The sequence below is a fragment of the Phaseolus vulgaris genome, chromosome 11 (assembly GCF_000499845.2).
Source record: "Phaseolus vulgaris cultivar G19833 chromosome 11, P. vulgaris v2.0, whole genome shotgun sequence".
Classification (NCBI taxonomy): domain Eukaryota; kingdom Viridiplantae; phylum Streptophyta; class Magnoliopsida; order Fabales; family Fabaceae; genus Phaseolus; species Phaseolus vulgaris.
In genome coordinates this window covers 14,458,498-14,530,586 of record NC_023749.2, presented here as the reverse complement: position 1 = coordinate 14,530,586, position 72,089 = coordinate 14,458,498, and the positions used below count along the sequence as shown (strand labels likewise).

Here is a 72,089-nt window from a genome sequence, read left to right as displayed (position 1 = left end):
CTACGAGAATAGCCTGAATAGCAGAAGGGGAGTGTGTACGGTCACCGTCCAGGTGCGAGAGCCAGAGGTGATCACCCATGCTGTGGTCACCAATGAGAGGCGACTTGAGCCTGCTAATGAGGTTCAAGAGAAAGTGATCGAGGGAAAGAAGTTCAAACTCGGAACATCGTTAGGCCAAGAGTTGTAAGATAAGATGGTTAACGTAATAGCGAGGCACATGAGTGCTTTTTCCTGGTCTTCTGCAGACATGCCTGAAATAGATCCTGACCTTTTGTGTCATAGACTCTCTATGGACGAGAAGGTCAAACCAGTAATACAGAGAAGAAGGAAGTTCAATGAAGAGAGACGTCTAGTCATCAAAGAGGAAACATAGAAGCTCTTGAAAGCTAGCCATATAAGGGAAATCCAATACCCTAAGTGGCTAGCAAACATGGTATTGGTGAAAAAGGCAAACGGAAAGTGGAAGATGTGCACCGACTTTACAAACCTGAATAAGACATGTCCAAAGGATTCGTATTCGCTGCCCAGCATAGATTCCTTGGTGGACAACGCTTCAGGTTGCCGACTGTTGAGTTTTCTAGATGCGTTCTCGGGGTACAATCAGATCAGCATGCACCCCCGTGATGAGTGCAAGATCGCCTTCATGGCAGAGCTCTCCAATTACTATTATAAGGTCATGCCTTTTGGGCTGAAGAATGTCGGTGGATAGGATTCTCGCCCCCATGATCGGGCGAAACGTACAAGCATACGTAAACGACATGGTCGTCACCTCGGCAGAAAAGGATCAACACGTTGCTGACTTGGAAGAGCTATTCACCACAATAACTAAGTATAATATGAAATTGAACCCAGAGAAGTGTGTGTTTGGGGCGAACCTCAAGTTTACAGGCTTGAAACTCTGGAGGGTGGAGCTATACCTCAGACGTGGAATGGGGCGAACCTCAAGTTTTATTTTAGTTGAAATATTTTGTCAATGTTTTATGAACAATTTGAATAATTAAGGGGACACTATTTTTTCCTCACGAGGGTTTTTTAATGAGGTCGTCCAATGAAAAACCGTTCTTGAAAGATGAGTCATCAAAGTTATTTGTTGGCACACGATAAGGCGACTTGGTCGGTGAATTATCCAAGTAAGCGCCATGCGTATATAATTAGTCACGAAATTATTAAACGAGGCAACCTATCTCCCTGGTAAGATTCCAAGCTCAGGTGTCTCGAAGCTCGTACAATTCAGATGGGGAAACTTCTTCTCGGTAAGATTCTGAGTTCGGGTACCCTGAATTGGTTTAAGGTTGTTTGGCGGCTGAGGGCAGGTAAGCTGACCTACTTCAGTATCGAAGAGTTGACTCGATGTGTAAGCCAACACCTTAGTCATATACTTTAAGGTGAAAGAAATTACTTCCTTGGTAAGATTCCAAGTTTAAACGTCTCGAAGCCTGCATAATTCAGATGGGGCAACCTCTTCTCAGAAAGATTCTGAGTCCAGGCACCCAGAATTGGCTTGAGACTGTTTGGTGGCTAAAGGCAGGTTAGTCGACCTACCTCAGCATCGAAGAGTAGACTTGGTGTGTAAACCAACACCCAAGTCAGATACTCTAACTGAAAAAGTTGACTTGGTAAGATTCCGATTTTAGGGACTCTGTAGTTGTGATTGTTTGAAGCCAGGTAAAGTGACCTATCTTGGTGGAATACTCGAGCAGGCGTTCTGTGCATATTGTTTTCAGATAGGACAATCTTTTCTTGGTAAGATTCCAAGTCTAGGTGTCTTGAAGTTCACGGTGATTCCGAGGGGACGATTCTTTCTCAGTAAGATTTTTTATTTCGGGTGCCCTGAATCACGTTTAGCTGTAACTAAGATTGTTTGGCTAAAGACAGATAAGACGACCTCAGAATACCTGAGTTGACATTACGCAGAAAAATTGTTCATCTATAGGTAGGTAATACGACCCACCTTGGCGTTGGTGAAACCATCCAAGATCAGGCGCTTTGCAGTTGAAAGAAGAGATTAACCCTGTGGGGTATTTGATGTCTCCAAATCCAAGAGGAAAGCTTGAAGACCTTGTTGTTGGGTGTGTGTGTGTGTTGTGTACATGTTTGAAACTTGTTAATTCACTCCTTACGATGATCCAAGTTCATTTGAATCTTTAACCTTTTGAAAAGATGAGTTTTCTAAAATGCTGTTAAAAATTCAACAGGTTGTTTTTTCGAAACAGCAGGTTCTTTTACCTTAGTAGTTTTTGAAAAACTTGACTTTGTTGTCAAGTCAATTGAACCGATTGTTTCGACAAAACAATCGATTGTTTTTCTGAAAACCTTAACAAAATTCTGTTAAGCGGTTTTAATATGTTTTAAATGATGCTAACTAACTTGGCTCTTTTATTAAATGTTTTTGACCACTTGGTTGGTCTATATAAAGGTGGTTTTACGCTCCTAATCTTGGAGTAAGAGAAAGAGTTTATCAAAACAGTTTTTCCAAGATTTGAAAGAGCTTTGGATCATTCTTAAGTGTGTGGAATAGAATTGGGTTGTAATTTTGAACTTTAAGCTTTGTAATACCCAGGTGTATTATATTCCCTTCTTCCTTGATTACTGTATTTTTGTAGTTGTGTTGCCAAGGAGTTTTGTGTGTTCTTGAGGTGTTCAAGATCAACATTCTTGGTGTGGTTTGCCAAAGGTCGTGTGTTTCTTTAGGGGTTCAAGGTCACTACTTTGATGTGTGATGTTTGTAATCTGGTTTTGATTGCATAGTAGATTACCCAGTGGTTTCTGGGGACTTGATGTAGCTCTTGGTGTAAGAGTGAACCAGTATAAATTTGTTGTGTGATTCTCTCTTTCCCTGATCTCACATATATCTATTTTAAGTTGTTTTTATTAACTGCTGATAAAAACAACTGATTGTTTCGACAAAACAACCGATTGTTTTTCTGATAACATCTTAAAACAATTTTATTTGTTTCCTTCATTCTTTTCTCTGTAATTTGGCATTGAATTTCATTATACCTTCAAAGTTTGCGAAAATCTCTTATAAACAATTCACCCCTCCCCCCCCCCCCCTGTTTAAAGCCATATATTCTAACAATTGACATCAAGAGCTTGGTTCTTGAAAGATATTCAAGTTTGATCCTAAAAATATTTTTTAAATGGCTGAAAAGTTTTCTTTTGGGGAAGGTGTCTGTTTAAACAAACCACCTTTGTTTTTTGGTATGAACTATGAACTGTGGTGCATAAGAATGAAATTCTTTGTTGAATCTATAGATAGAAAAATCTGGAATGTTATTACAAATAGCTATCTCATGCCTATATCTGAAAATGTTTTTTCCGAAAGAGAAGATTTTGATTATGTAGCTATGAACATCATTGCATCTGCACTTGATTCTAATGAATTGCTCAAGGTTTCGGAATGTAGTTCTGCCAAAGAAATGTGGAATACCCTTGAAGAGTATCACAAGAATCCAAGGAGTGCCTTGATGGACAAAGAAGAATCTTCTGCTGAATCTTTCTCTTCAGAATCCAGAAAGAAGGTTTCTCTTATGACAAAAGAAGAATATGGATCAAGTCAAGCTGTTAGGAACAAAATCTGTCAATACTCAAGTGATGAGAGTGAAGAGGAAACATTTAGGTTGTTGTTTAAGAAATTCAGCAAGTTCCTAAAGAAGAGAAACAACAAAAGTGACTCATTCAACAGGTATGATAACAAGAAACCTACTGAGTTTAACACTAACAAATATACATGCTTTGGATGTGGTGAACAGGGTCATATTAAAACTAAATGTCCCAACAAAGAGAGGAAAAAATTCAAGAAGCATGAGAAGAAACGAAAATCAAGAAGAGCTTATAATGATGACTCATCAAGCTCCTCTTCAAGTGATGAAGAAGAAGCAAATTTATGTCTAATGACAAGACAAGAAAGTGACACAAGCAGTGTAAGTTCAAGCACTTTTATTAATTTTGAGAATTATAGTCAACTTCTTGATGCCTTTAATGAAACTCATAAAGAAGCTAATAGGTTGGCCCTTTTAAATAAACGGTTGAAAGGTTTAAACAACTCGTTGGAAAATAGAGTCAAGATCTTGGAAGAAGAGTTGAACAATTCAAAAACTGATTTTGAAAATTTGGAAATGATTTACCAAAACTATTCTTGTAAGTGTGTTGATTCAAGTTCTTGTGAAAATTGTGAATCTCTTCAAAAGAAGGTTCACTATCTTTTAAAATCCATGGACAAGTTTTCCAAAGGCCAATCCAATCTTGAAACTGGTCTTGCTTCTCAAAAATGTGTTTTTGAGAAGCAATATTCTTCTTTTGTCATATTCAAAGCATCTTGTTCAACACCATGTAGAGAGGACGAGCTAGTTTGTTGTGATGAGTCCTCGGACCCTGATGGTCCTTTTTGTTATTTTTATGCCATAGTCTTCAAAAGGATCCTTCTTCATTTACTTTTGTTTAACTTCAAAAAAGAGCTTCGTACCGAAATCAATGTCGCCTCAGCCTAGTTTCATTCAAATAGCTGGGCATTTGTTCGAAGTTTCTCCATTCTTTGTACACATTTTGGCCTTTTGCAGTTGAAAGAAGAGATTAACCCTGTGGGGTAGTAATGCACCGCGAAGGTGTTAGTTTAAGAGTTGACTTGGTGTGTAAGCCAACACCAGAGTTATATGCTTTAAACAAAGGTAATTGTTCAAGAGTTGATTTGGTGTGTAAGCCAACACTCAAGTCAAATACTCCAAGGAAAGGAAAATCAATGAAAAGTAGACTTGATGTGGAGGTTAACACCCAAGTTAGATACTCAAGTCATCCTTAATGTTAGGGAAGATCGTGCTCGAAAAGTGGGTGGTCCTTCCAAGCATGCAGGTCCTATTCAACGAGATCGAGAGACCTGATCCTTGCTCAAGTGATTAGTTAACACTCAAGCGAGCTAAAATGTTCTTTACGGCTAGGGGGTATGATTCCTCCATAGGTTAGCTTTACCAGAGCATTGTGATTTCCCATACCAAGTTGGTGCATGGCGCTTATTGTTATTTCAACAGTTGGTTATAATGTTGCTCGATGGTAAGCCTATACGAGTTCAGTTTCATCAAGACAAGTAATGAGATATGCATTGTTAACATACTAGTCAAAGTTTGCCAAAGCCAAAAGAGTCAAATAAGTAAATCAACATGCCAATACATACGAGTCATTAAAAAGTTTAAAATTGTTCAAAGTGCCACGAAGGGTGACATGTTACAAAGGGACGTTACTCATCCACGAGTTGCTCGTCCACCACCGTCTTGCCTAAGTCAAGTTGAGAGAAGTCCACCCAAGGATGGATTCTTGAGGTCCAGGCAACGACGTCTTCAAAGCCCGCCAGGTACGATATAGCAGCGTCGTCGGAGAGGGATTCCCTCTCCTTAACCAACTCTTCATCCTTCTGAGCCAGCTCCTTTTTATGCCTCTCCACCTCAGCCTGGAGCCTCGCATTCTTTTTAGATAATTCTAAGGCTTCCTTAGACTTCTCAGTCAGGAGAGCCTTAGCTTCTTGTTGTGATTGTTGGAATTCCTCATAAAGCTTCGTCATTTCTTGCTTGAGGCTTCCAACTTGATGCAGGAGCTCAATGAATTTGTGGGACCTCTTCTCAACCGACCCCTTCCACTCTATCAGTTTGGAGATGGCTAGGCAACTTGTTGCTAGTGCCTGCCCCAGCTGCCTCATGGCCTGCCCCACTTAGAGATCCCCTTCGATGCCGATCAGCTTCTCCTTGGTCTTGGTGGGCTGAATGACCTTTTGGAGGAAGGAAGGAAGGAGTGTCCAAGTTAGGATCCCACAGTTCCTCTTCTTGGACACTTGTGCCCTCACCTTCCTGCGCCACAACCATGTCACAAGGTAGGGATGGGCTTGGTGGAGGAACCTGCTACGAGGGAGCACGCCCATCTAAGACAGAGAACTCGGATGGTTCAGTGGTGGTCTTTCGCCCCGGTCCAGAGTATGTCTCCTCGTCGTCAGTAGGGGTGGGGGCTGCGTCGACAACGACTTTAAGCTTAAGGTCCTGAGTGGGGAGCACTTGGGCAGTCGCCTTCATCTTCTTGGCCCTTTTTGCCAGATCCTTCTTGTAGATCTGGACCAACATATTGTTTGCAAGAAAGACAAAGGAAGTTCAGCAACAATAAGCAAGTCAGCACCAGTAAGAGTAAAAGAAAGAAATATACCAATGTATGCTTTTAGTCCCCCTAGGAAGAACTCTTGGCTTATGAGGGTGGTTGTATCAAAGACCACCTTTAGGCTGGAGAAGAAATGGCACACTTTTTGGTCCCACTGTGGCACCAGGCACCGAGTACCCTGGAAGGTTGGTTTCTTGGTCCAGTATAAAGGAAACCCATCTAGAAGAGTTGGGTCCCTGTTGTTGTAGCGTACCTTAAGAAACTTACCTTTGAAACCATGATAAGATTGCTGGAAGAGCAACAAAAATGCTCTCCCAGCCACTCCATTGAATGAAACCCACAATTGGCAGCCTAAACGCTTGGTCTCAAATAAATACAAGAAAACCTCCACATATGGCAAAAGGCCAAAATGTGTACAAAGAATGGAGAAACTTCGAACAAATGCCCAGCTATTTGAATGAAACTAGGCTGAGGCGACATTGATTTCGGTACGAAGCTCTTTTTTGAAGTTAAACAAAAGTAAATGAAGAAGGATCCTTTTGAAGACTATGGCATAAAAATAACAAAAAGGACCATCAGGGTCCGAGGACTCATCACAACAAACTAGCTCGTCCTCTCTACATGGTGTTGAACAAGATGCTTTGAATATGACAAAAGAAGAATATTGCTTCTTCTTTATTGTTTATGTATTCTGTGAATACATAAACTCATGCTGGTTTTCAAATCTGCCAAAAGTCTCATTCTGTTTTCTGGTTTTTCTTTTTTCCTTCATGGATCCCACAACATCAAAGAGGATCAAAACAAGGACTTGAAGAATGTCTGCTAAAAGGAAGAACATCAAGAGCATAGTCAATCTTTGTATCTACACTTTTCATTTGCATATGTCTTGCAAAGGTCTTTGAAAGTCAAGAGTCATCCTAGACACATGCACAATGGTTGCTCAAAAAGAGAATCTTCAAGAATAAAAAGAGTGAATCTTTTAAGGTTCTCTTTGCTAAAGTATGAACAGATTGCATACTGCACTTTTCATCGCTTTAAAAGGTGATTACTTGGTTTTGGAAAATATTCTCTTTGTTGTCACAGAAAACAACCAGTTGAAAGTACAAAACAACTAGTTGTTTTCCTTTGACACCTTTGAATGAAGCTGCTATAATTGCTTATGAATGGTTAAATCTGTTTCTGCTTTTCAAAGTCAGTTGTTGATCAAATATGCAATATGTATGCCTCAGAATCTGGTCATAAGGGTATATGTCTGTTGTTTTCTTGGAAGTTAAATGTTTTGAATGAATGGCATCTTCATTGGTTATTCTTCAACTAGCCATGCATATAGAGTCTACAACAAGAGACTCATGACTGTGGAGGAGTCTGATCATGTGGTGTTTAATGAAATCAATCATATAGATCAGGGTTCTACAGAGAATTATACGGAAGAAGATGGCTAGAACATCATTTTGTAAAAGCTGGAATCCTGTCCAGAAAAACAACCAATTGTTTCTGCGAAACAACCGATTGAAATTCTGCAACAGGGTAGAAGATTCCTGGATTGATGATAAGCATTAAATCTGAATTCATAGCTCTATGAGATGGTTTTACTGCTGCTTAGAATGCTCAAGTTTTGGTCCTTACTGCTACTAATCGTCTTTCAAAACTTGGTGAAAGCAATACTTTGATGTCTCCCTCGAGCATTTGGAATTTATGTTTCGGATCAAAGGGAAAGGGCAGAGATATTAAATGCTATCTTGAAGGGTGAGAGGATTGAAGAAAACATTGACTTTAAATGTATAGCCTTCTTATGTGAAGATTACACTAGTTCAAATCTCTTTGTCTTGTGCAAGAAAGTGACATTTTTCTTTCATTTGGAAAAATGCTGGGTGAAGAAAAGAAAGGGGGAGAAATTGTGGTTTCTTGGACTCTATGGTGCTTTAAATTTTGTGTAAATTCAGTTGCTGTCATAAGCTCTGATACCCTTAGATTTCTGCTGCAATTTCTGATATGGTATCAAATATTTGTTGCTGCAATGGTGCTGCTACACACACTGGTTTTCTGGTTTATTATGTTGCTGCTATATGCTGGTTTCCAATGCTGGAAATTTTATTGTTTGCATCCCTTTTGTCATTCTATTTGAGAAGACAAATAGGGGGAGAATGGTGTGGTTTTATGTGTTGTAATGTTGCTGCTACACTTTGGTGTTATCTGGTTTTATCATGGTTTAAATTTTGTTGTTGCCATGCTCTTATTCACCATAGTTTTGTTGCACACAAGTCTATTTTTGGTACTGGTTTTTATGGTTATTTGGCTGGTTTTTCTGCTTCAAGGCTTATGCAGAAAACTAGTTTTGTGTGCCTTGGTATCCTGCTGGTATACTTGCTTTATATATGCACAAATTTTGTTTTGCAGGACATTTCAAGTTCAAAAACAACAACACAAACAAACTAGGGATTTGTCTTCATCAAATATGAGGAAATTGTTGAACAAGATGCTTTGATGTCTCCAAATCCAAGAGGAAAGCTTGAAGACCTTGTTGTTGGGTGTGTGTGTGTGTTGTGTACATGTTTGAAACTTGTTAATTCACTCCTTACGATGATCCAAGTTCATTTGAATCTTTAACCTTTTGAAAAGATGAGTTTTCTAAAATGCTGTTAAAAATTCAACAGGTTGTTTTTTCGAAACAACAGGTTCTTTTACCTTAGTAGTTTTTGAAAAACTTGACTTTGCTGTCAAGTCAATTGAACCGATTGTTTCGACAAAACAATCGATTGTTTTTCTGAAAACCTTAACAAAATTCTGTTAAGCGGTTTTAATATGTTTTAAATGATGCTAACTAACTTGGCTCTTTTATTAAATGTTTTTGACCACTTGGTTGGTCTATATAAAGGTGGTTTTACGCTCCTAATCTTGGAGTAAGAGAAAGAGTTTATCAAAACAGATTTTCCAAGATTTGGAAGAGCTTTGGATCATTCTTAAGTGTGTGGAATAGAATTGGGTTGTAATTTTGAACTTTAAGCTTTGTAATACCCAGGTGTATTCTATTCCCTTCTTCCTTGATTACTGTATTTTTGTAGTTGTGTTGCCAAGGAGTTTTGTGTGTTCTTGAGGTGTTCAAGATCAACATTCTTGGTGTGGTTTGCCAAAGGTAGTGTGTTTCTTGAGGGGTTCAAGGTCACTACTTTGGTGTGTGATGTTTGTAATCTGGTTTTGATTGCATAGTGGATTACCAGTGATTTCTGGGGACTGGATGTAGCTCTTGGTATAAGAGTGAACCAGTATAAATTTGTTTGTGTGATTCTCTCTTTCCCTGATCTCACATATATCTATTTTAAGTTATTTTTATTAACTGCTGATAAAAACAACTGATTATTTCTACAAAACAACCAATTGTTTTTCTGAAAACATCTTAAAACAGTTTTGGGTATTTGTTTCCTTAATTCTTTTCTCTGTAATTCGATATTGAATTTCATTATACCTTCAAAGTTTGCGAAAATCTCTTATAAACAATTCACCCCCCTCTTGTTTAAAGCCATATATTCTAACACATGGAACTAACTTAAGGGCTCTATCGTGCTCCCTACCAAAGATACACTTTTTTGGGGCGTTCACTTTTCATATAAGTCATTATTTGTTCATGAGAAGTATATATGGAGGTTTCCTCTAAACGGTTCTCAGGTGCCCAGGGGTACATAGCTCACTAATCCATCATACAGAGTATCTAGGACAGAAAACAACAAGCAAATGCAAACACACATTCATGCATACATCCAGGCAAAGAAAACCACACTCAAAGTTGCATTCAGATTCAAGCAAAACTATTAGCAAAGATAACGACGAGATAAACAGAGAAAGATAAATCCAAAACAAACCCAGCCCAGGCAGTAAGATCGCAACAGGTATTCCAAGCAAGTTATCATGCGAACAACAAGGTAATGGTTCAAGTAAGAAAAAATACTTGGGTCCGGGGAGCAATTGGAGGCGAGGAGGTTTCCCAGGTTAGGGAAGGAGGTGCAAAGAGTATGAGAGAGGCACGAAAGCTTCGTAAAGGTTAAAGAAATGAAACAGTAAGAAGCATTGAGAATTTTCGAACGTTAAGCAAAACGATAGTGGGAAAGGCAAGCGACAATACCTTCAAACCGTAGATGAATGGCCACGTGTACGCTCGCGATGGAGTATGGTGAGATTTCATCTAAGAGATTCTTCGTGCATTGCGCCTCACCCGCCACTACGAGAAAGACACGTAAGCCACCAATAGCGCGCAAGTAGTCTCTTTGTTGAAGCAAGCTCAACTCGAGACCGGGGGTCTTGTGTACTGAACCAGAGCACTCAGAACTCAGCACTTGGTGGTCGGACCTCGGTACATGGCACAAACAAGTCAGCTCGGCTCTTGGGCCAGAATGGCGAGCCATGTAATTAGGCCCTAGTTGTATGTATAAGTCCATTTTCGTATAATTAAGGTAATCCTTCATACGTAAGGCCTAGGCGGCTAGCGAGGGTAATTGTGGACCTAGGGGTGCGCTTAGTGCGCATAGAGTCTAGTTCAAGTAAGTGTTTTCTTTTTAAACCTAAGCCCATGTGTTTTAGGGCACGTAGAGGTTACGTTGCATGTGTAATGAAAGATAATGTAGCACCATGAGTAGGGTGCCTACGTAAGCAAAATGGACCCCTGATGTTGGTACATGAGTGGGTACCCTGATGGTTATTCTGTTATTATTTTATGCACTCCCTGGAGGAAAGATTTTGTTCTGTTGCAGCACCTTGAGAGTGTGCCCCTGAACATAATAGTTTCTTGTTGAGTATGCTTTCAGTTGAGATTAGATTCTCGTGATAGAAAGTTGTTACAAGAGGCAAGCTATAAAAGGGGCTTGAGACCCTAGGTTAATGTACGCTATTTCTAAGACTGAAACTTACTATTTCTTAAACTCTTATAAGCCCTGTACTTACTTGATCGTCAGAGTGCAATCAACAGGTAAGGCCCCCTCTATTTCAACAGAGCTACGTTTAAGAGCAGCAAGAGATAGGACGAATTTGTGAAGAGACAGACGAAGTTAGAACTTGTCATCAGAGTCAACCGGCAAGCAAGTCAACCGACAAGAACAGAAAAATTATGAGTTTCTTTTGGAACTTAGAGAGTTTTAAGAATTTTTCTTTTGTTTCTTAAAGATGCTACCATCATTTTGGGATAAGAGTCGGGCTTGGAGGTGTGTACATGAGATACATCTTCCTTTTTCTTTCTTTGTGTTACTTTTAAGTCTTGTTATAATTTCTTTGTATTTAGGTTAGTTTATTTCTTTAAGCCGTGACTAATTTCTTTCACAATTGATTCAATTTTCTAGTTCCAATTGCCTTGAATCAATGTCATGTACTAGAAATTTATATTGCATGTGTTTTTCCTAGTTTTTTTCTTTACTGCAGTAGGTTGAGAGCTTCTTATGCTATTTCCTTCAATATTTGATTTGAATCTTTTTCTTGAACATGACATTCACAATTGCTAGTTGATTTGGAGTATAATTTAAGTCTAAGTTGTGAATTGTTTGAAAAATTGGGTATAGAAAAATGAAATGTTTGTCCTTTTGATATGAAAATAGCAAGAAAAAATTGAGAAAAAAAGTGTAGAACATAAGCCGAACCATATATAAGCCAAAAGAAAAATAATAGGACAATTCATACATATTTTCACACTCTTAGATGCATATGCTTTTTTTTTTTTTTAGTTGATTACATGACTTGAATTATGTGTGTAGCATCTTTGAGTGAATTTTCTTTTTTCTTTCCAATTGAAACTATAGCTGTATTTTGTCTAATGTTAATGATTTTTTTTTATTTTTTTTAACACTAATAATCTAGACATATTCATTAGGTTACATTTAAGTCTCTTTTCTTAAATTTGCTTTAATTTTTTTGTCTTTTCTTTGAAATTCCTTTGAATTTTGTCATATATAATCTTTCAATTGATTGTCCATTTCAAATTATTATTTTCTTGTTTTTTTAAGTTGAACTTTTTTCTTATAATGATTTAAATGTAAGTTCTCATTTGAGAGGGTTTGAGAGACTTTCTCCTATAAATAAGAATGTCTTGTATATGATTTTTAACTTTGATTTGAGTAATGAAATGTTGTCCAATTGAAACACTTTTACGTGTTCAAAGTTTTCTCTAGAGTTGTCTTTTTGCTAGACAATTTTCTAGACTCATCCTTGTTAGAATTTATGGCCTTAAACGAGAGGGGGGGTGAATTGTTTAAGAAAGATTTTAGTAAACTTTTAAGCTTAGAATGAAAAATACTTCAAGAAAACCTTGATTAAGAATTCAGTTTTTCAAAACATAAAGCAAAAGCACAATACTGGAAAAACAATCGGTTGTTTTACCGAAACAATCGGTTGTTTATACCAATTATTAATTGACAAAACTGAATTTAAAGAGATAGGGATAGAGAAATTGTACACAGTTGTTTATACTGGTTCACTCCAAATCCAGAGCTACATCCAGTCTTCTCAGAACCCTGAGGAAATCCACTAAGCAATCACCACTTGATCACTTACACCACAACCAAGAGAATGACCTTGAACACCTCAAGAAACACACTCTCCTTGGCCAACACTAAAATTGCTGATCTTGAACACCTCAAGAACACAGCCAATCTCAGCAAACACAGAAACGAATTGTTCAACAGAGTACAAGGATTACACTTGTTACAGAAGATAATCTGAAATCAATACAAGCAGAATCCTATTCCAACACTTTGATCAATCACAAACTCTTAGCAATCTCAACACTTTGAAAAAACTCTTTGGAAAAACTTTGTCAAAGATTCTTAATTGTCAAATCTATTTTTCTGAATTTATTCAAAGATGTAGTTTGTTATCAAATCTTAACAAACTCTTAAATTGCATTAAAAGATTGGTCAAAGCATTTAATGACTGGAGCGTAAGCAGTTAAAACATTTAAAGCTCAGTCAAAGAGAAAACATTTTTTCTGTTATGGTCCCAAAACAAACAATCGGTTGTTTCCTCGAATCAATCGGTTGTTTTGGTACTTTAACAGTTCAACCATTCAAAACAGTTTTCAATCTTTTTCTCAAAACACCTAAGATAAACAATCGGTTGTTTCGACAAAACAATCGGTTGTTTTAACTTAGTTTGAAAACATTTTACTTTCACAAAGATTGAGAATGCTAATGCTTTAGATTTAATCACAGGATGGATTACAACATATAAACTACCCCAGAACAAATCTTAAACCAGCACAACAACATCAAGCATAGCAGAGGCTTCAACATCCTTCAAAGGATTTGGATTCTTCAAAACATGAACACCACTTGGTTCAACAATCCTAATAGTGGTCGCTTAACCTCACTCTAGAAACTAAGTGTTGGTCTAACCTCACTTAGATTCACCGACATAATTGAGTTTGTCTCATTTCTATATTTTGAGTTTTTCTTGATTTTGAATATTTTTGACCTCTTGAGATGAAAATTATTACTTAGTGTGATCTTTGGAAAAGGTTTACTAACATTGCTAGGTAGCATCTTGGAGAAGAAAAAGATCAAGCTAAAGATTATCACTCTCTAGAGAACAAACAAGTGGAAGTTCAAAAGGAACAATGATAAACACTTGAGAGGAAGATTTGCCAAGCTCCAAAGATCAAACAATTTTTGTTTTGTTTTTCATATTATCAAAGAACCTGTGTTAAAAGTTTAATTTCTTGCTTACTTTTGCTTTGTTTGGGAAAATGCTTTCAAAGCAATCCCATTAAGAACATTGTAATAATAAAGCGCTTAGTCTTGTGAAAATGTGTAAGGGACTCAAAGTGTCACTTGCATTTTCACCTAAGATTTTCGTTTATATTTTTTTGCTTTACTTTACTTTCTTCTTGTTAATTTCTTGCTTTCTTTTACTCTTTTTAAGTCTCCCTGATACTTAGGTTTTGTTCTCCATTTGTAGTTGATCTTCTTTTGATCCTTAGAAAGTCTTGCAAAGACACATATAGGGAAAATTGTTTTGAAATTCTTTGAGGGAACTTGTTTTTAGAACTATCTGAGGTAAGCTCTGGCTAGAAAAATCTTGGCACTTAAGCAGTCCATTGTGACTCACCTCACTTTCTTGGGAATGAACTTAGAGAAAGCTCATACTTGAACTCTTGATTTACTTCATACAAAAAATATAAAAATATTCTCTTCCATTTCGAGAATCTTCCATCCTACAACACTTGGAAGATCCCATCAAAAGATCTTAATAAGGAAGATTAGCAAGACTCATTAGACGATCTTATAGTGAAAAGATCTGCTAAAGACTCTAGTATAGATACATTAAACAATTTAATCTGCGTCTTAGCATTGGACAAACCTCTAAGTGCTTATATGATATGAAGAGAACATTTAATATGAATAACGATGCCCAAGAGACATGCCAAATGGTCTCATAAGACTGGATCAAACGTTCTCTCTAGAAGGTCTTGTCAAACAATATTACTTATTGATACATCAAAAGATCTTGTCTAATAATCTCTAAACGCATTACTAGTTGGACAAACCCAAAGGCACAAAGAAAAGAAAGCTCAACTGCACAGTGCATTATAATCTCATCAGAGGATCTCTAAAGCATGCCCAAGACAGATACGATCACTTCCTATGAGGATCTTCTTAACAACTCCAATTTCATATCTAAGCAATCTTTGAAACTAAAGTAAAAGTTTAAAGGTTTGCTTGTTGAAAACAAAAGGCTCAAACAAGATAAGATTGTAGCCAATGTGAAAGAATCTACAATTTTTGTAAAACAATTTTATATTCTAAATTATAGAATTTAGAAGGTTTACGAATTATATAATTTGGAAATGAAAAAAACTTCTACACCTTTTTCTTGGGGATAATTTTGGAATTGAAATTTTTTTGAAGGTGCAGAAAGAAATTGCCCAGAAAAAGTAGGTTAGCTCTAATATTTTTCCCCAAGGACATTTTCATCTTTCTGCACCTCCATGGAGTGAAAGGGAAAATTATGCTCGGGTTTTTCAACTTACTTTACTTTCACGTGTTCTAGGACTTGGGTACATTTATGCGTGTTTTACAAAATGAGTTATTTTCAAATATCATATCTGAAATTTGTCTTCATCAGAGCACTTCCAAAATATATTACATCAAATGCAAACTATTATTTCTTAAACTATTGTCCACTTTAATTATTTGATATTATACTAAAAGAATTAAGGATAAACAAGATATTTATGTTCCTAGTTTTTTCTTCCTAAAAGATAAAAAGGATAAAATATAAGATTACAGTTGTATCTTTTATTTAGTTTTTATTTAATGAATTAAGTTTAAATTTGATTTTTTTTATCAATGTAAGATATCTAATCATTACCAACAAATCAAGAACGATTAAAAACTAAAAATTAGGGTAAGCGAGTCGGTTCAAGAGCAAGTCATAAGTAGATAGAATATTCAATTACCCACTAGTTTTTTTTTACTAATTATATTTATAATCGATTTCTAACCATGATTTAAACATTGATAGTTTGATTAATTTGGATTATATTATAATATGACAAATCACAATCAAATATTTAAAAAGAAAGAGCGAATGATATAAAAAAATAAAGAAAAAAAATTAAAATCAAACATTAAGATCCCAACAAAATCCTTACAAAAAGTATATCCCTGAATCAAGGTTTCACACAAAAGTACAACGAGACGAGAGAATTGAAATGGAGAAAAAAAACGAACATAAACTTTTTATTCAATTCAATGGTGTCCTTCCAAATACATAACTTCCTATTCATAGAAGAACTCACAATTAAAGCCTAAACAAATCTGAATGACTGCAAATTCTAGTAAAAAGATAAACTATTCATCCTAATGATGAGAACAAGATCGTATCATACCCTAATGGTGGGTCAAGGCAAAAAAAAAATCCTGAAAAGATAAAACTGTCATTTATGTCTTCATTTTACTTGAGACTTCAGTTAAACGAATCTTCTGGGTGTTTTCATGGAAGTTGTAAACAATTTTGTTCTTCAAATTTGGACACTGACTTTGTGTCAGCGTATCATCAAAATATTGCACCTAGACGTCATCAACTTCTTGGCCACCTTTGCCCTTCAACCCATGTGAATTAGTTCAACTCACGAGACATGAAAATATAGATCTTATATTTTTGAAGGACACAAATTGTTTCAACATGATTTCTGTAGATCCAAATATTCCCTGTAGAAGACAATAGGTCAAAATGAAGTAAAATTCATAAATCAACAATGATTTTCATTAAAGTTCATTTATTTAAGTCTTTGCATTTTAAACTCAACTAGAATGTTCCTATTCAACCAATTATGCAATAAAGGCTGTATCAACTATAATAAATTTATAAAAATTCTAGCACAAAAAAAAATCATTACTAGTTTACCGGATTATAAAGGAATGGGTCCATATAACAGATCTATGACTAAATTTAATGAATGGATAGATGGTATGACTTTGTCACTACTATACCCACTTCTAGTGCACAATTTACTTAGACCAACAACAAAAAAAGGTCGACACAAAGTATGAGAGACTTGACATAGTTGTTTGTAATGCAAAATGATTTGTTCTTGGGTAAGATGTTACATGTTTTGCCCTTACCATAACATGTTCATATCATCATCGTATCCTCTTCAAATTTTTACATAAAGATAATTCTTATTTCTCTTCTTTTAAGTTTCTTCTATGTGGACAAAATATCCAAACTGCATGAAAGTTATTATGGAAGGTTGGTCAAAAAGCTAGTCAGGATGTCTTATGTTCACTCTTAACCAGAAACATCAGAGTGGAAAGAAATAGATGAAATATATTTCTGAGATATCTTACAAATGTGATTACAGTCTCTATTTATAGACTGTTTTACAACTTAATTAAGGAAAGAAATAATAGGCAATGAAAGCCAAAAATAATGAGTGTTTAAAGCTGTACAAATCAAATAAAATAAAATCACTAACAAATCTGTCCTAATAAATATAAAATGGAATCTGCACTTAATTATAACATAATTCTCCTGATTATGCAACACTCCCCCTCAAGTTGGTGAATGTATATCTATCATTCCCAACTTGCAAGTAAGATCTTCGAATTGTTTTGTGGGAAGTCCCTTAGTAAACATATCTGCCAATTGGAGTCTTGAAGGGATGTACTCAGTGGCTATAAGACCATCATCCAACTTCTCTTTAATAAAGTGTCGATCTATCTCTACGTGCTTTGTTCGATCATGTTGAACTGGATTGTGTGCAATACTGATAGCGGACTTATTATCACATGCCAAACCCATAGGAGCTTCATATTTTATTTTTAGGTCATCAAGTATGATCTTCATCCATAAGAGTTCACACACCCCTTGAGCCATGGCTCTAAATTCTGCCTCTGCACTTGATCTTGCAACTACATTTTGCTTCTTGCTCCTCCATGTCACCAGATTTCCACCCAAGAACATGCAGTAGCCTGTGGTGGATCTCCTATCAACAATCGATCCTGCATAGTCAGCATCAGTATATACTTTCATGGATAAGTTTTCCCCCTTTTTGAATAGCAATCCTTTTCCTGGAGAGGCTTTTAAGTACTGAATAATTTTATCTACTGCCTGCAAGTGTCTTTCTCTTGGATCATGCATAAATTGACTAACCACAATAACTGCATAGGCTATATCTGGCCTAGTGTGTGAAAGATAAATGAGTTTTCCCACAAGTCTTTGATATTGTGTCTTCTCCACTTTTGGGTTTTCCTCATCATTCCCAATCCTATGATTTTGCTCTATTGGCACTCCAGTGGGCTTACAACCCAACTTACCAATCTCTTTGAGAAGATCAAGGATGTATTTCCTTTGAGAAATAAAGATGCCCTGTCTCGAGTAAGCAACCTCTATCCCAAGGAAGTACTTTAGCTTCCCAAGATCCTTCATTTCAAATTGAGCAGCTAGTCTCTCCCTCAAATTTTGTTTTTCAATCTCATCATCACCTGTAATAATCATATCATCTACATTGACCAAAAGTAAAGTGAGTTTACCATTCTGAGAATGTTTTATAAACAGAGTATGGTCACCTTGGCTTTGTCGGTACCCCAAAGATAGTAAACCTTCCAAACCAAGCACGAGGTGATTGTTTAAGACCATATAGGGCCTTCTTAAGTCTGCACGCCTTATTCCCTTCATTAACAATACCATAACCAGGTGGAATCTCCATGTATACTTCTTCCTCCAAGCTTCCATGCAAGAAGGCATTTTTAACATCAAATTGATGCATTGCCCAACCAAAGTGTGCTGCCAGGGAGAGAATAATCCTGACGGTATTCATTTTTGTCACTGGAGCAAAAGTCTCCTCATAATTGATCCCATAGGTTTGAGTGTACCCTTTTGCAACCAACCTTGCTTTATACCGATCCAGTGTGCCATCAGACTTATACTTAACTGTGTATATCCACCTACAACCCACTGCTTTCTTATCTTTTGGTCTCTCTACAATCTCCCAAGTCTCATCCCTTTCTAACGCGCTCATTTCTTCATTCATGGCTCGAATCCAGTTCTCATCTTTTAAGGCTTCTTGTACCGATGTAGGGATTTTGATAGAATCAATAGCTGAAAGAAAACTCTGGTGCTGCATAGAAAGTTTTTCTGTAGACACAAATTGGGATATAGGATATTTGGCACAAGATCTTTTTTCTTTTCTCAAGACAATAGGTAAATCATTTAGGTTAGGTTCAAAAGCAGTATTTAAGGTGTCCTCAAAAGTCTCACTGGTATGAGTTCTTACCTCCGGTTCAGACAATTGAAGTTGTTGTTCGACTAGGACGGGTTCTTGTTGCCTTCGCTGATATTGTTTTCCAAAATATTTGTCTTCATTATTCTTCTCTAGTAATGATGTTGGTGCAGGGTCTTTGTCATCCTCCCTAAGAACGAAATCCTGCAACAAAGGAAAAGGTGGCAACTCAAGGTCCTCAGCTTCTTGAATACTCTCCCCCTGAAGCTGAGAACTAGGAAAGAAAGACTCTGTTTCATGGAAGGTGACATCTTTGGAAATATAAACTTTACGACTTTGAGGATGATAACATTTGTACCCCTTTTTGTTGGGGGCATAACCGATGAAGACACATTTGATGGCACGAGGATCTAACTTACCCCGATAAGGACTATGAACATGGACAAAAGCAGGACAACCAAAGACACGATTTTGAAGACTATTCAACATGGGAATAGAAGGATAGAATGTGGTCATAACCTGAATAGGAGTAACACCCTCTAGAACCCGAGAAGGTAATCTATTAATCAAATAAGTGGCAGTTAGGACTGCTTCCCCCCAGTAAGATCTAGGAACAGATGTTTGGAAAAGTAAAGGTCGAGTAACCTCAAGGAGATGACGATTTTTCCTTTCAGCAACCCCATTTTGTTGAGGAGTGTCCACACAGGTTAATTCATGAACAACTCCATTTTCCTCAAGGAACTTGGAAAGGTTTTGGTTCACATATTCTCTTCCATTATCAGAACGCAATCTCTTAATTGGACTTTCAAATTGTGTTTGAATCATTCTGTAAAACTTTACAAACAAGTGAAAAACTTCAGACTTATCTTTCATGAGGAATATCCAAGTAACCCGAGTACAATCATCAATAAATGAAACAAACCATTTTGCACCCGAGATATTAGGAATAGGTAAAGGGCTCCATACATCTGAATGAATAAGATCAAAAGGTTTAGAACTTTTATTACCATTGGGAGGAAAAGTTGTCCGATGGTGTTTAGCAAACTGACAAACATCACAATGAAATGACTCAGTAGACACTTTTGTAAATAAAACAGGAAATAAGGACTTTAGGGTACTAAATGGAGGATGAACAAGACGTCTGTGTTGAAGCCATATCTGAGAGGATGACCAAGATTCACGACCTTGCTGAAGATTAGAAGTGTGTGCCTGTAGTCTAGCACCCTTTTTACTTTCTTCATGCTGTAAATAATATAACCCGCCCTGCTCTTTAGCAATTCCAATAGTATTCCCCGTGGCAAGATCCTGAAAAACACAATGGGAAGGGAAAAATACCACTGCACAATTTAAATCTTGGGTAATCTTTTGAATAGACAAGAGGTTATTGGATAGTTTGGGAACATGAAGCACATTTTTTAAAGGAAATGAAGGTTGAAGGTGAATGTTACCACGACCATTAATGGGGGTAGTGGAACCATTAGCAACAGTAATATATGGCTTACCGGATAAAGTAGTGTAGGATGAAAAAGAAGAGGAATGAGGTGTCATATGATCAGTAGCACCAGAGTCTATAATCCAGATATTTTCAGTACTAGAAGCATTAAAGGATAAAAAACTAAAACTCTTACCACTCATAGTAAAGGAACAATAGCTAGATGGCTTACTAAGGGAGTCCATGAGAGTTCAAAACCAACTGAGTTTTTCAGATTGGCAAAATTTGATCATGTTCACACACAAAAAAAAAATCCGCCGGAAAAATTTTCCGGTGGCGGTTTCCGGCGAGCAGTGGCAGTTCCGGCGAGCGACGGCAGTGATGGTCGGTGGTGGTGGTCGGCGGTGGCAGTAACGGTCAATGGTGCAAGGTGGTGGTGGTGGTCAATGGAGAAAGGATAAGGAAAATAGAAAGTTGCAGCAATGAAGGCTATCCAAAAAAAAAATAATAATTGCAGCAATGAAGGCTGTCAAGGAAAATGATTACAGCAATGAAGGCTAAAAAAAAATTGCGGAAGCAGAGTCTCCTAGATCAGGAGCTCTGATACCAAGTGGAAAGAAATAGATGAAATATATTTCTGAGATATCTTACAAATGTGATTACAGTCTCTATTTATAGACTCTTTTACAACCTAATTAAGGAAAGAAATAATAGGCAATGAAAGCCAGAAATAATGAGTGTTTAAAGCTATACAAATCAAATAAAATCAAATCACTAACAAATCTGTCCTAATAAATATAAAATGGAATCTGCACTTAATTATAACATTATTCTCCTGATTATGCAACAATCAGGAAATCAAAGCTAAACTAACTTTGGAACAAACAAGTCTTTGACAATGTACATTAGAAAAGTTGATGAAGCTGAGAATAAGCTTAATAAACTTCAAGCATATATTGAACAATCAAATTATGATACTAGAAAAGATTTTTATTGAATTGAATCATTTGAAACAAAATATTAGCATATATATATGCTTAAATCTTTTATATATATATATATATATAGAAAGAGAGAGAGAGAATTCTACCCCTAAACTAATTATTACAAAATATCTCTAGTATCTTAGTGCACTACACTTTAATGATTACAATATTTTCTTGTCACTTAACAAAAAAATATTTTGTCCTAACTTAACACTCCCCTTTCAAGTTGGTAAATATATTTCTATCATTTCCAGCTTGCATGTGAGATTATCAAATTATTTTCTAGGAAGACCCTTTGTAAACATATCTACTAATTGAAACACATGGTAACATACAAAGCCACTATTAGGATTTTCTTTAATGAAGTGTCAGTTTATTCCTATGTGTTTCGTCCTTTCATGTTGAATTAGATTGCAAGGAATACTAATAGCTGATTTATTATGACAATAGAGAGTCATCAATCATTCAAAATAATTCAAACACACCCTGTATTATAGCTTGAAATTAAGCCTCTACACATATACTAGATCTTGCTACAACATTTTGTTTTTTACTTCTCCAAATTACCTAGTTTCCACCCAGAGGATCTAAGTCACGAGGATATTCAGGCAAGGATGAAGGAGTTATTTGTGTCCAGCGTTGGTATGTGAAGAGAGGTGGTAGAACAATGTCATCTGCAGTTTGATTGAAGTTTGAGAGGAAATAGGAATAATCAATGGATCACAGGATTGTACAAGAAGGACCAACTGAACCGATGAACAATGTTGCACAGGGAACAGAAAAAGGTGAATCATAAAAAAAAAGTAACATCAGCAGACATATAATATACCTTTTGGTTGAGGGAGAATAACCTTTATACCCTTTCTAGAGAAGAGAAAATCCCAAAAAGACACATGTAATACCTTTGCATAAAGCTTATCAAGACCTGGAGAAAAACGCCACAGAAAAATATTCCTTAGCATTAAAACTTTTGAGAATTTTAATTATCTTCCCAAATTGGTCCTTAATTTCAATGAAGAAAGACATAAATATGGATAAAAGTTTGGATTTGTCTTTCATTAAATAAACTAGTTGAAAGAAATAAATGGAAATAAATTTCTGAGATTTTTTACAAATGTGATTACAGTCTCTAGTTATAGACTGTTTTAGAACCTAATTAAGGAAAGAAATAATAGGTAATGAAAGCCAGAAATAATGGATGTTTAAATCTGTACAAATCAAATCACTAACAAATCTGTCCTAATAAATATAGAATGGAATTTGCACTTAATTATAGCATAATTCTCCTGATTATGCAACACTCCCCCTCAAGTTGGTGAGTGTATATCTATCATTCCCAACTTGCAAGTAAGATCTTCGAATTGTTTTGTGGGAAGTCCCTTAGTAAATACATCTGCCAATTGGAGTCTTGAAGGGATGTACTCAGTGGCTATAAGACCATCATCCAACTTCTCCTTAATAAAAATGTCGGTCTATCTCTACGTGCTAAATGTTGAACCGGATTGTGTGCAATACTAATAGCCAAGGATGTCAAACTCGCGAGTCTACGTAGACTCGTGGGAGCTCCGTAGACTCGACTCGCAGACTCGACTCGTAAACTTGTAAGAGTCTACTTTCCTATTAAAAAAAATTAATAGTTTTTTAGAGATTTTTACTTCTAATTGAAGATGCAGTTCTATTGAACTCACTTGAATTTTATCCACACCCTCCCAGACCTTCCTTAAAAAATATACTGCTCCTCCAAATTCAACTTCTGCCCAAAAAAAACTAATGTGCAGCAAGCCCACTTCATTCTGCAGCAGCCCAATAAAAAAAAAAGAATCCTAATCCCTTCCCTACCCTAATTTCACACCACCCATCTCAAGCAGCAACCTGCGACCACTGCGACGCCACCACCTGCAACCCGCAACCACCGCGAGGCCACCACCTGCAACCCGCGACCACCGTGACGCCACCACCTGCAACCCGCGACCACCGTGACGCCACCACCTGCAACCCGCGACCATCGCACGCTCCGCTCGATCTACCACCGCACTCCACAAAAGAAGACGAAGACGCAGTCCACACGCAAACACAAACGACACCGTTTTGGGTTTAAAAAAAACCAGTTGGACTCGCCAACTCGGACTAGAGTCGCGAGTCCACTGCGATTTCACCGAGTTTGCGCCGAGTCCACCGAGTTTACCCCAAAAACGAGTTTACTACCGAGTTAACTCGGTAAGGCAAAGTGGGCACGTAAACTCGGACGAGTCAACGAGTTGACTCGCGAGTTTGATAACCATGCTAATAGCGGAGTTATTATCACACGCCAAGCCCATAGGAGCTTCATATTTTATTTTTAGGTCATCAAGTATGATCTTCATCCATAATAGTTCACACACCCCTAGAGCCATGGCTCTAAATTCTGCCTCTGCACTTGATCTTGCAATTACATTTTGCTTCTTGCTCCTCCATGTCACCAGATTTCCACCCAAGAACATGCAATAGCCTGTGGTGGATCTCCTATCAACAATCGATCCTGCATAGTCAGCATCAGTATATACTTTCATGGATAAGTTTCCCCCCTTTTTGAATAGCAATCCTTTTACTGGAGAGGCTTTTAAGTACTGAATAATTCTATCTACTGCGTGCAAGTGTCTTTCTCTTTGATCATGCATAAATTGGCTAACCACACTAACTGCATAGGCTATGTCTAGCCTAGTGTGTGATAGATAAATGAGTTTTCCCACAAGTCTTTGATATTGTGCCTTCTCCACTTTTGGGTTTTCCTCATCATTCCCAATCCTGTGATTTTGCTCTATTGGCACTCCAGTGTTCTTACAACCCAACTTACCAATCTCTTTAAGAAGATCAAGGATGTACTTCCTTTGAGAAATAAAGATGCCCTGTCTCGAGTAGGCAACCTCTATCCCAAGGAAGTACTTCAGTTTTCCAAGATCTTTCATCTCAAATTGAGCAGCTAGTCTTTCCCTCAAATTTTGTTTTTCAGTCTCATCATCACCTGTAATAATCATATCATCTACATAAACCAAAAGTAGAGTGAGTTTACCATTCTGAGAATGTTTTATAAATAGAGTATGGTCACCTTGGCTTTGTCGGTACCCAAAGATACCATAGCTTGAGTAAACCTTCCAAACCAAGCACGAGGTGATTGTTTAAGACCATACAGGGTCTTCTTAAGTCTGCACACCTTATTTTCTTCATTAACATTACCATAACCACGTGGAATCTCCATGTATATTTCTTCCTCCAAGCTTTCATGCAAGAAGACATTCTTAACATCAAATTGATGCATCTCCCAATCAAAGTGCGCTGCCAAGAAGAGAATAATTCTGACTGTATTCATTTTTTCTACCAGAGCAAAAGTTTCCTCATAATCAATCCCATAGGTTTGAGTATACCCTTTTGCAACCAACCTTGCCTTATATCGATCCAATGTGCCATTAGATTGATACATAACTATGTATATCCATCGACAACCCACTGCCTTCTTATCCTTTGGTCTCTCTACAATCTCCCAAGTCTCATTCTTTTCTAATGCCCTCATTTCAACATTCATGGCTCGAACCCAGTTCTCATCCTTTAAGGTTTCTTGTACTGATGTAGGGATTCTGATAGAATCAATAGCTGAAAGAAAACTTTGGTGTTGCATAGAAAGTTTTTCTGTAGACACAAATTGAGATATAGGATATTTGACACAAGATCTTTTTTCTTTTCTCAAGGAAATAGGTAATCATCTAGGTTAGTTTCATTTAAGGTGTCCTCAAAAGTCTCATAGGTATGAGTTCTTACCTCCGATTCAAACAATTGAAGTTGTTGTTCGACCAGGACGGGTTCTTGTTGCCTTCGCTGATATTGTTTCCCAAAGTATCTGTCCTCATTATTCTTCTCTAGTAATGATGTTGGTGTAGGGTTTTTGTCATTCTCCCTAAGAACAAAATCCTGCAACAAAGGAAAAGGTGACAACTCAAGGTCCTCAGCTTCTTGAATACTCTCCCCCTGAAGCTGAGAACTAGGAAAGAAAGACTCTGTTTCATGAAATGTGACATCTTTGGAAATATAAACTTTATGACTTTGAGGGTGATAACATTTGTACCCCTTTTTGTTGGAGGCATAACCGATGAAGACACATTTGATGGCGCAAGGATCTAACTTACCCCGATACGGACTATGAACATGGACAAAAGCTGGACAACCAAAGACACTACTCTGAAGACTAGTCAAAATGGGAATAGAAGGATAGAATGTGGTCATAAGCTGAGAGGGTAATCTATTAATCAAATAAGTGACAGTTAGAACTGCTTCCCCCAGTAAGATCTAGGAACAGACGTTTGGAAAAGTAAAGCTCTAGTAACCTCAAGGAGATGACGATTTTTCCTTTCAACAACCCCATTTTGTTGAGGAGTGTCCGCACAGATTAATTCATGAACAACTCCATTTTCCTGAAGGAACTTGGAAAGGTTTTGGTTCACATATTCTCTTCCATTATCAGAACGCAATCTCTTAATTGGAATTTCAAATTGTGTTTGAATCATTCTATAAACTTTACAAACAGGTGAAAAACTTCAGACTTATCTTTCATGAGGAATATCCAGGTAACCCGAGTACAATCATCAATAAATGAAACAAACCATTTTGCACTTGAGATATTAGGAATAGGTGAAGGTCTCCATACATCTAAATGAATAAGAGCAAAAGGTTTAGAACTTTTATTACCATTGGGAAGAAAAGTTGTCCGATGGTGTTTAGCAAACTGACAAACATCACAATGAAAAGACTCAGCAGACACTTTTCTAAATAAAACAGGAAATAAGGCGGCGGTGACGATCGGTGACAGTTTCCGGTGATCGACAGGCAGTGGTCGGCGGCGGCGGTCAATGGTGGTGGCAGCAACGGTCAATGGTGCAAGGTGGTGGTCAATGGAAAAAAGATAAGAAAAAAGAAGTTGCAGCAATTAAGGTTGCCCAAACAATTTGCAGCAATGAAGTTGTGTAGAAAAATAATAGCAGCAATGAAGGTTGTCCAGAAAAATAATTGTGCAGCAATGAAGGCTGCTAAAAAGGATTGCAGAAGCAGAGTCTCCCAGATCAGGAGATCTGATACCAAGTTGAAAGAAATAGATGGAAATATATTTCTGAGATTTTTTACAAATGTGATTACAATCTCTATTTATAGACTATTTTACAACCTAATTAAGGAAAGAAATAATAGGTAATGGAAGCCATAAATAATGGGTGTTTAAAGTTGTACAAATCAAATCACTAAATCTGTCCTAATAAATATATAATGGAATCTGCACTTAATTATAGCATAATTCTCCTGATTATGCAACAAAACTCAAGTGCATCGAGAGAATTCATCAATGAAGGTTACAAAATAATTTAAACCAAAAGAAGTGACACGACTTGGTCCCCAAATATCAGCATAAATATTAGAAAAAACATAATTACATCATGTTTCAGACTTCTGAGGAAAAAAAGATCTAACATGCTTTCCTAACTAACAAGATTCACAATCTATTTTTAATTATCGTATGTATAGTAGTAACTCTTCCAAGTCGAGTTACGATCCTCGAGTTACGAGTTTTCATACCCTCTCCGATCCGCCTCCGAGTTACAAGTTTGACAACATTGCTTATAATAAAGACCACGTGACTCACGACCTTCTCCAATCAGACAACAAAAGAATTAGCAATAAATATCGCAAAACAAGTCAATTGACTCAGAGATTAAATTGTAAGGACAATGAGGAATGAACAAGACAAAATTTAAATTTATTAAAGCGGATAAAGAAACTTGGCCAACTCCTTAAGATGCCACTTTGGATCCATTGGCAACAGCAACAAGATGGGTAACTTTTGGGGGAAGAAATGTTACCAAAGATATGGTCTGAGGCACCTGAATCAAAAACCTATGTTCTATGACCTTCCATAGATTAAGAAATGCATGCAATTGGTACACTGGGGATTGAAGAGGATTGACCAAGATTGATTGACTTTTAGATTCTTAATTTCCAGATTTAGACACATGAGAAGCATTGTCTGAAAAATCATGCAATGAATAACAGTTTTCTTGGGTATGACCTATTATCTTAACAATATGAGCATTGAGGATGCCCACTCTGGCCACCACGTCCTCCTCGATTGCATGCAATTGGTACACTGGGCATTGAAGAGGATTGACCAAGATTGAATGACTTTCAGATTCTTAATTTCCAGATTTAGACACATGAGAAGCTTTGTCTGGAAAATCATGCAATGAATAACATCAGCTGAACTTTCATCTTTTAACAAGGTAGGCACCCGAAGAAGTCTAGGGACTAAGTTGTCCATTGGAGGAATCTCATCACCAGCTAAAATTTGGTCAAGTACATGATCAAAATCCAAGTGCAAGCTTCTTAGGAATAAGACCCTGTATAGCTTATCAAGCTTTTTGTTGATATCCTCCAATGAATAAACCACAAAAGTATTGGAGATTCTCGACTAGAGATAAGAACATTTCATAGTATATAAGTAAGTGGGTGCAAACCTCACTTTATAAACCAGTTTTAAAAGGTTGAGTTAAGCTTAAAGTTTATTTCTTAATATAAAACATTATAAAAGTTGACTTTTATGTATTAAAAAAAACTACATATATCCATACTGCTGCTGAGTGCATAACTCAAGCAGTTTCAGTCATTCAAAGCTTCAGTTATTAGGATTGTAAGGAATACTAAGCTATAAAACCAAAGAGAATACAAGAGAAATGGGAAATAAACTATTACAGCAGCAATGGAGAATAAACCTTTGCTGGTCTTCTATTTTACATTAGAAAACTATTATAGATGCTAATTAACTGAATGAGAGATTGCTATTGTTATTGTACACTTTGCACAACTAAAAACTAACAGGTACAAAATTACAACAGAAGCTCAGCTTTTGTACTCAGCTACATATGCAAGTCTCCAATGGTCAAGAACTAAAATGAAGTTGCAGTAAAGTTGGGAATTAAAATGAGGGTGGGTTTACTCACAAAATGTACAGGGGAAAATCCAAGCTCTGCCACTATAAGGGACCGAATAATAAAGTGCAGGAAGTTAAACTGAGCATAAATGCAATGTCTGATTTTTAAATGCATTTCATCTTGGATAGATGGAACAGAAACTCCAGCTTTTGTATGGAAGAAGTGAAAAAAAAAACTACTTACGAATAAATTGTATAAAAAAAATTATTTACATCATACAGGTAGTTTTATATTTCACCCTAACAAAAAGTTTAACCAAACTCTACATTAAAGTTAGGATACAAATATGTAATAATTGCACTCAATCTTTATACAGTAAATTGATCTTAACACGCATATCACTCCATGAAATCAATGGAAGGTCATTTTTCAAGTTAAAACATGAAAATGTTACAAGAGATAAGAAATTTGAATATTTTTCTCTCAAATCATTCTCCTCAACCCAAAAATGAAGAGGGAAAAATTAAAATAGAGCACATAAAGATTGTTAAACATAGTATAGCTGCTTCCAAAACCCACCAAAAGAACTTCCTGTATATTCCTCACTTTCTAAGCTCCAAAAAATGTCATGACACTAATCACGATTATGAACTAAACCATTCCACTAAGTGCATAATAAGTAACATCTCAGCATTTATCAAGGATCAACATGGTGAACAATAATTGTTATATATATATTTTACTATATTGGCCTAGACCCATCCATATGTAATGCAATGTACATTCTATGTATAATATGTTCCTTTTTGTGCTTGTGACATACAATGATTCGATCATATGACTACCTATCATCTATTTCTAAAATAATTAAACTGGAAAGAGATTAATCAAACATTTTACCTACTTCCATGCTCTATTTATAGCCAATTTGTATCATCAAATGACGATAATAACGTCCACGTATTATTCTATGCCAGACAAAATGAATCAAATTGTGGGAATTCAGCTGCATCCGCTGCTGTACAAGCCTGCAATCAAATATCAGTTTAAATAAGTATTTCAATTCATTCCAGTTTATTATCAGCACATTAAAACTTTAAAAAAATACTTACCATCTCACTAAACACCTCTGAATTCCCTTAGATATGGGACGAATAAATGGCGGATCCCGTTGAGCATAAAGCAGTCCCACCTTCAAAAAACCACAAAGAGGGGAGGGGGGCTAAGGCAGTGGAATATACTTATAAGATGAAGTTATTAAACAAAACAAAAAACAGTACATTGGTATATAAAGGAAAAACGAAATCCTAATAAAAGGAAATAAATCTCCAGAAATAAAGACTCTAAATAAATCTGAAGCAAATCTACCAAATAAACTCCTAATCCCAATCTCTTAATTTTATGGATTTCTAACAAACAAATCTATACTTATTATCCAATCAATCTATATTTATTGTACAGTAAATGTGAAATATTTACACTATATTTTAACATAAATGTCATAAATATTAAGATTGTTAAATGAAACGGATTTAGCCCATAGTTTTTGTTATTATGTTATTGATTTTGTTATTATTCTCATCTATAAATACACACCCATATGTGTGTATTTTACATGAGTTGCAATAGCTTGTTCCAAATTTTTCTAATTTATCAAGTTTATCGTGTGAATCGTGTCAGTTAGGGAAACACATTCGTAGTTATTTTCCTAGTAGTGTCTCAACGTGCTTCATCCCTTTTTGCCTTAGTTCAATCTGACAAGAATAAACACCTTGTTAAAACTATTTGCACTATGTTACTTCATAGTGATGTTTCTCAACGTTTTTGGGGTGATGTTGTTCTTAGTGCATGTTATCTTTAGTTTTTTAGAGAATAAAATTACTCATTCTCTTTTATTTCCTCATCAACCTCTTCATCCCTTACCACCTAAAGTTTTTGGATCTACATGCTTTGTTCGCAATCCTGGTCTTGATAAATTATCAGCTAAGTCACACAAATGTGTTATTTTAGGCTTTACTAGATCTCAAAAAGGATATAAATGTTTTGCCCCTCCCTGAACTGTTATTTCATTTATGCAAATGTCACCTTCACTGAGTCTTCTTTATATTTTAATTCTTTATCTTCTCCACCCGTGTCTCCATCTAAACCAGTACATATTCCAGTTCTAGTTATGTTTAGTGTACCTACAAATCCTTATCCTCCACCAAATCTTCAAGTTTACAGTCATTGTTTGCCTTCCCATCTTCCACGGGATGACTCTCTTCTAGTATCAGATCCTTTGTGCCTTCCAGCTCCGAAAGTGTAACCCAATCTTCCCATTGTCCTCCGTAAGGGTATACCCGTAACTTTTCCCTCCACTATACTAACCTAAGTTACCATCGTCTTTGCTTCACACATTGTTAGATATTATTAGATATAATTAGATATTATTTGATATTATGAGATATTATAGATATTGTTAGATATCTCATATTTATGTAATGGGCTTAGCCCATATGTTTCTTTTTCCTATATAAACATAACCCTATGTGTTCAATATACACAAGGGATTTACCCTATTCTTTCTTTTCCTTTAATATGGTATCTAGAGCATAAGGTTAGAGTTTAGGGTTTAGGGTTCAATTTTTATTGGTGAATCCACTATTCACTGGAATTTTCCAGCCACCACCCCCACTGTCTCACCGGACCTTCACCGGACCTTCGCGGACCTTCGCCGGACCTTCGCCGGACCTTCGCCGGAACTTCGCCGGACCTTCGCCGGAGACGCTGCTGGAATCGCTGTCGGAGCCTTCATCTTTGTTGCTCCCGCCAATTAACCGGTGACTAGATTTGTCCTTATCTTTTATGGCTTCTTCCGCTTCCGCTGCCACTATGGCTTCTTCTTCGGTCATTATGCCGGATTCATCTATTTATACTAATTACGTCAATGTTCATCTTTCCATTGACAAATTGGATGGAACCAATTATGACACTTGGGCATCAGATATTAAATTATGGCTTAAGAGTCAAGGTTATGTTGATCATCTTACTCATCCTACTCTTCCTGAAAATGAGGTTGTTCGTTGGTCGAAAATTGATGCTCAATTATGCATTGTTATCAAATCGACCATTCACTCATCTTTAAAACAAATTTTTCGTACCTATGAAACATGTTCAGAAGTTTGGGAACAAGCAAAATTATTATACACCAATGATACTCAACGTCTTTATGGTGTGTGTCAAAATCTTCTCACAATTGTTGCTCCCAAACGTCTTGATGGTACAATGGCAGAATATCTAGGTAAACTTCATGCTCTTCTTCATGATTTTAATGAGTTATTACCTCCTGCCTCTACTCCTTCTCAAGAACTAGAACAAAGATCCAAGTTCTTCATGTTATTGGGTTTACATGGTCTTCCTGATGATTATTCTCACGTTCGTGATCAAATTTTGGGATCTCCTATTGTGCCCAATTTTACTTCCACTTGTTCTACCCTTTTGCGCGTGCCAGGTAAACACACCGCTGATATAACGTCTCATGTTGATGACTCTTCTGCTTTAGTATCTCAGCATAATGATCGTACTCGCCCTCACAAGCCGGGCAAAGGGCGTCACAAGTGTGACCATTGTGGCAAACTTGGCCACAAAATTGACAGATGTTATGCCTTACATGGTCGTCCTCCTAGATCTGTTGCGGTTGCTCAAATTGCCCCTGTGCAACCTTCTACCATGGACCAAACTTCAATTGATACCCCAAGCCAGCCTGCTATTTTCAATGAATTTCTTAAATGGTATGAGGATCGTCAGAACCCTAGTTCCACGGCTTCTGTTGCACATTCAGGTACATCTTTTGTTGGCCTCACTCACTCCACTTCCCATGGCCCTTGGGTTCTAGATTCAGGTGCCACTGATCACATTACTGGTAATAAATCTTTTTTCTCTTCCCTATCTACTACGGGTTATTTACCTTCAGTTACCATGGCCAATGGATATAGGGTACCATCACATGGTGTTGGTACCATTAATCTTTTTTCATCTTTATCTATTGATAATGTTCTTTATGTCCCTGGGTCTCCATTTAACTTATTATCCATTAGTCGTCTCACTCGTTCCCTTGACTGTGTTATTTCTTTTACCAAAGATTCTGTTACTTTACAGGACCGGAGTTCGGGACGGATGATTGGCACCGGATGTGAGTCTCATGGACTTTATCAACTACAGATCTCTGCACATGTTGGCGCAATTATGGATTCTCCATCTCTCATTCATGCTCGGTTGGGTCATCCTAGTCTTGCCAAGATGCAACAGCTTGTTCCAAGTTTGTCTAATGTGTCTACTTTATCGTGTGAGTCGTGTCAGTTAGGGAAACACATTCGTAGTTCTTTTCCTCGTAGTGTCTCACAACGTGCTTCATCTCCTTTTGCCTTAGTTCACTCTAACATTTGGGGACCAAGTCGTATTAAGTCTAATTTAGGATTTCAGTATTTTGTTACTTTTATTGATGATTATTCAAGATGTACTTGGGTATTTTTAATGAAAAACCGTTCTGAGTTGTTTTCTATATTTCAAATATTTTACAATGAAATTAAAAATTAATTTGGAATTTCCATCCGAATTTTGCGCAGTGATAATGGACGTGAGTATCTTTCTCATTCTTTTAAAAATTTTATGGCTTCTCATGGTATTCTTCATCAAACTTCATGTGCTTATACACCTCAACAAAATGGGGTAGCTGAGCGCAAGAATAGACATCTTGTTGAAACAACTCGTACTATTTTAATCCATGGTGATGTTCCTCAGCGTTTTCGGGGTGATGCTGTTCTTAGTGCATGTTATCTCATTAATCGCATGCCATCTTCAGTTTTAGATAATAAAATTCCTCATTCTATTTTATTTCCACATGACCCTCTCCACTCTTTACCTCCCAAAGTTTTTGGGTCCACATGTTTTGTTCATAATTTTAGTCCTGGTCTTGATAAATTATCTCCTAAGTCACACAAATGTGTCTTTTTAGGGTTCACTAGATCACAAAAAGGATATAAATGTTTCTCACCGTCTTTAAACCGTTATTTTATTTCAGCAGATGTCACCTTCAGTGAATCTTCCCTTTACTTTAAGTCTTGTCCTTCTCCTTCAATTTCTTCATCTAATCAAGTTAATATTCCTCTTGTTGTGCCTAGTGCACCTAACAATTCACCACCGCCGCCAACTCTTCAGGTGTATAGTCGTCGTCAACCGTCTCATCGTCCATCAGCAGACTCTATTCTGGTGCCAACACCTCATCCCCCTCCGGCTCCTATAGTTGAACCTCCGACTGTTGAACCTGATCTTCCTATTGCTATCCGTAAAGGTATACGTTCTACTCGTAATCCCTCTCCACATTATACTGCTTTGAGTTACCATAGACTATCTCAACCCTTTTATACCTGCCTTTCGTCTATTTCTTCTGTATCCATTCCAAAATCTGTAGGTGATGCCTTAGCCCATCCTGGTTGGCGTCAGGCCATGCTTGATGAAATGAATGCGCTTCAGAATAATGGAACTTGGGAACTTGTTCCTTTACCATCTAGGAAATCTGTTGCTGGTTGCAGGTGGATTTTTGCTATCAAAGTTGGTCCTGATGGTACTATTGATCGTCTCAAAGCTCGTCTTGTGGCTAAGGGTTATACCCAAATTTTTGGTTTAGACTATGGTGATACTTTTTCTCCAGTAGCAAAGATGGCCTCTGTTCGCTTATTCATAGCTATGGCTGCTCTTCAACAATGGCCTCTTTATCAACTGGATGTTAAAAATGCTTTTCTTAATGGGGATTTGCAGGAAGAAATTTATATGGAGCAACCTCCCGGTTTTGTTGCTCAGGGGGAGTCTTCTGGATTGGTATGTCGTCTTCGCAAATCCTTATATGGCCTCAAGCAGTCTCCTAGGGCTTGGTTTGGAAAATTTAGCAATGTTGTTCAACAATTTGGTATGACTCGCAGTGAAGGCGATCATTCAGTTTTTTATCGTCACTCGAGTGCTGGGTGTATCTATCTTGTAGTATATGTTGATGACATTGTTCTTACAGGCAGTGATCACCATGGCATCTCACAAGTAAAACAACACCTTTGTCAACACTTTCAGACCAAAGATCTTGGCAAACTCAGATATTTCTTGGGGATTGAGGTAGCACAATCCAATACTGGTATTGTTATCTCTCAAAGAAAATACGCATTAGATATTTTGGAGGAAATTGGGTTGATGAATTCGAAATCTGTTGATACTCCCATGGATCCCAACGTCAAGCTTCTACCCAATCAGGGGGAGCCTCTTTCAGATCCTGAGAAGTACAGGAGATTAGTTGGAAGATAGAACTATCTCACTGTTACTCGTCCTGATATTTCCTTTGCAGTCAGTGTGGTGAGTCAATTTCTTAATTCTCCATGTGAAGATCATTGGAATGCAGTCATTCGTATAGTGAAGTACATTAAAGGCTCTCCTGGAAAAGGTTTGTTATATGGTCATAATAACCATACTAAAGTCGTTTGTTATTCAGATGCTGATTGGGCAGGATCTCCATCTGATAGAAGGTCAACTTCTGGTTATTGTGTCTCCATTGGTGATAACTTGATCTCTTGGAAGAGCAAGAAACAAAGTGTTGTGGCAAGATCTAGTGCAGAAGCAGAATATAGAGCTATGGCCTCGGCTACTTGTGAGCTTATTTGGCTTAAACAGTTACTTAAAGAATTGCAATTTGGAGAGGTTACTCAAATGACACTGATATGTGATAATCAGGCTGTTCTTCATATTAGCTCAAATCCAGTTTTTCATGAAAGGACAAAACATATTGAGATTGATTGTCATTTCATTCGAGAAAAGATTATATCAGGAGATATCAAGACTGAGTTTGTTAATTCAAATAATCAATTAGCAGATATTTTTACTAAACTTACGAGGACCTAGGATTGATTACATTTGTAACAAGCTGGGTACATATGATCTATATGCACCAGCTTGAGGGGGAGTGTTAGATATTATTAGATATAATTAGATATTATTAGATATTATTTGATATTATGAGATATTATAGATATTGTTAGATATCTCATATTTATGTAATGGGCTTAGCCCATATGTTTCTTTTTCCTATATAAACATAACCCTATGTGTTCAATATACACAAGGGATTTACCCTATTCTTTCCTTTAATACACATTATACTTGTTTGGCCTCTTTCTCTTCTATTTCGATTTATAAGTCTCCCAGTTAAGTTTTATCCATCCATAGTGGCAACAAGCTATGATTGATGAGATATGTGCTCTCGAAAGTAGTGGCACTTGGGAGTTGGTTTTTGTTCTAGCTAGAAAAACATTTGTTAGGTGTTAATGGTTGTATACTCTTAAAATTGGATCTAATGGGAACATTGATCGATATAAAGTTGGTCTAGTTGCCATAAGTTTTATAAAGATCTATAGACAAGATTATAATAACCTTTCCTATTGCTACAATGACATTTGTCATCCTTCTTTTCTACATGGCAGCCATTACTCACTCGACTGTGTTAACTTGATAAGGAAGTATACATAGAACAACCTCTTAGATTTGTTGCTCAAAGGGGGATGTCTGATAAGGTGTGTCATCTTTATCATCTCTAAAAAGATATCTTACTCAACCGTTCCTGATAGAAGACCTTGGTAAACTACGGTACTTCCTAGGTATTAAAGTTGCTAACTCCACTGGTGGTTTGATCATATCACAAAGGAAATATGCTCTGGATATTTTAGAAGAAATAGGGATGTACACTTGTAAACCCAAGTATCAAACTTGTACCACATAAAAGTAGAGTCGTACTCAGATCCTGAGATACAAACAGTTAGTAGGTAACCTGAACTATCTCGCTATGACTCATCCTAACATTTTGCAGTGTAGTATGCAAGTTGAGTACATATGACTTATATGCTCTAGCTTGAGGGGAAGTGTTATAATTACAATATTAGGATCATATCATTATAAATGAATATATCAAAGATCGTATCTGTTAAGAATGAAGAAAATAAATATAGGATTGATATCCCTTGTGTAAAATACACACATAGGGATCTTTATTTATGGATGAAAATAAGAACAGAATTAATAACATAATAACAGAATAATATAAACTATGGGCTAAGCTCGTTACATTCAACAATATCTATATTATTCTATGATCATATCTTTTTTATTATATGATATAAAATAGCTTTTAATTATTGTATTGATCTCTTTTTACCAATATAAACAAATCACCAATATTGCCACAAACACGATTTCAACTCAATGGTTATCCTTTTCTTATAGTTTGACAATATATTTCAAAGAATTTAGGTTAATTTGTTATTGTAGATGTTCAGTATTAAAAGGTTCAATAATTCACCAACACTTGTATTTGATGGTTTTAATTTTCAACTTAAATTTTTACCATAATAAACAACCTATCACAAAAACAAGAAATAAAATTATTGAAATAAACATTTTTCAAAAATAACTACTAATGATCATCTACATCTCAAAACTTCGAATTGAATGAGCTAGTAATATAAAATTTGACAAGGAAGATTCTGAAAGGCCAATGGCTTTTTCTAGAATAACATACCTGTAACATAGCAATCGTAGATGGATCATCAAAGATTTCTTCACTATAATCACTTCGGTAATTGACCTGCTCGAAGACAATGACCAACATTACATAACATATTCCAATCACATCTTTGCATAGTAATAAATAGATAACATAAAAAGTCCTTTTCTATATTAAGCAAAGGAAAATAATACTTTGACACTCCTTAAAACTCTAATATACAAAAATATAAAAAAAAACTCTAATAGTCCATCATGAGTACTGCCAACAGCCATTATAAAACATGACAATAATTATAATAACTTTTAGGTATGTAAGAACCCACTTTTAACATTTGTTACATGTAACAAGTAGCGTAGTAAAGCCTAAAACTCACCTTCAACAAACAAAAACTGAAAAAATAGGGACATTATCCCATAATTTTGCATTCCATGCATTGTGTTTTTGTATGCATTTTTTATGTTTTATATAACTTTGCTCCAGTGTCTTCATTTTCAAAAAAACTATACAAACTGATAAAAGAAAAGAAAGCTTACTGCAAATTCTGTATTAGCCAAAGACTGAACAAAATCTATTAATTGAAGCTTTGCCCATTGCTTGTGCAACTTAGGGTCATCGATTTGTGGGGGATGCCTCCAAGCTGCACCAAAACGTAATCTGTCTTCTGAAATCTTTCCATTGTGTACATCAATTGCAAACTTTTGCAAGAACTCCAAAGCTCTATCCATAGCAGGATTCACAACAGTAATCTGAATGAAGTTGAATAATAACATGTCATTAATCACGAATACAGAAGAGAGAAGACCAACAAAGTAATTGAAGTTAATTAAAAACAAAAAGAAAATAATATATCACATCACACCTTAGATTTTCAAAAAAATTGCAGTCCACAAATTCAACCTCCACCAGAATAACAGGAAAAACTACAAATATTCTGTCTTTTTATTTTAATTCATCATATTTTTCCTAATTTAATTTTTTATTATTTGTAAATAATTTATGTGTGAAAAGATAACATGAAATTTTATTAAACTGTAAAAATGGATTGATTACACACAGAGGAGTAGCCATTGAGCTCAGTTATTTATACAGAAGAATAACCTTGCAACAGGCTAGACCTAAGCCAACTAAATATGGTCATCATAACACAATGACAACTAGCTAACCAAACAAAATCCAGCTGTCATAACAAAATGACAGCGCTAACTAACTCTGCGTAAGAGCTGACTCAGCCATTGACATGTACAAGTATACTCTATTATTCCCCTTCAAGCTCAGAGTACGGTGAAATTGAGACAAACCAAGCATTGAGTTTGTCTCTTAGTGCAGAAAAGTTCAGCTTGGTGATCATATCAGATAGTTGAACTTGGACTTGAGCATGAATAATGATAAGTGCATGAATGAAGAGGAAAGAGAGCAAGAATGCACAATAATAATCCCAAGGAAGGTTACAACGAGCATAACTAGAGACAACATTCTTGCTCACAAAAAGTTTTAGAGATATGAATTGATCACATTACATAAGGAGATATGATATGATTTCATTAGGAAATATCATTGAAATATTTCGTTCTAATTCCCTGTTCATCATTGCCATCACCATTCACAAGTGTATCTCTTAATATCAAAGTATTGTCCACCGTAGTAGTAATCCTTTATCGTCGGAATTATTGTTTGTTGTTAGCATTACAGTTCACCACTAACATTTTTTACAATCAACAACCACCCCAACTAGCATTGCCTTGCTATGCAATGACCATTTTCCTCATCGACAATTATCATGCTCTCTAAGCATTTAACTCCCTTGTTTGCTCTATATGACAACCTCTTGGATTTGTTGCTAGGGGAAGTCATCTAATATGCTATTTCACCTACATAGGTCCTTATATGGCCTCAATGTCCATGGCTTGGGCATTTTCGAACTCTCATCCAGCAGTTGGAATGATACAAAGTGATGCTGATCATTCTCTGTTTTATCTGTTAGAATGTAATTACTCATTAGTTATTATAGATTTATTAGTCATTAGCTATTATAGATTTATTAGTCATTAGCTATTACAGATTCTAGGAAATTAGGATCATTGATTCTTGATTATTAGGTAAGAACTTATTGTATTTGATTATGTAAAGTGCTATAAATACATATTGTGGTCTGCATTTCACACACAACATTCAGCTAACATTTTCTTTATATGGTAGTTTAGGTTTCTCAATCCACAAAAGGCCCCTATCTTTTTTTCTTTTCCTTTTTTTCTCTCGGGTGAATATCCCCAACCCCTGAGTGCCCTTTTCCTCCATCCCCGAGTGTTCTTTTCCTTTGGTGGTCGTTGTGACCATAACCACCTTCTCTGGACGACTACCACCCTTTGTTTGTCGCTCTGTTTTATCGCTTCACGTGCTCACACACAATTTCTTCCTAACATGTGTTTTACAAGCCCGTAACAAATTGCAGTTTTTCCCTTTTTACAACATAACCTACTTGACAACACTCCCTCTGCTTCATTCATCACACCCAAGAGCCCCTTTTGGGTTCATTTTCCATGGCTTTTGGCAGCTCGAACTTAAATATCACTTCTAGAATGACTTTTACTACTGTTCCGCTAATTCCATGTGAAAAACTAATTGGGACAAGTAACTACAGCTCTTGGGCTGCTGTTGTCCAGTTGTGGTTCCAAGGTCAAGTTTGTCACAACCACTTGACGAAACACACCAAAGACATTCCCAGCATTGATCAAGCTTGAGGGAACCAAATTGATGTCTCTTTGCGTAGCATTCTCTGGTTCTCCAATGATGTCAAATTGCAACCCCAATACCAAGCTTTTACGACCTATTATGATGTTTGGAACAAACCTGAGAGAGTTTACTTCAATGACAATCATAGCCTTTATAATGTTGTCTACAACCATATTTCACTAAAGCTGGAAGACCGTGATATAAAAACCTATCTCAGTAAGCTTGATCGCTTAATTGCTGATTTTTTATGCACTCATGCCTTTCACTAGTGATGTACTTTGTGATGCCTCCTTGTGTTAGTTTGGATTTTTTCCATAACAGATACCAATTTCCTTTATTCTGTATTTATGTTGTGTTCTGTTTTCTTATATGTGTTTTGGTTTGGTCCCCCCATGTTTTATACTCCTTTCTTTTCTCTTTTATGTTATGTTTCATGTGATGGCAGTTGATTGGTGGATTTTGAGTTGTCAACCATGAGATGTCAAAATTCATAGTGATGCCTAACATGAGTTTTATAAAAAAGAAAGGGTTGGTTAGTTATTTGTTCTAAAACCCATTGCTTTTTGGCAATTCATTTTATATCTTCTCTTAGGTACTTAAACCCTTTTGATTATAAAATTAAAATTCACTTTCTATTCTGCTTTTATACATGAAAAAAGTGACAGAAAGGAAAGAATATTTTATATATCCACCCATCTTGTCAACTTTTGTCAAAAATGATGGAAACTGAAATTTATCTCTTCATAGGAGAAAATGTCCTATGCTATTGCATTACTGTAATTGTGGCAAAATTAATGCAATTTACAAAATATACCCTGCATTTTATGAGGTTTTCTTGAATAATCCCAAGAATGTATCATATCACATTTGTTTGGCAAATTAAAAATAAAAGGCAGTGGTTCCATTTTTCACAGATATGTATTTGAAGTTGTTATAATCAAAAGAGCTTTATTCTGTGAATGTATACAATGGGTAAATATCCAAGTAGGCATTCCAATTAAACCAATTTTGAAAGATGATATATTTCATGCCCAATTTTGAACTTACTTGCAAATACGCTATATATGCATCTACAATGTCCTCGAAGGTACTACTAGCCTTGTCTTCTGTTCGTCTACAGTTAAGCAAAAGCATGAACTAGTAAGACATACAGTTCCATTGATGTGTAACAATGGTACAGAACCTATGCTAATATAAAACACCTGCAGATAATGGTCAAAAGAGTAATATTGCTTATAATAGTTTTTTTATAACTGTATATAAAATAACTAAAAAAGAAACGCTTACAGCGGAGGATAATTGCTTTGTTTAAGTGCATAAAGTTCAAATAGATGTCGAGGATTTGGTCCAAGTACCTCAGCAATCACTTTCCACTGAATTTAAGAAATATTAATTAAAGCTTGCAATGATTACTTGGAACTAAAATAAGAATTTAAGCAATAATATAAAAATTATTTAATTGTTATGAAATATTCATACTTCTGAAAGACTAAAGTAGTCCGTGACCATGTGCATTTTGGCTTCTTGTGGCGTCCATCCAAAGGTCTGCCAGGCAAAAGTTGTTCATGAATAATATGTACTAAACAATACAAAATAACAAATGAAAAAGAACTTATACACAACTATAAGGACAGCATATCTCAAAATCACCTTCACAACTAAATTGTAGGAAGAAGCAATATAATCATGATAGTCAAAAGCACAATTCAAATTGTAAGATAATGAGTCTACGATCTTCTTCTCCCTCTCCGATCTCGCGCCATCACAACTCGTGTGAGTGGCGACTCACGTAATGCAGACCCTCTTGTGGCAGTGTCTGTCTCGAGCTCATCACTTCGCAGCGATGTTCTTCACAGCAACGACGCCTTTCGTAGACTCAACATACCTCGTAGCGGCGCTTCTCATAGCGTCGATGTTACTCGCAGCAACACCTCTCACGATGGCAATGTTACTAGCAATGGCACCTCGACACTCCTCACTGCACCATGCATGTGACACGTCTTCGTGGCAGCTCTTAGGTAAGCTTCCAGTGTTTTTATTGGGTTGGGATGCATGACCCAATTTGTAACCCAAAAGCCCAGTTATTTTGCTTCCAAAGCCCAATTGCATAACGGAAAAAAACTGTGACTCCTCTCTTCCAAAAGTGAAAAATTGCCACTTCCTAAAATAATCAAGAAACTAGGCACCATGCTGCCACGAACGACTACTGCTCTCAACATCGCTTTACCCTCCCCAAAACAAAGAAATTTCCGCTCTTTCATCAGCTATTTAATTTCACTTGCAAACTCCACTCACTCTCATTCCAATCCATCTTTCTCCCTTCGTTTTTTTTTCCACCGCACCGCACCACTCTGCTCTTCAGTTTATAATAAACCAAGGTGCAGTCCAATTACACTTTCTCCCTCTACTTTTTTTCACAACACCACACCACTCTATTTGTCCTTTATAGTAAACCAAACTGCACTACATCCAAAGTGCAGTCCAATCCATTTTTCTCCTTCTATTTTTTCCACTGCACCCAATCTGCACTCCCAATCGTTAAAATGACTTCAAATCCAACTTCAAACTCCTATACATCCGTGACTCCAAAAATTGCTCCAGGAAATAGGAGTGATATAGCTTGGAAGCATTGTATCTCAGTTGTTAAGGATACTAGGAAACTTCAATGCAAATACTATCAAAAGGTAATAACAGGGGGAGTTTATTGGTTGAAAACATCACTGAGTTGGTACTCAAAATAATGTTGGAGCTTGCAAGGATGTTACTAATCAAGTGAAGAAGAAAATGTGGGAAATTGTTCTTGGTTTGCAACAAAATTTAAACAAGAAATGAAGCCTTAATATGGAGGAGGAAATGGCAGAAGCTCGTGAGAAAAAAAAAAGCAATGAAGCATTGGGCAAAAGTCGTAGTCCTAGAAATATAATTAAGAGAGTATTTAGTACACAAGCTACCATCAAAAACATGTTTAAGAAAGGTGTGAGAGTTTTAATCTTTCGTTGGCTGAGACATTTTGCACCTCAAAGAATTATTTTGCTCTGGCTAGCCACCCCATTGGATCCACACCCTCAAAGATTGGTAAGTCCACCCTCCAAGACCACAGTTTCAGCTCCCCTGCATCCTCTGCATCAGACTTGTTACCCTGTCTTGAACGTTCTTCCTTCCTTTCATCGCCATTCACCGAACTCTCCCCCCTCAGACATTTTGTCCCCTTTCATGATGTCCCGCAACATTTCTTTTATTCCTTTCAGGTCCAACATGCTTTCCTTCAACCCAATAATGTTTGCTCTCATTTCCGAAATCCATCTTCCATGTTCGCTGGTCAACTTCTCCAATGTCGTTTTCCTCTGTTCCATCCTCTCTTCCTCCCTCTATTTTTTTGTATCCGGCAAGTCAGACCAAAATGTTAGGTTCCCAGAAAGAAAGATAAAGATTCTCACAAAGAACAAAGTTAAAAAAATGAATAACTTTGTTTTTATTCCAGCACTGTCACAAAACACTCATAACACTTACAAAGGAAAACAGTTCCTTTCACACAAGTATTATCCTGTCACCACTTTACACATACAATCAGCTACCCCCTCCCTTATCGGGTTCGTGTTTATTTAAAGACCTCCCGTAACTAACTAACCCCCTTATCCTTTATTTTTAAATTTCCTCCTATTATACACCCTCCATATATTGTCCTTATTTTCTTTCCCAACAAAGGATGACCAAAAACATGACACAGAACACAGGGCTAGGTCAGACTCGTCCATAGCCAGTGACTCAGAGCCCATTATGCCTCAAAGGATTACCAGGAGCAGAGCACAAATTATTGGACTTGAGCACCAACTTTTTTCCCTGGTTTGTATTTCGGTAGAATAGGATTTAAATAGCATAAATTGGGCTTACCTAACTTCTAGAAAGATCTCCCCATGTGTCGCCAAAGTCACACTTCTCACACTAAGCACATGCTTAAATGTGAGAAGCATGTGCTCTTCTAGATCCACAATTAATGGCGCCTAATTAGGGGCATTGTTAGGCTTAGTTTGAATTTGAATTTCCCTCCCATTGCTAATCCACACAACACCTTAGGCTATAAATAGAGTGCCTTGCTCTCTTGTAAAACACACTAGATTTTGAGTAAAGAAACATTGTTCGAGTGATTTTTTGAGTGAATATTTCCTCTGAGTCTTATCTTGGAGCTTTCCTCCCCCAAGTGGCGGGATTCCTTCCATCACTCCATCATGGATGCTACAACCGCATAAGATCCATTTTCTCTTATTTCTTTCAATTCTCTTCCATTTTCGCCAATTCTCTCTCAATTTTAATGTGTAATTCCGTTTTCTATCATTTCTTGGGTGTCTTTTCTTTTTACTCTTTGAAGAGAACCTTCACATTTACTTAACCACTTGGTTAAATTTGTGACCAGTAGTGACAATCCTCACTAAGTATTCACCAATCAAAACTCTAATCCAAGAAAAACCAAAAACTCAATGTGTGCATTTTCCAAATCAACTCACATCATAATTGAACCTAACCTACTTATATACTATTATTTGGTCATATATCTAGTTGACGTGGGATCTCCAACAATATGTCTAGTTGATAAGATACTTCCCATCTACACTCTTTTTTAGGGCTTCTAGAGGACTTCTACCAACTTTTCTACAATAGATGCTAGCATAACTTTCTCTCTAATACATTCACTATGTAACTCCTTGTTAGATTTTATCTCAAAACCAATTAGCATTAAGTAAAGTTTCCAGCTAGAATATAACAACACCGCAAAAATTGAGATAAGCAATATGGGAAATTCCAACACCCATACCGCAAATGCTGTGGCACCGAACAATACGGGCAAAGCGAGATCAATCCACTCTGATACCAACTTTTATATGAGGAAAATAGCTTGAGTGATCTTCACTTCAAGATCTTAACTTCAATCTCTCTACTTATTCAAATTCATATATATATATATATATATATATATGAGTCACTTACAATAGAAGCTTAAGAAAAGAGAAAGAAAAAAATATGAGTTTGCCCCTAGGATTCTAGGTCACAGCTAGATCTAGTACAAAATAGTTTTTGCTTAGAAGATAATATAAACTACTCTAACAAAAGTCATCATTCTTATCAAGATGATTTGAGAAACACCAACAAAAAGACACGCCTTTGCCTTTTTCTATCCTTGTGATTTTTTATTAGGGTCATGGTAGGATTAAGCTTTTTTAGAAGCTAAATAACATTTAAACATTGTGGAAACCAAAATATGCCATCACAAAAAATTAAAAAGTGATGGTACTTTCAAGATTTCAAGCAGAACTCAATGACAAACCCTAAATCACCCTAAGAACGCAATCACAACTATGCCTTGCAACACCCCTAGTCACAAATGCTCCAACCACAATTCAAAATTGCAACACGTAAACATTTTTTCATGCCTCACCACCACAATAGCAGCCACTTTGGCCATTGTAGATAACATTGATTCATTTTGTGTTTATCGTCAACTTTTCTTCCTATGAAACTTAACCTCAAAAGGTAGCATAGTGTATCTTACCATGTTACCAATCACATTTTTCCATGGAAAGGAAGGTAGACATCTATAAAATACAGTTCTAGACTAATCTTATATTTTTTTTTACATGCTTGATTTGAAGGAGTAATGAGCATGTTCGTTCATGTATCTTAACTTAATGTCATAGACAAATTCTCATAATGATTTGTGTATATTGGTGTGTGTAGAAAGAAAGAGCAAAGGAGGAAAAAGCAGTTGTTCAAGTACCTCGCGTGAGATAAATATCTCCTTATATCCAAACTCCAAGAAAGCTTCATATGAGTAGTAACTAGGGCAAATAACAAGGTATTAGAATTAGTAGAAAGAATACCAAGGTAAAATAAATGTAGAAAGGGCAACACCAAATATTAAATTAGCACAAATACATAAGAACAAAGAATTCAGAATACGTGAATGTGTATAACATGAAAATCAACCTAGACCCAACATGAAACATTTAGTTCTTGAATATACGGTTCAATGTTAGACTTACTAAAGTAACACAATCATAATTGACTACTTGAAATCGTCACAAAATATGGTTTCTACAAAAGTAATGAACTGATACAAAAAATACTAGAATTGGTTCTAGTTATTCTAGTGTTGGCATCTAGCGGTGGCCTTTATCATTTGATATTGTTACATATATGAGTGATTACGTTAGATATATGATTTTTTTCCTTATTATTGTATTTCTTCTTTATTATAAATAAGAATACCTGTGTCTGTACCCTACACATAGCAGAAACAACAATTATTTTTTGAATGGCTATAATGCAAAATTTGTTTAGTTGCATGTTATAGGAATTTTATGCAGCAACAGCAGTTATTTTTGGAGGTTGTATTGCTCAAATTGTGCAGCATAAATACATTAAATACATACAGATACAACCACTCTTTTTGACTGTGTGATTGTTATTAACTGTATACTTGCATTTTTAATGTTCATGAATCTTACAATTCACGACACAATTCAAAATATAAGCTCTTTGATACAGAACTTGTATCCCGATTCAATTACCATGTTTTGTCACTAATCCTTTCAACAAATATAAATAGTTTCCCCATAGTCAAAAGTTGATATATCTATTAAAAAGATTGTAGTGCCTTCAATTCGAAAAAAGTAATTATGTGATTTGACAACCACAAGATTCCAAAGTAAAAAAATATAAACAAAATTAGCAAAAAAAAAAATCAAAATCCAGCATGTTATAAGAACTTTGTATGGTAAACTGCGACAAAATGTGAGAAGAAAGGGAACAAAGTTTAACATAAGAAAATCACCTATCAGATGTCACCAGGATAACAGGCAGACAGCGCTCGTTTGCACCCAAAGCAATCATTCTCCAAATGAGACTATCATGATATAGGGGTCCACTGACTGATAACTTGTTGTTTACCGTGGCTTGCTTTAGAACTTCAATATTGTTAATAACCAGCTTTGGCTGCAGTTACTTGAATATATCGTCAGTTTGAACATCTCATGTCACTAACACACTATGCAAAAAAAATAAAAAAATAAAAACAATCCAACGTGAACATCATGGCATAGATAAATAAGCATACAACATACAAAAAAAAATCGTTTCTGGATGTATACAAGTACGAAATGCATCTTTATTATATTCAACAATTTAATTCAAGGTTTATAATTATGTTCCAAAACCACAACTGCAATTGCAACATCATGGTTTTGGAGGTCACAGCAACAGCAATTGAGGCTAAACCAGCCCACAATTGCCAGAAGTGAAGATAATGGCATTCAAGAGTGCAATTTCAAACCTTGATTAAATTGAGTATTTTGCAAAACATCAAGTACCTGAAAATGATCAATTTCAGCAGCTTGTGACAACAACTCTAACAACAAGCAAGGCCAATCAGTACAAGAATGTGTCAAAGTCCTGGAGAACACACCGGTGTGATTCATATGTGAAATGGCATTGGCCCTCCACCCTTGCTGAAACTCGATTACCTTCTTCGCGAGCTTCAGTGCTACAACCGATTCCTTCATGTAAGAAGCCTCCTCAAAGGACAAATCATTTTTCTCCTTCTCTCCATATCCCAAAATCCGACCAACTTCCGCGGCCGTGCATTGCCCGGACATAGCCAATACGGCCCGGTCCCATAGCGCGGCAGGCGAAGCCCTGCCCGAAGCACGCCACTTGCTCTGCAGCACCTGGCGGAGGGCGGTGGAGAGACCGTGCCATTTGTTTAGGGTAGTGAATATTTGTTGGGAGCTGATGGTCCCTGCACGGACACCCTTCTCGGTCATGGACTCCAGGCAATGCTCGAGGATTTTGCGACAGTCCGAGAGGCGGGGCGGAGGGCAGGTGGAGCAGGAAGCCCACGGGCCGTGTGATCGGCCCGGGTCGTCTTTCATTGGGTCGGCGAAGTCAACGTAACCCGTGAGATGAGGGCCTCTATTCCAGTCGGGGAGTAAACCTGCGAAGAAGAAGAGGGAAACGTGAAATGGTTCTTAGAGGGAGAGAAATGAGAGAGAGAGAGAGAGAGATACGTTTAAGAATGAGGGTGGTTTTGCCGACGCCTCTGGGGCCGTGAAGGAGGAGGGGTTGGGGGACACGGTGGTGCTGCGCATGGTTGTTGAGGATGGTTTCTAGAAGGGGTCTCGGAACGATTCTCCATGCTTTCTTTGCTGCCATTTTGATCTATGGGAGATGGCAGTGAAGCTTATGCTTTCTGCTGTCTAGTACCACTCTTTTACTTTCAACTCAAACAAATGTACACCAATTTCTTAAACAATCATCTATTAAAAACTAAAGTTATGAATAATAACTATTAATATCTAAAGGTATTATTGTATCTGTATATTTTATTTTTATTATATATATTTATATTTAATATTAATATTCAAATAAATAATTAATACTTTATGTGAATTGTATTTTTTAAATATTAGTTTAAATATATTTTTTAATTTTATTATAAAGTTATGTATTTTTTATATATATGTATAAAATGTGGATACATAGATTAATAAAAAATTAAAAAATACAGATACATATATAAGATGTTGGGCATTATAACCAAAAATTAATATGTAATTAAAATTTTATTTGTTATGTTAACTAAATATTGATAGCTTTACCTATATTTGTTAATAAATGTACATAGATTAATATATGTATTTGTTAATAAATATATAAGAAAATAGGTGTGTATACAGGTTTGTTCATAAATGTACATAGGTTAATATATGTATTTGTTAATAAATATATAAGAAAGTAGGTGTGCATACAGGTTAAGAAGGTATTATTTTTAAAAATCACTATGTATAATTATTTTTTTATAATGCGCAAAGACCATATATTTATAAAGTTATGTGTAGTAATTTATTATTTATATATCAACATTTGTACATAACTATAAATATTTGTTAATAAATATATTAAGAAAATAGGTGTGCATACAGGTTTGTTCATAAATGTACATATGTTAATATATGTATTTGTTAATAAATATATAAGAAAATAAGTGTGTAGATTTGTTCTTCAATGTTCTCTTCATCCTTTTCAGCACTGTTCTTTGAGATTTGAATGCTTTTGTGATCCACTTCATCAAAGACAACATGACTATTTAGAGAATAGCCTATGAAGATACCATGATCAGTTTTTTCATCAAATTTTCCTAGGTTTTCCTTTCCATTGTTTAGGACAAAGCAGTTGCAATCGAAAACTCTGAGATGGTTGATGTTTGGTTTCCTTCCATTGAAGAACTCATAGGGAGTCTTCTTCAGAATTGGCCTTATTAGCACCCTATTCATCAGATAACATGAAGTGCTAACAGCATCAGCCCAAAAATACTTGGAAAGAGAAGATTCACTTAGCATTGTTCTAGCTAATTCTTCAAGGGATTTGTTCTTCCTTTCCACTACACCATTCTGTTGTGGAGTTCTTGGAGCTGAAAAATTATGCATAATTCCCATCTTTTCACAGAACTTGCTAAACTTTTCATTTTGAAATTCACCTCCATGATCACTTCTTATTGAGCCTATGTTGCTGTTCTTTGTATTTTGCAATCTTCTAGCAAGCTTCTTGAATGTAGAGAAGGCATCACTTTTTTTATTCCAATAAGAGAGTCCAAGTGAACCTAGAAAAATCATCCACAATAACAATAGCATAATAGTTGCCACCAAGGCTCATGGTTCTTGAAGCTCCAAAAAGATCCATGTGAAGTAGCTCAAGAGGTTTTAAAGAAGAAACAACATTTTTTATTTTAAAAGAGTTTTTCACTTGTTTTCCGTTTTGGCAAACTTCACAATTATGGTCCTTCTCAAACTTGAGTTTGGACAGCCCAATCACAAGCTCTTTAGAAATTAACTTGTTCAAGTGATTGATGTGAATGTGAGCAATTCTTCTATGCCAAAGCCAAAACTTATCATGCTTGGATAGAAGACAACCAATTGAACAAGGATAAGAGATATCTAAAAGATAAACATTATTGATTCTCTTAGCAATCAACATTACCTCTTTTGTGTTGGGAAGACAGATTTCGCAGGAGTTTGTTTTGAAGATAACTTGATATCCTTTGTCACACAATTGACTAATGCTCAGCAGATTGTGCTTTAAACCTTCTACATAGAGAACATCATGGATGACCAAGATATCTTTGTCTCCTATGGATCCTCTTCCAAGAATCCTCCCCTTGTTGTTGTCCCCATAGGTAACGTGCCCTTCTTACTTAAAGGATATGCTTAGAAACTTTGATTTGTCCCAGTTATGTGCTTGAGCACCCACTGTCCAGGTACCATTGCTGCATGCTCTCCTTCAAGATTTCCTACAAAGAAGATTTTCAAGTAAAAAGATTTGGTCCCCTCTTATGAATGTGGGTCCATTTGGTTTACATTCATCATTTGAACCTTTACAACATTTGGGAATCCACTTCATAAAGCCCCTAGGAACAACATATTTTCTGATTTTACGGAATTTGACAGAATGGCCTCTTTCCATGCAATAGAAGCATGTAACAACCGGTTGTTTCGACAGATCAATCGGTTGTTTTTCTGGCAGTTTCGAAAATGACTTTGAAAATCTATCTTGCTTGTTCTATGGGTTAAAACCCAGTCCAGCTTTTCCAAAAACACAGTTTTGAAATGCCAAGACATTCTCAAAGTTGGATTGACCTTTTGAAAGCTTATCCACAGTTTTAACAAGATAATGAACTTTCTTTTCAAGATTTTCACAATTTTCACAAATAAGAGTATCACACTTGCAAAAAGAATTTTTGTAAACTATTTCAAGGTTTTCAAAATCTGTTTTTGAATTTTCCAATTCCTCTTCCAGTGTTTTGACTATGTTTTCAAGCCAGCTATTCATTCCCTTTAACCGGTTGTTCAAGAGGGCCAATCGGTTAGCTTCTTCATGTGTTTCTTGAAAAGCTTGAAGCAATTGACTGTAATTTTCATAATTGGAAGAGTTAGAGGAACTTACACTGCTTGAATCATCTTCCTTTTTGGCCATGAAGCAGAGGTTGAGGCTTTTTCTGTTTTGCCTTCTTTTCCTTCGTGCTTGACTTCTTGTCCTTACTTCCTTTGATTCATTGATGTTCCCATGAGTAGCTTTGAGTATGTCTCACATCTCTTTGGCATATTTGCATTTTGATATCCTGAAAAACTCATTAGTATCCAGTGCAGAAGCTATTATGTTTTGAGCAGTACAATCAAACTTGACCATCTTACATTCTTCATTGGTCCATTGGGACCAAGGTTTTGCAATAAAAGATCCATTCTTTTTAAGCTTTGGAATGAAAGGGCCATTTTCGATTGAATCCCAAATTCCTTGATCAATGGATTCAACAAAGATTTTCATTCTAGCCTCCCAATACTTATAGTTCAAACCACAGAATAAAGGTTTTGTTGATTGAAGCACCTTCCTCGAAAGATAGTTTTCCAGCCATTGGAAAAGATTTTTCGGATCAAACTTGAGTATCTTTCAAGTACCAAGCTCTTGATACCAATTGTTAGAATGTATGACTTTAAACTAGAGGGGGGTGAATGGTTTAAAGAGGATTTTCACAATCTTTTTAGTCTAGAATGAAATTCCTTCGAGAAAAACTTGATTCAGAATTCAGTTTGCTAAAACACAAAGTAATTTAGCACAACACCAGAAAAACAATCGGTTGTTTCGCAGAAACAATCGGTTGTTTATACCAGTTAACAAATATAAATTGAAATTAAAGAGTTTAAGGGATAGAGAGATTGCACACACAGGTTTATACTGGTTCACTCTTAAACCAAGAGCTACATCCAGTCTTCCTAGAAACTACTGGGGAATCCACTAAGTAACCAAACCTAGATTACTTACAACACCACCAAAGAAGTGACCTTGATCCCCTCAAAACACACCCCTTTGGCTCAGCACAAACACCACCAAGAATGTTGATCTTGACAACCTCAAGAGCACACAACACTTCTCGGCTTCACACACAGAGTTTACACAAAGTACAGAAGGATTACACTTGTTACAGAATGATCTGAAATCAATACAAATGAAAATCCTATTCCACACTCTCTTGATCAAAGCAATCTCAAAGCAATCTTCAACTCTTGAAAAGCAAAATCAGTGAAAAACTCAAATCTATTTTTCTATGATTAAATCTCAGTTCTTGTTTGTTACATAATCTGAACAAACTATTTATTGCTTTCAAAGACTAGTCAAAGCATTTAAAACTGGAGCGCATTCAGTTATAAAATCATTTAAAGCTCAATCAAAGCACAAAACAGTTTTCTGTTATGGTTCCAAAACAAACAATTGATTGAATGCTCGAATCAATCAGTTGTTTTGGTTTGACAGCAAGTCAACCACCAAAAACAGTTTTCAACCTTTCTCTAAACACCTAAGTATAAAACAATCGGTTGTTTCGACAAAACAACAGGTTGTTTTTCACTTAGTTTGAAAAACACTTTTAATTAAAAAGGTTTGAGAATACTTAAGCTTTGGATTCAATCAAGAGTGGATTTACACAAATAATCTACCCCAGATCCTATTCTAAAACACCTCAGCAACAATAAGTTCATCTAGCCTTTCATCAAACACAAAGGATTTGGATTTTTCAAAGCTTGAACACACTTGATTCAACAAAAATGACTCAAATCAACACAATATGAACCAATTAAAATTGCAAGAAAGTCTGAAATAAAGCAAAGTTAAAACAACAACATAAAACTATATGGAATCCTACACAAAATTACACAAGGATTGCTCAAGAACAATTAAGCACAATGCACCGATTGGAATTTCCAAACAGCACACCAAATCAAATTAAAAATTAAAAAATAACAAGACAATATGGAGATTACAAACAACACAGAATCTAGAATCAAACACAAAAATTAAAATGAAAAGAAGAAGGCACACTTAGCTCTTGAAGAACCATAACTCATGATACCAAATGATGGAAGAGTGCCTTCATCCGTTGAGATTTCTTTGGTGGATTGACGGAAGCTTCATGGATTGTAGCGGACTAGAAGCTCACTTAGAGCTTGTGGATTCCTTGAAGGTGAAGGATAGGTATGGAGAGTGATAGGTGAGGCCTAATGACTTGGTCTAGTGGAAAATTGAAGATCAAACGTTTATCCTATGGAGGGTAGGAGACAAGAGTGTAATTGACACAAATTTGGCAGCAATTCACTCATTGATTAATCTTACAAAATGAGAGTCAAGCACCTCAATTTATAAGAGAGAGTGTTGAACATTTTGGAGCCAAAAGTTTAAAATTCAAAATAAAACTCTCCACTGAGGAGGTGTCATGTGGAGTCATGCTTTCCATGTTTAGCTCACACCTTCCATGTTAAATCCTCTCCACTCCTATGTTGCCATGTGGACATCCATGTGCTCCATGCCAAGGTATTTTCGTTCTCCAATATGCCCTAGACGTTTTAGGGTTACATTGGGCTCAAAGAAGCCCAATTGTTACCCTAACTAGTCACTTTTAACTCTAACTAGTCATATTTTACTATTGGCCCAAATACAAGCCCAAAAACCTATACTACTTGGCCCAAATATTTGGTCCAATTATTTAATGCTACTAGGTCCAATACATGGACCATAAAATCCTAAAAAACTTTATACAATTTATTTAAGCTAAAGCTTGGCCCAAAAATAATGTTGACTAGTCAGTAGAAACTCAGTCTTCTTGTGTTCTTCTGACCAAAACTCTACTTTATGTTTTGATGACTTGGATGACTTTTTGAATATGTTTGTACATTCCTTCACCCTAGAGTTTTCCTCTTGATTGGGCCTACAAAAATAAACAAAAGCTCAATTTAGATCCATATTTGCAATTAAATCAATAAACAACTTTTAAGTCTTCATCCTCCTTATTGTATGGTTGTGTGATGCTAAACGGTTTCCATCACTTAGTCTATTTAATCTTTCCCAAACCTTATGGAAATATCTTTGTTTAGCACTACTAGTCTCAATAATACCAGCGGGCTTATTAGTTAAGAGTGACAAATCAAGATCTAGGACACCTAAGTGAAACTAAACTTGTTCAGACCATTTAGGAAAATTAAGTCCATTAACTTGCGAATGAAGAGAGAGACAAAACCAAATGCTGCATATAACATATAATGTTCACAATTTAATGCTTTGAGTTATGAATATAAACATATAATACAAATTCAAATAACATTCATATAAACAATAAATGTTCATTCAAGTTCTCCTCTGGGTGATCCAACAATGCATTTTAATAAACATAATTGATGCTAATAAACATAACACACACACACATATATATATATATATATATATATATTCTTACGTAAATGGTAATTAGATATACTCCAATTAGACATGTTTGCAATCTTTGGATATACTAAATATATTAATTAATTATTATCATATTCATAATTATAAACAATTAATCAACCTTTGGGTGATCCTTAAACATCTTATAATCAATGAACTTCAATTCACCCATTACAAAATATAGATATGTATAAATCATTATATCATCTCATTAATAGCATCACATAATCATGGGTAATTGAATTTTATTAAATTTTACATTTATCAAAACATTCTAATTTGGTCACTTTGGTGACTACCAAATTATTCTTAATGTACATAATTTTATTGAAGGACTGTGATTTACTTTTCTTATTTTATAATTTTTATTTTAACCCTCAAAACTACTTTATGTCATTTCAAGGACAATGTTTCTTATTGTGGAGTTGTTTGTGTTACTTTCCTCCCACTATCATAATTTTGATAATATTATACTTTTATAATTGTACTTTAATATTTAGTGCTATTATATATAACTTGTTCATACTATACTAACAATTTATTACTTTTATGTCTATGCAATCAAATCAACTTTGAATCATCATAAAGAAGAATAATTTACTTTTCAAATGCAATAATTTATTAATTTGACGAAAATAATAAAGGAGACATAAAGCAAAACCATTAAAGGTTTAGTCATTAAGCAGCGTAAATATATAATTGATAAAATTATCAATTTTCTCATCAATAAAAGTAGGGTTATTAATTGGTGAAAATAATTGACAAAAATAATGAAAAATCATACATTCTTAATACTATATGATTTTCATAGTCTCATAGATTGATATATGTTACCTTGATCCATATAGATTTGTTCTTCAATATGTTGATAATAGACAATCACAACATTAGTTTTCTCCTTCTTGACCCTTTTAACACTTCTAGAGACTTTCTAATAAAGAAGAAAGTGTATCTCAATGACCAATTTCTCTCCCTTAAAAATAATAATCAGCACATTCCATCAATGTGCTTAAAATATAGAAACTAACTTTTTTAAAATTTTATAACCAACTAATATTATATTTTATTTCATTATTTTTTTATTATATATTATTTTATAATTTATTTTTTAAACCACATATGTCACGTAGTCCATCATGCATATTTACAAGAACTATTATAAGGAAGTTCAGATAAATGAATTACTAAACCAACTTCGAGGTAAGAAACTTTGAAAGAAATTTTATTATACACGAAGAAAGATAAAAAAGAAAGCTTTAAGAGAAGAACTATATAACTAAATTTGACAAATTGTACAAATGACGATGTAGAAAAAAAACTGGAATATTACGAATTCTAAAAGTAATTACAGTTATTTATTACTCAATAATTTAAAATTATAGATGTTTGAAAACCGGTAATAAAATATCATTTAAGAACCTAATATAAGTTCTATTATTAAACTTCATTATTATCACTCAATAATATATAATATATATGTTATATATATTCAACTTCACATTTTATTATTATTATCTTAGTTTGGTTGATTCTTTCTACACCATATCAATTCAAACTATCCAACATACTGATGTGAAATGTCCGTTTTATCCTTAATGATTTAAAATTTTTGTTTTCTAGATATTCATATATGTAAGTTAACTCAAAAAGTTCTGGATATACAAATCCGGAACTAATATGTCACTTCTGGATTTCACCATCCGAAAGCTTATTTGGACAATGTAAATGATCTTCCGGATGTCAAGATTCATAAACAAACATAAATGAGTTATGGATCTCAATTTTCAACACCATTTGCAGCACACCATTCTAGATATAAAAATCCAGAACTCATAACTCCCTTATGAATATTACCATCCGGAAGTTTAAATAAAATATGAAAATGACCTTTCAAATTTTAAAATTCAAAATTTATAAAAATCACTTATGAATTTGTGCATTCGTAAGCAAAAATGAAATCAAAAACAATATTGGATTTGAAATTTTATGTTGGGTGCATATCATAAATGATATGGTGCAGGAATAAATTACCCTTTAGTTTTTATTGATTTGGTATGCGAATGGATTTTAATTTAGTTTTTTAATTAAAAAATAATGAATTGAAAACTCAAAATTTATCACTAAATATTAATTTAATCTAAAAACATTGTAATATACAAATTTAATCTAAAAGCATTAAAAATGTGTGAATGTTTACTTTTATAAGATGAGAGTAGATTAAAAGCATAATATAAGGGATGACTGTTTATATATATAGGGGATAACTGTTATGTTTTGGAAAGACTTATTGGAATTGAATAATAAGCTTATTTGAAGATGAAAAAAATATTTATTGTTACAGTATGAAAATAAAATTTGTGAAATTAAGAATTGAAAGGAAACTCTTATTAGTAATTATGAACTTAAAATTTTATTTTAATCTCTTAAAAGACAAATAACAATTATTCGTTGAGATTATTATAAAATAAAAAATTTCAGCTCTAAGTTAAAATAATTGCAAAGTTAACAAAATTCAACAAATTTAAGTTAGAGAAATATTATCAGTGAATAGTAATGTCGGATTAAGTAATGAATATAAGAAAAATAGAAAATTTCGTTAATAATATTTATATTAACATTACTTCTTATATTCTTCAAGTTACAAGAGTCATAATTATTCATCAACTAGCATGTCATTGAAAACATTTTGGAAGTAAGTGAAGCGCTAGACATCCACTAAACAACACAACTTGACACATAATTTTTTTTTAAATCTTCCTTATAACTCTCCATGTCCACAAAATTCAACTTGGCTATCTCAACCTTCAAGTCAACCCTTGCATTCCTCAACTTTCTCTTAAAACTTTGTTGCACTCTCTTCTCAAACCTTACACTTACCTTATACTTCAGCTTGATCTGTCTTAACCTTTTCCTTACCTACTTTAGCTATTTTTTAGCATCTCCATCTTGACTAAGAGGTCTTTATTTTTTGTTTCCACTTCTTCTATCCTTTTTTTTTTCTAAAGATGATTGTTCTATTAACAACTTGTTCTCTTTAGTTTTGGGTGATACACCAATGTCATTATCAATAATAACCTTCTCTAACTCTTTACTTTTCTCAATAGTTGATCTTTTTTTGGTAGTTTTCACTTTTCAAAAATAAGTAATCGACATACACCTTACTAACATAACTTTCAAGATTTGAAGCATTTGGTAAGGTTCACAGTCTTCAACAAGTCGACATAAAAAAGGCAAAAAAATTCCCTTAGCCTTAACTATACTGACTTTCATATTTACATGCCACAAGGAGTTTGTATTGGGTACGGAAGTAGATACATGGACCACCTAAGTGAGAGACCTTCTTTGCTTCTAATAAGCAAAGATGGTCAAAATATATGGTAGTGATTTAGAAGACCTAGTCATTGACTGAGATGCATTTAAGGTCAAAACTTGAGTTATCTAGTAAAGAGATTTAGGAATAACGATCTTGACTTAAGGAAATTTAGATGTGCTTCAATTAATGGGTTGAAGGAGCAAGCCTCATCCTTATTCCCCTTTAAGAGCCCTTTTAAAATAAAAAAGAGTTATCATTCAAGGTAGGAGCCACAAACTTGACGCGTAATTGCTTATGATCAAACCCTTTACTTATGATATATGCACACCAAAAAAATAAGATAAGGTATAACAAATTATAAACATAAATCCTTCAACATGAAGAAAAAAATATTATCCAAAAATCAAGCTATAATATTCTTGACATAGGGCACACTAAAAACTTTGTTGCTTATTGGACAAGGAAGACTTTTAATTATCTCAATATCTATCCACTTCTCAAAATTGTGTAAGTATTGAGCCCTAAATTTGAATTTATTTGGTCTCAATTTGTAGAAGTGAAACTAAGGAGTGTTTTCAAAAATAAAATAACAAAGATTTTTATATATCCTCAAATAAACATTTGATCTTAAAGATTTGTGTTTAAATTTCTTGAAGTACGAGGTATATATGGTGAAGAATGGACCATATTGGACACCACTTGAAGATACTCAACTAACTTCAGATTTGTACTTTAGTTTATAAAAGAACATTAGTTTATTTATAGTTAGCATAATGGAAAGATACTAACAAATAATTTGGAATGCTTTAAAAAAAGTCTAATTATTTTGGTGAAGTCGACTAGTGATCACGTTCATGGTGGTCAACATCCAACACTCAAACTTAGAAAAAGGAAAAAAAGACATTAAGTTCTTTAAAGAAGTACTCCTACACATAAATGAAGTTGGTACCATTTAGCGGAAGTTTCTATACACCCTATCATCATCAAAACGTGTCTAGGCCATTATGAACCTGACATAATCATCACTACACATGTTAAAGAACCTAAAAACTCCTCAATAATATAATCTCTCTACATATATACAAAGACACAATATGCAACCTTCCTAAGTTCTCATGAGAATTCGGGATCAAGAATTAGGGGGAACTTATCTTTTCACCTGCCCCTAACGAAGTTGTCCTTGACAAAACTTGACAAAACTATTTCTTTAATCTCTTGGACTAAGAGTTTTTTGCAAAATCCCTTTGCCGAACTTTTTCTTAACTCTTTCTACCATGACTCTTAAAGTAAGTAAGTCTCTTAAATAAAGAATAATTTTTTTAAGTATGATATTTATTTATAATTCATAAAATACATATTTTCCTTTATGAAAAAAGAGCCACAATGACTCTAAGAAATAATTCTTTTCCAATGTCGACAATCTCTTTCCTAATAACAACATCATCAAATTTAGAGTAAGTGAGCTTCTACCTACCCACTTCTAAATTCATAGTTTATTATTATAGTTATATTGAAATGAAATATAATTATTCATTACTTAATAATTTAATTATCGAAATTTATCCAATAACTAAAAATAAAAATTAATAATGAAGTATTACTCAATAAATTGAGTATATTTTATATTGTTTAATTATTATTGAGACAAAATTTCTATATATACATATCAATGTTAAGAAAGAAATATCTATGAAGAATATTTGCTTTAATATTTTTTATTTAAATTATGTTTTTTTAAACTTAATTTTTTATAATGTCTTTTATGAAAAAATAATAATATATTCATTTATCATTTAATTTTCAAAAGTTAAAATAAATATATTTTAATATTTAATATTTTAGTATATTTTACTCAATATATAAATTGCATAAATAAAATAGATCACAACCTTATTCATATAATATATCTCAAATATTTTCAAAACCTAAAAATATCAACAATATTCCACTTTACATTTTATTTACTGTTATTATCGTAAACTCTCATTAACACGAGTGTATAAAAATCTTTTAAAATAACTTCTCTTCCCTATTCCACGACCTAACGAAAAACTATATTCAAGCCCTCCTCGTACTTAAAAAGTGAATTTTTATATTTGTACGGCTCATCCAAATGACATTTTTTTGGTTGTTAACATTTGCAAAATATACATTAATATTATTATTATTTTAATAACATATTTTTTTAACTTTAAACTATTGGATTTTGTCAGTCTACACATTAAGATTTTTCATAATTTTCTTTAATTAAAAAAATAATGTGACATGCCACATTACTTTTAGTTACTGAAGTGAAAAATAAAGAATTGATTTTTCTTAGACAAGATTTTCTGTTCCTTTTGTGAATGATTTGTCTTTTGAACTAAAGCTAAAAGCTATCAATGATGTTCGAAAAGCAAGGGACATAACCATGTTCCAGCTACATGGTAAATAATGATATCCTATCCACACGTCAACGCCACGTGTTAAGATCCAAGAACTTTGTCTCAAGTTCAAACGGCGACACTTCAGATTTCAGAGATCAAAGCTCTGCAGTTGAAGCTTCTAATCTCAATTTTTGTAATCATGACGGTTGCTTCCTTCTTCAAGAGGGCCTCCAGGGTTCTCAGCTCGTCCCGTTTTCTGCTGGTCTGCACTCTCAGGTGTTCATTTTATCAATTTTTCTTGTATGTTGTTTTAATCTACAGTAAGAAGATAAAAAGGGTACTTTTAACAATATTGTCTATTTTAAGATTTCAGTGGTTGTTGTTGGTTGAAGTTCTCTCTTCTTGAGAGTGTGTCGATTGACTTACATTCATATGCATTGCATAGTAAGTTATTTTTGGGGTATTATTGTATTATTTCACTTGATCCATTTGCTAGTGTTAATCAAGATTACTCAACGAGTGTCCTTCTTGATGTTGGACTAGTCTTGCAAATGGATCCAAGCAATTTTACTTCATTCAATGTATCCCTATACTTCCGTTCTTCTTCTTGGGCAATGGAGCCACAGTGGAACACGAGCCAAATTCCCATAAGAATTCACACCACCTTCAACCCAAAACTTTAAGCCAGAATTGACAGTAACTTTAAGCCAGAATTGACAGTAACTTTAAGCCATAGGTGTGTGAGTACTTTAAGCCAATAGGTGTGTGAGTGTGACTTTTCTTTTTTTATGTGATGCTCAACTTTCTCATCTTTATTGAATGTAGGACTTAAATTCACACTTGGATCCCTACAAACTAATCTCTCCTCTACACTACCATGAAAGCTAAGGTCTGCTCTTAACACTTTAACTGCAAAACCAATTCTGTAATGTAACTACTCCAACTGCTTTGCTCTCATTACCATTACCTCTCATTCCTTTTTCCAAGGGTAGTAGTCTATACATGCTTTCTTTCAGCCCTTAGGTCTCATCAGATATATAAATTTTTTCCTGTATATATTCAGTGTTACACCTTCTTTCTTCAAATACTCTTGGTTAGAACAAAATCTCCCAAAAGTAGTCAACCTGAATACCACATATTTTTCTTAATATAGTATCTTGTCCGATTACTGCATTTCTTGCTTCATGCATGCACTTATTCTGTATGTGATAGGTTTTAGTTAACAAAGGTTTTCTATTTCATTAAGTCTGGATGCCCTTTGAAGTTGCAGTGGTGGTGGTGTGGTGGCATTCTCAGAATCACAAACAGGAGCTGAACGTCCTAGTATTGAGGCTAATGGGCCCTCCAAGAAGAAAGTGGTGGTTCTTGGAACAGGATGGGCTGCTACCAGTTTCCTTAAGGATCTGGATGCTTCATTATATGATGTTCAGGTTGTTTCACCTCGTAATTACTTTGCATTTACTCCCTTATTACCTAGTGTCACTTGTGGGACAGTTGAAGCACGGAGCATTGTAGAGCCAGTCCGAAACATCATTAAAAAGGTGGAGTCAACAAAACTGAGCTCTAAGAATAATTTATGGCTTTTTAGATAGCAATGATCACATCACATGAACATGTAACGTAATGAACAAGATTGTTTGATGCTTCACTTTGTTATGTGTATTGTTCATATCAGTACCACCTTGTGGTCATGTCTGGGAATTTTTCTCCCTTTCATTTCTTGTTCTTAAGGGTGTTTTGACTTGATGATTAATAAGGAAGTCCTCCCACTTTCCCATTGTAGAGAAAAGGAGAAATAAACTTTTGGGAAGCAGAATGTGTCAAGATTGATTCTTCCAACAAAAAGGTTTTCTGTCGGTCCAATATTGACAACTTGGTGGGAAGTGGCGAATTTTCCTTGGACTATGATTTCTTGGTTGTAGCGGTAGGAGCACAAGTAAATACATTTAACACCCCTGGTGTCAAGGAGAACTGTCATTTTCTGAAGGTAATTTTTTTTCTTTATCATCATTTAATGACTCTATTGTTTTTGCTTGTTTATGACCGTTGGTTTATCAGGAGATTCATTGAATCTTTGAACTTATTGGTGAGGATAAATTACCGTAATCACACTCTTATTTGTTGATCAGTCTGTAACTAATCAAAAATGCACCCTATGATCACTCACAGGATGTTGAGGATGCTCAGAAGATTAGACTGTCTGTTATTGATTGCTTTGAGAAAGCTGTTCTTCCTAGTATAACTGATGAAGAGCGAAGGTCAATTCTTCATTTTGTAGTAGTGGGAGGAGGTCCAACTGGTGTAGAATTTGCTGCAGAACTGCATGATTATGTCCTAGAAGATTTAATCAAACTATATCCCACTGCTAAAGATAAAGTGAAAATAACACTGATTCAATCAGGAGATCACATCTTGAACATGTAAGAACAGCATTAGTCATCAACTGTCTTAAGTACTTTCTAATTCTTTATGAAATATTTTTTGGTTACTTTAGGAGCTAATATTGAAACTTTGGTATCTTCCTAACTTTATTTATTTAACATGTTACTTGTGTTGGACGTAGAGCTACCTCTTTGATACAGCAACTAAAATGCTTCTGGTTCTAAATCTAGTGTTCCTTCAACTGCAATAAACCTTCTCTATAAATGTGACTTTATCCATCTGAAATTAGCTCTTTATTGGATGAACTGCTGCACTTTATTTGGTTAATGTTACCGTAAAAGACAAATTAGATTGCAAACTAAATCCACTCACAGATCCATTTGCATGTTGCTTTATGTTTTTGTGATTGGTGTTTAGGATCGGATTCTTTGTCTTTGGTCTGACATTAAATAACAACTAGATTATCAATCAATTCAATAATACCTTTTAGTTTTAACTCATATAATTCAATAATGTATACCCAGCTGTTACTACCACCTACATATGTGATCCTATTTTTAGCTTTTATTGAAGATTGTAAGGTATTTGGTTGAGACATACAATTCTAGATCACTACACCTCCTCCTCGTCCCAACAGTTCAAGCCTTCTAATGTTTATGCATTCCAACACCTTTTACATTTATATTGAATTTCTAGTATTGCTAACCTCATAAAATAAGGCCAATCTACCTTCGACAAGGAAGTCTGGCTTCAAATCTTTCACATTCTTAACTCAGCCTGTATTAGAAGTCACAGCTAGGATAAATGTCATGTTCAATCTTGTAGGTTTGATGAAAGAATAAGTTCATTTGCTGAGCAAAAATTTACAAGAGATGGGATAGAAGTTGAAACAGGATGCCGCGTTGTTGGTGTTGATGACAAGGTAATTACAATGAAGACAAAATCAACAGGAGACATTTGCTCGGTGCCCCATGGATTGGTTGTCTGGTCAACTGGCATTTCAACTCTTCCAGTTATAAGGGACTTTATGAAGGAAATTGGTCAGGTGCTCATATTCATTCCATGCATTTCTTCTGAATGCTCTCTCCCTCACCCTTTCTTCTTCTCATTTCTTGTGTATGTGCATGTGCACATAGTGCTTTTCTCTTGGCTTAAAATCACAATGTACTATTGTATGGATAATCATATCTGTATAAGCCAGAATTTCTATATGTGCAGGCTGAAAGGCATGTACTAGCAACTAATGAGTGGTTGCGTGTGAAGGGACGTGAAGATGTTTATGCCATTGGTGATTGTTCTAGCATAACTCAACGTAAAATCATGGTAACCCTTCAGCCTTTACGAGGCCTTTTTTAGACTTCTAAGCTTATTTCATAATACAAAAATGTGATGTATCCTCTCTGAATGAATAAAGATTTTTACCAACTTGATTGGGTTTTGAAAATGAAATTAAGCTCATTGTGCCTTTCATTTGATTCTTTCTGATAAACTGAGCAAACTTGTTACATGTACTTTCTATGCTATACTTTCTATCCTGAGGTGAGAACTGAGGAAATTGTGTGAACGAAATACAGTTATGTAAATCACAATTCAATTTTTCTATGTCATAATGAACTTGTTACCTTGGTTTCTAGGACGATATCACAACCATATTTGAGGCTGCAGACAAAAATAAGTCAGGCACCTTGACTATTGAAGAATTCCAGGAGGTGATGGATGACATTATATTACGATATCCGCAAGTTGAACACTATCTAAAGCAGAAACATCTGCGTGATTTTAGCACTCTGTGGAAAGATTTGCAAGGGAATGAAAGCAAGGAAATAGACGTTGAAGCATTTAAGCTGGCGCTTTCTCATGCAGATTCACAGGTGAAGAGTCTGCCAGCAACTGCACAGGTATATATTTCATCTGTAGCTGAATATGCTTGCTTGTGCTGATGCCTTTTGCTGTCAGATATCTTGTACATTTTTAATGTGTTGCTATATCTAGGTTGCTGCCCAACAGGGTGCATATCTAGCTAGATGCTTTAACCATAGGGATCATGCTGAAGAGCATCCTGAAGGTCCTCGACGATTTAGCGGATCTGGACGCCATAAGTTTCTTCCCTTCCGGTAAACCATGTACATCATGTTCTTATTGTGTTTCCTGTATTTCCTGTCTAAGAGTGGAATTTGCAAAGTTGTCTGCTGAATGAATAAAATGCCAGGGAAATCTAGTATGTCTGTTAAGTTAGTTCTCATCCGTTAAATTTGAAAGCAGAAGTTTAAGAAACACTGCAGTGGCGCACACAGAAGTGAAGGGATTAGATGTCCAATTATGTAGAGTGTGTTCTCTATGGTCTACTCAATGACATTATGTAATTGCTTTGGTTTATTTTTTATGCCTGAAAATCACTATGCAGGATATTCTTCCACTTCTTCAGAAGAACCATTTTGTTTCTACTTGAAACCACGCTCTAATCCCTTCTATGTAGGACTTTAAGTTCCAATATACTGCTCAACTTGTCAGGAAAAATTATTTAATGCCTTTATTTATTGTTATTTGTTCTATAAATAATGATGGGTGCATTTTCAGATAACTACTAATAATTATAACTATCCTATGGCTTGATTTGTTATTTTTGGAATGTTATTATATACAATTGAAGAGAACAAATAAATTCATGATTTGTCTAGCTTATTCTTAGGAAAACAAATTAATATAATTAAGGAGATACAACAATTCCTTATTCACATTCCCCCTCAAGTTGATGCGGCTAGTCAAGGAGCACCAATTTGCTTGCAAGAAACTAATGATACGGGCAAGGAATAACATCCGTAAGAATCTTTGCAACCTGAAACTGAGTATTGAAGTGAGGATTGATATAACATGGTCATCATAAGCCTCACAAATAGAGGGACAATCTAATTCAATATATTTGGTTTGCTCATGGAACACCATATTTGCAATAACCTAAGTAGCACTTGTATTGTCAGCACAAGGAGTCGTTGAATCTGCTTGAGGAAATCCAAGTTTAGTCAAAAGACCATGAAGCCAAGTCATTTCAGAGCAAACAATAAACATGAAACGATATTCCGATTCAGTAGATGCTTTAGAGATTCATGTTTGCTTCTTACTTTTCCATGAGATCAACTTGGAACCAAGAAACATGCACCAACCAATGACCGTCGCCGAGTATCATGACACTATGCCCAACATCACTATAACCAATTAATTTAAGAGTTGTCCCACTAGGAAAGAATAGATCGCGCTAAGAGGTTCCTTTCAAGTAGCAAATTATACTATGTACCTAGGTGGATGCATAAACTGCCCACAAGTTGCCGATATAATAAGGGATCGGGAAAAAGATCACTCTCATCATGGTGATTTTTAACATTAACTTCAATTGGAGTATCTTCCGGATCAGCTAACTGGAGACCAGCCACAAAGATGAAGTCCGTGGTATATATGCTGATTTTGGATGAACCTCAAGGCCAAGGAAATAGTGCAAGGGACCAAGGTCTTTCCTATGAAATGTGGTTTGTCATTGTTGTTTAGGTTCCTGGATGGATACCTAATCATAGTTAGTAATAGCCATAGTGTCAACATGTGGAAGAAAATGTCCATAGGTGTGTGATGGATGAAGAAAGAGGAGGCATATTAGCCTTCGGTAAAGGAGAACCCACAAAGTATAGAATGGAACTTGTCAAACCATGTTATGGGAGCTCATTTTAGACCATATAAGGACTGTATGAGCTTGCACACATCAGCAGATGAAGCGAAAAGACCTTGAGGAGTCATGTAAATGTCTTTAGTTAGCTCACCATGAAAAAGGACATTCTTCACATCCATTTCATGAAGAGACTATCCATTAGAGGTAGTTATAGAAAGGATAATTCTGATAGTTCTCATTTTGGTAATGGGTGCAAATATTTCATTATAATCAATTCAATGTTCTTGCTTTTTATCTAAGGCAACTAATTGAGTTTTGTAACGATTAAGAGAAACATCATAATTGAGTTTCAAAGAATACACCCATTTACAATCTAAGGGTTTGATATTAAGAGTACAAGAGACATATTCCATGTGATATTCTCTTGAAGAGACTGAAGTTGATTATTCATTTCCTTTATCCAACATACATCTTTAACAACATGTGAGTAACAAGTAGGAATAGATGTTTTAGAGAGAGAAGTAGTCAAGGAAACATATGGAAGGAATGAAATCTGTTTGGTGAATATCTATCAGGTCCTTGAGACATAGTACTAGATCGTTGTAGTTCAACTGGTACCAAAACAGGTGGGGATCAACATCGGAGGGAGGGATGAGAATATGGCGATTGCGTGGATACAAGGTAGAAAATTTGGGAAGAATAGCAACATCATTGAAAATAGGAGTGAGACAAGGAAACAAAAAAATCAAAGTATAATGTTCTTGAAGATGCGAAATGTTGATTAGAAGTATCATAACACAACCTTTAGGAGAGTGACTATACCCCATAAATGCACATTGAAGACTAAAGAAAGGAGAGTAAAAATCAATAACTATAAAAGGAAGAAGACAATTGATCAAGAAAGTAATGGTGGATAGAGTTTTGGGACATGATGTCTTTTTGCTGAAGATACTCCTAAAACCCATAGGTCATGTATTCACGACCATAGTCAAAGTGGAATATTTGAATATTGGTTTGGAACTAAGTTTCAACATATGACATAATTTTTTTAAAAATGGAAAACACTTCAAATTTAGATTGAAGAATATAGCTAAGTAAAACAATTGTAATCATCAATAAATGTAACAAAATATTTATAGTGAACATTAGAAGCTGCAAGATACATACTCCAAACATTACTATGAATCATTTCAAAATAACAGGAAGTAGGATGAGCACTAGATGGAAAATAAAGTGTTTTACTTCTATCCAATTCGTAAATAGAACAAGAAACAGATGCACCAATACTAGTATTTTTATCTTCCAACAAACCAAATTTAAATGAGTGAGACAACAACAATTAGGATGACCCAATTTTCTCTGTCAACCCTCATAAAGATTTAAAACATTATTATAAACAAGAGAAGTGACAAGAATCAATCTGAAGAGCGAATAATCTTCTTCCCACTTTATGCCCTTCTACAAACAGTTTCCCCGATACCTACTCCTGCACAAGACAATCAACTTGAGAAAAGTTAACATCACAATTGTTGTCTACTAATTGACCAAGAAACTATAAGTTGGAAGCAAGGGCAGGTGATATGAGCACATTCTGAAAATCAGAGTTTATGTCGCCAACATTAGTATTAGAAAGAGTATTACTATCAACAATTTGGATTTTTTAGTACCATGATAAGAAGGTATATGACACAATATTCTGAGGAACCTGTCACGATTCCCAAGGTTGAAAGGGCTTAAAGTACCATTTGTTGGATCATTTTAGGCTGTAGAACACCATTATTAGATGCATCATGGTTAGGAGGACAAATCTCGAAATTGGTAGTGACATGAAATGTCTATTTTGGACGTTTTGATTTTTGTGGGGGACATGTGCCACAGACAGAGATACTATGACCTATGACGCTGCTGTTTGGAATAATGACAAAACTTCTTACTGCATTTATGAGCAATATGTTCAAACTGTTTGCAGAAAAAACATTGGACTTGTTACCTTTGTCTTTACTTTGGACAACATATGCAACCATCATAGGTTCCAGATGGTCAACATCATGAGATATGAATCCTTGAGTAACTAAACATTGTTCTTCCTTAAGAAGTTCACCAGGGCATGTATCCAAAGAAGGAACATGATTCGTATTCAACAATATACACCTTGATTTGATTATATATATATATAAAAGGAAATTAACCGAAGGGTAAGGTATCAAGATTAAACACTAATGCTTCGATAACCATCTTAGATTAGTTTTTTTCTCTAATCAAAGACATATTCAAGATTAAACACTAATTGTATTTATGACTTTTGCTTGCTTCTTCCCTCACTAATCAGTGAGAGACTGTTTGTTTGTTAACAACAGGTATAAGCATTTTGGTCAATTTGCTCCACTGGGTGGTGAGCAGGCAGCTGCAGAACTACCTGGAGATTGGGTTTCCATGGGTCACAGCACTCAATGGCTTTGGTATTCTGTATATGCAAGGTGAGTGATTATCTGTCATGCAAAGCGCACTTATTTGACACGTCGCAATTAAGTTATTTTTTATAACTAGTTTTATTTAACAATCTTTTGGTCAACATTCAGCAAGCAAGTGAGCTGGCGAACAAGGGTTTTGGTCATGTCTGATTGGACAAGAAGATTCATATTTGGCAGGGATTCAAGTCGGGTTTAATTTGACACCTTGGTTACCTCTGTTAATTTTTGTATCTAATGAAAAGTGATATCAATGTTGATATGAACTCTCATTGCATTTTCATTCAGTTTTTTTTTAATCATCAGCAATGTACATTTTTGTGCATTTTGGTTCAGTGCTTCTGTTTACTGCTTCCATTTTACATAAATATGTATGTGGATTTGGATTGCATCCTTTTCAACCCTTTATTTGGACATTATGAGAGAGAAACAGGTGTACAACCAAATTAATGGGTTATATTAATAGTTATTTTTATCTTTTTCCACTACTTAATATATATATATATATATTTATATATATAATAATTAGTAATATTAAAAATATGTTATTAATATGATTTAGTGATATTTTATTAAATATAATGCTCAATGTTTCAAATTTTTTTAATAACATTTATTAATAGAAATTTATAAAAATGTCACTAAATATTTTCAGTGATATCTTTTAATAAAAAATAACATAAGATATATGCATATATTCAAATTAAAATTAATTTTAATATGAAATAATTTATGTTTGGATGTTTTATTCTATAAATAAGTTAGTAATAAAACTTTATCAACATAAAAGCTAGTATTATTGTAATGTTTTTAAAAATATACAATTTGGTATGTGTTTATAATATTAAATATAAAGTCATATCAACTTGGTATATTTTTTATTATTTTTTTAATTGGTATATTTTTTATTATTTTTTTAATTAAAGTTGTGTTTAGGTAATACGACTCCAATTTTATTATTTTTTTTTTCAAAAAATAATTTTTTTTTAAAGATTTAGAATAATTAATTGTATAATTAATTTGAAGGATTTTATAAATTAGGATTTTTTTTATAGAGAATTTGAATTGAAACATAATAAAAATAAAAATGGTTGGAAATGAGGTGAGAAATCAAATATACCCAAAAGAATTTGTATAATAATTTTTATATATTTATAATATTTTTAGGTATTTTTTTATATTTTAGGCTTTTAGTTCATGTTTTCATTAGAGTTAGGATTTAATACAATTTTTTAATTAAATCTTTCTTAATTTTATAAAAAAATTAAAATTAATAATACAATTAGTATATATTTCGTATACATGAAAAAAATAATAAAAAATCAATCCATTTAAATCTAATTTAAAAAAAACAAAGATAACTTATTATTATACGTTATTGTACGCAATTATACGCAATTAATTTGATACAATGATAAAAACTCAATTAATTCAGAATCGGAAAATATGAGTTTGGATTTCGTTTCTCCGCAAAGAGCATTCAGTTCGAGGAAATTGGGTAGGGAGGTTTCTTCTAAGTACAAGACAACATGCGAGAGAAGAGGAAAAAATTCGTCAATATCATCCTCAGCAGGAGTGACATGTTGTTTTCATCAACATTAATAGCGGCAGAAGTTACATACAAATAAAATGTTTCCCGTAATGTTTACATGTTCTATCTTATCTCATAAATCTTTACCTTCATCCAATTTTGTTTTTCTCTATAAGCTTTAAAATTTTTGACAAGCAGCCTCTACCTTTATCATTTAGTGAAATCAACATTTTTTAGACAAGATAATTACCACGAACCTCTTTGCAGAGAGTGAGGGAGAGCTTTAAAAAAGATGGTGACAATGCTGGAGAGTATAAAGAAAGACGTTGGCAGCGAGGGAGGGCTTTAAGGAAGACGTTAGCAGTGAGGAAGAGCTTTAAGGAAGAAGTGTTGTTTTCATCAGCACCAGAAAGAACATGTTCCACCTGAAATCAATCAATTTAAACCTAATTTAAAAACAAAATGCAATCAAGAACCTTTAGTGAATCACAAAGAATGCAAAATTTATTGTCGATAAAATAAATGAGCAAAAGGAATGTAAAAGTTATAGATCGCGCTGACAAAAAAAGAAAAAAAATGGAAGGAGTAGAATGCTTACTTCATGACAAACAAATTGAAGGCAAACAAAGCGGTTTAAAATAGTGAGTATTTATAATAATTCTATCTATGGTATTCTGTCTATTTTGATTTTTGTTTTAAGATTTAAATTAATTAATATTATAAATTAATAGTATAGTAAAAAAAGGTTGTGCAACCAGCTACCACTTCTTTATAAATACCCATATGAACTCTTCAAACTAAAGTAATGCAAAATTACTTACTTTCAGTTTATGTAAAGTCTTTCTTCTTCTTCTCTCTTAGTTTTATAGTAGTTTTTTTTAAGTAGTAATTTAATACAATCATATGGGAATGTTTTAATCAGCAATTGTTAGTATTCCTTTTATTTACTTCAAAAGGGTGAACAATGAGTGCTTATTATTGTACTTAATTATTATACGTAATTATTGTATGTTATTGTACGTAATTATTGTAGGTATGCTTACAAGTTCGTCGATAACATCCTCAATTGAAGTGACATCGTTGTTTTCATTAGCATTAACAGAAGCAGAAATTACATACAAATAAAACGTTTTCTGTAATGTTTACACGTTCTACCTTATCTAATAAATCTTTCGCTTCAGCCAATTTTTTTTTTCCTTTTATTTACTTCAAAAGGGTGAACAATGAGTGCTTATTATTGTACTTAATTATTATACGTAATTATTGTATGTTATTGTACGTAATTATTGTAGGTATGCTTACAAGTTCGTCGATAACATCCTCAACAGAAGTGACATCGTTGTTTTCATTAGCATTAACAGCAGCAGAAGTTACATACAAATAAAACGTTTTCTGTAATGTTTACACGTTCTACCTTATCTAATAAATCTTTCGCTTCAGCCAATTTTTTTTTTTTGTCTCTATAGGCTTTGAAAATTTTGACAAACAACCTCTACCTTTATCATTTTGTGAAATCAACATTTTTTAGTCAAGAAAACTACAACGAATCCCTTTACAGAAAGGGAGGGAGAGCTTTAAGGAAGACGGTGACAGTGCGGGAGAGCTTTAAGGAAGATGGTGACAGTGCGGGAGAGCTTTAAGGAAGATGGTGACAGTGCGGGAGAGTTTTAAAGAAGACGTTGACAGTGAGGGAAAACTTTAAAGAAGACATTGGCAGTGAAGTAGAGCTTTAAGGAAGACGTGTTGAGCAATGAGAGCTTATTATTGTACTTAATTATTGTCCATAATTATTGTATGTTATTGTACGTAATTATTATATGAATGCTTACAAGTTCATCAATATCATACTCAACATAAGTTACATCAAAGCTTTCATGAGCACTAACAACAGCAAAAATGACATCTTTGTTTTCATCAGTATTAGTACTGTCAAAAGTTACATACAAATAAAACGTGTTATGTAATGTTTACACGTTCTACCTTATCTACTAAATCTTTCGCTTCATCCACTTTTTTTTCTCAATATGCTTTCAAAATTTTGACAAGCAGCCTATACTTTTATAATTTAATGAAATAAACATTTTTAATCAAGAAAACTGTAGGAACTAATTGAAGGAAATAAGAGAAGACAAAAGATTGTAACAACTGATTGAACGTAATTGCACATAATTGCAAAACTGATCTTATTAATTTTGATTCACTCAATCATATATATAATAATTACAATTACTGAAAACTATAAACTAGGAATACTAACATGCCTGTAAATTGACCATTAATGCAATATAACAGTAAAATAATTTAAGGGTAATAAAATATGAATTAATAATAATAAAATCTGAATTAATAACCAACATCCTCCCTTAATTCTGATTTGGAACAACCTTCTCAATTTGAGTCATGATATTGTTTTTCTCAATCGCCATCAATTCTTCATTCATAGCCTTTTGCCATTTGGGGTGTTGAATGACATTGGTCTCACAGGTTCTGATTCTGCAAGAAAAGTAAAGTGAACCAAATCTCCATTGTCATCAACTTCATCATCAAGATTTACTTCGCAATCTTGAAGAT

At 34.9% G+C, this 72,089-nt stretch overlaps 2 protein-coding genes across 15 annotated transcripts; one reads left to right on the top strand and one right to left on the bottom strand.

The window, feature by feature from the left end:
• Positions 1 to 15,707: 15,707 nt before the first annotated feature.
• LOC137818591 (uncharacterized) lies at positions 15,708 to 47,789 on the bottom strand. Of its 11 annotated transcripts, none has more exons than XR_011082103.1 (14): positions 47,551 to 47,783; positions 46,855 to 47,477; positions 46,320 to 46,480; positions 45,264 to 45,324; positions 40,973 to 41,038; positions 40,781 to 40,866; positions 40,541 to 40,607; positions 37,297 to 37,509; positions 36,776 to 36,841; positions 29,301 to 29,380; positions 29,089 to 29,216; positions 22,077 to 22,172; positions 21,815 to 21,921; positions 15,708 to 16,316 (listed from the first exon to the last, which is right to left on the bottom strand). XR_011082103.1 is itself a non-coding variant. In XM_068622152.1 (12 exons), exons 1-11 carry the CDS (start codon positions 47,693 to 47,695, stop codon positions 29,102 to 29,104), a joined length of 1,683 nt encoding a protein of 560 aa, XP_068478253.1. In that variant the 5' UTR covers positions 47,696 to 47,789; the 3' UTR covers positions 15,819 to 16,316; positions 29,093 to 29,101. The 11 variants fall into 11 exon arrangements, 3 of the variants coding, with proteins under 3 accessions (XP_068478253.1, XP_068478226.1, XP_068478233.1); XR_011082106.1 differs by having other exon boundaries at positions 29,093 to 29,216; XR_011082096.1 differs by having other exon boundaries at positions 29,301 to 29,410; positions 47,551 to 47,758.
• An 11,635-nt stretch (positions 47,790 to 59,424) lies between these two features.
• Positions 59,425 to 68,462, top strand: LOC137820896 (external alternative NAD(P)H-ubiquinone oxidoreductase B1, mitochondrial-like). Of its 4 annotated transcripts, none has more exons than XM_068625231.1 (12): positions 59,458 to 59,758; positions 60,753 to 61,023; positions 61,266 to 61,469; positions 61,652 to 61,902; positions 62,690 to 62,909; positions 63,083 to 63,187; positions 63,499 to 63,762; positions 63,857 to 63,978; positions 64,341 to 64,364; positions 64,625 to 64,683; positions 67,877 to 67,996; positions 68,099 to 68,462. In XM_068625231.1, exons 1-12 carry the CDS (start codon positions 59,682 to 59,684, stop codon positions 68,107 to 68,109), a joined length of 1,728 nt encoding a protein of 575 aa, XP_068481332.1. In that variant the 5' UTR covers positions 59,458 to 59,681; the 3' UTR covers positions 68,110 to 68,462. The 4 variants fall into 4 exon arrangements, with proteins under 4 accessions (XP_068481340.1, XP_068481332.1, XP_068481323.1 ...); XM_068625211.1 differs by having other exon boundaries at positions 59,560 to 59,758; positions 60,747 to 61,023; XM_068625239.1 differs by lacking the exons at positions 64,341 to 64,364; positions 64,625 to 64,683 and having other exon boundaries at positions 59,425 to 59,758.
• The last annotated feature ends 3,627 nt before the right edge of the window (positions 68,463 to 72,089 follow it).

Excerpts from the sequence above, each read along its gene's own strand:
- LOC137818591 (XM_068622125.1), bottom strand. The coding sequence starts at position 47,695 with ATGGCAGCAAAGAAAGCATGGAGAATCGTTCCGAGACCCCTTCTAGAA. Across the intron at positions 40,867-40,972 it reads ACTACTTTAGTCTTTCAGAA|TGGAAAGTGATTGCTGAGGT; the intron begins GTATGAATATTT and ends TCTTAAATTCAG. Across the intron at positions 40,608-40,780 it reads CAAAGCAATTATCCTCCGCT|ACGAACAGAAGACAAGGCTA; the intron begins GTAAGCGTTTCT and ends GCTTAACTGTAG.
- LOC137820896 (XM_068625211.1), top strand. The coding sequence starts at position 59,682 with ATGACGGTTGCTTCCTTCTTCAAGAGGGCCTCCAGGGTTCTCAGCTCG. Across the intron at positions 62,910-63,082 it reads TTATGAAGGAAATTGGTCAG|GCTGAAAGGCATGTACTAGC; the intron begins GTGCTCATATTC and ends CTATATGTGCAG. Across the intron at positions 63,979-64,340 it reads CATAAGTTTCTTCCCTTCCG|GACTTTAAGTTCCAATATAC; the intron begins GTAAACCATGTA and ends CCTTCTATGTAG.